Here is a 72089-nt window from a genome sequence, read left to right as displayed (position 1 = left end):
ACAGGGTGAGTGATATACCTACATTGGGGTGTCATTGTGGGTGGTACCATACCGGGTACCCCCATGTGTGTTAATTTTTAATTGTTTTTAAGCTTGTGGGATCAAATTTTTCTAACATTGTACCTGCTGTAATAAAGTACTTTTATTCTCATATATATCTTTTGGTGTGCTTTGGTATTGTTGGCATAGCTTTTTTTTTTTTGGTCTGGGCATGTAGCACCGGGGATCGTGAACTCCAATAGCCGCATCAGGACGTTCAGTAACATGCTGGTGCAGCTATGGGTTAAAGGGGGAAGAACAGAAAGGGTCTTACCTCTTCTGCTCTCCTGTGCTCCACTTCCTCCCTCTGACCATCTCTTTTGATAACTTCCATGAATGAGAGGGGGGCAGGAGCATATTAGCACAATATAAACTATTAAGCTATTAGTTTTCATTTTGCCCAACGTGGACTGCTATGAGCATGTGATTTTAGTTTTTAATTGCTCTATACAGATCATTGTTACTAAAAAATAAAAAATAAAAGTTTTTTTGATCAATAAAAAATCCCCTCTCTTAATAAAAACCAGAATCACCCCTCTTTTGCTATTTTATAAATAAAAATAAAAACAAATATACATATTTGGTATCCCAGCGTCTGAAGTATTAAGTTATCATATTCCTGATCTCGCTTAGAAAACGGCATAAGCGCAAAAACCTTCCAAAGTGCAAAATTGATGATTTTGGTCACATCAAATCCAGAAAAATTGTAATAAAAAAAGATCAAAAAGTCCCATATATGTAATCAAGGTACCGATAGAAAGCACAGATCATGGCACAAAAAAATGACACCTCAAACAGCCCCATAGACCAAAAAATAAAAGTGTTATAAGGATGGGAATAAAGCAATTTTAAGAACTTTTTTTTTATAAGATTTAAATTTTTTAAAACCCATCAAATAAAATAAAAGTTGCACAAGTTACATATCATTGTAATACTACCGATTTAAGAAACATAAATAACATGTTAGTTTTACCATGGGGCAAAAGGTGTCAACACAACACCTCTTTTTTTTCCCGGTTGTGCAGCATATTTTATGGAAAAATGAAGTCGGTCAATGCAAAGTACAATTAGTGTCACAAAAAATAAGGGCTCATGTCGGTCTGTAGGTGAAATAATGCAAGTGCTATGGTTTTTTAAATACAAGGAGGAGAAAATGAGAGAGCAAAAATAAAAATTGGCTCCGTCCTTACAGGGTTAATCCACCCCCCCCCCCCCCCCCCCCGGCCATAGTGGAAAAAGGCCTCCCGTCCAGAGTACCCCTGTTATATTTATCCATGTACAGTATGACTCCACAGTAGACTTGTTTAGACTTGTTTATCAAATATATGGTACTAAAAAAAAACTTAAATGGGCACTGTCACTTAAAAAAAAGGCTTAAAAGGCTAGAACAAGCTGAGAGCATTGCACAATAAGTACATTCCACTAATGTTACACTAATGTATCAGCCACTAATCTTAGAGAGCAAGGAGATAAACACTGAACCCTGCTCATTTTAGGGATTGAACAGGGTCTGAACATCTGTGACATGTGTCAATGACTTTGACATGTGTCAAAGACTATTAACCACAACTCCTGATATATATCCATGAGACAACCAAAAATACACAAAACTAACATGGATTAAGCCCAATTTTCATTAACTTCTCAAATCAGTGGTTGAAGCTAACTTGATGCTTTTGGATATTTTTCCAGGAGGAATGACAATTCATCTTTTAGACAACAAGTTTTCGAGGAACAGTTAGACGTTATAATCATCCCAGATGTTGAAGAAGCAACTCCAACTATGTGTGCCCCTTTCACCGTCTCAGACGATTAAGAAGAATCCAAAATCCTGAAGTCAATGAACGAAGAAGAAGCGAAGAAGGACTACAATAGAATCTGACTTTTGACTTTCCTTTGTATAAGAGGTAGCCTATCTGCTAGAGATGGGTTGTCCCTAATAAAATGAAAACCTCAGAGCACACATACAGTGAAAAAGATTCTTGGCCTTTTGACCTTACAATAAAAGTCATCTGCTCTTGATAATGGCTTAAAAGGGGGGACCGTTAAGGATGTCATGTTTTGTATAGATGATGTATAGTTGAGATGTTTACATTCCTTAAAGCTTATGTAAGCAAACATTAGTTCTATGTAAATAACTGTTCTCATACCTCACCCAATGAAGTACTGACATGAGTTTTAGTAGAAGAACACATGCCCCCAGGATATTGTGATGTTTGGAGGCAGCCTTCCCTGGTGGTGCCGGCTGAGTTTTGGTGGGGCATTTTGGGTTTGGTCCTGTGACATTGGGGTTGCAGGGCCATTCATTGGCCTCCCTTCCCTGCATGTGCCCCCTTTGCGAGGTTGGCTGACCGACACAGTGTGGAGTTAGCGTAGGCACCCGTGTGAACCAGGGGACCTGCACGTGGTACACGGGGCAATATGGTTTGATCAAATTATATACCAACATCCTGGCGTTGGTTTTAAAAAATAGCCTAGTGGCATTAGTATAAGCCATAGGTGGGATGTGCAGCCACTCCTCTCTCTCCATGTCGTATTTTATAGTTCTCCCTTTTCTGAGCAGCTAGAACTCCCCTTCATAAGACCCACATGACCCAAATTGGCAGGATATACCTGTGCTCACATGTCAGTGCCTTATGTCTTTCCCAATTTGTCTGTAGCAGTGGTGGTGAGTGCAATACCATATTCATACTTGTGTTGTTTGGGGGCAGTCTTCTCTGTCGGTGGCGCTGGCTGGGTTTTGGTGGGGCATTTTGGGTTTGCTCCTGGGACATTGGGGTTGCAGGGCCATTTCATGGCCTCCCTTCCCTGCATGTGCACGGTTTGCGGGGTTGGGGTTGCTGACCGACACAGTGTGGAGTTAGCGTAGGGACCCATGTGAACCAGGGGACCTGCATGTGGTACACGGGGAAATATGGTTTGATCAAATTATATACCAACATCCTGGCGTTGGTTTTTAAAAGGAGCCTAGTGGCATTAGTATCAGCCATAGGTGGGATGTGCAGCCGCTCCTCTCTTTCCATGTTGTATTTTATAGTGGCCCCAGGATATATAAACTGGCTTCCATCTTTGAATAAATGAGATCCACCTTAACCATCAGTGTGTCAGGGTGTTTGATTCTCAGTGTGCACTATATACTTTATAGCTTGTAATTTGGAACGGACAATCAAAATGACAGATCAAAATGAGGATCATCCATAACATAAGGACCAATGGGACTTCAGAAACTTTCAGCCTACCTAATTAATTACGGAGGGGTATTATCACAAGCTGAGTCCTAACTGTCAATCAAGGAGGCAGAGGGTTATAGGGGTAGTTAGGAGTCATTCCTGCTTGCAGTTAATCAGGGGCTTTGGAAAGCCTCTTTGACACTGTAGAATGCAAGCAATTTAATATGTTATGGAAGCACAGATGAAAGATATCATATGTCTCATTGACCTTATACTGTAGCTTTATAATAGTGTCAGCAGTTTAGCACCTGAATTACAGTTGACAGGTTCACTTTCACAGGTGGATAATGGCTAGTATGATTGATAACCATGAGGTTAGTGGTATGTGGGTTAGCTGTTGTCTGATATCAATTGCCTTCTAGCATCGTCCTGGTTCTGTTGTTTAATAACTGTCTATAAAACATCTCCTATTCTGGATACATTGTTTCCCATTGTAATTATAGTTACAGCTTACATTGTGATGATGAACAAATGTGTGGCGTTTACGGCCCTGCTTCACAGAAAGCCATTTGTTTCTGCACCCATTGCCGTTCCCTAATAATGACATACACTGTACAATTAGCCGGAATATCTGCCCATTCCCTTGTTTTATTTTCGAATGTGCTTTCAAGTTAACATGGGTCTTTTCATGGTTCAATAAAACACTAACGCGATTAATAAAAGCAATATTTTTCCGTTCTGCCAATTGTAAAGCTTCGCTGTGAGATTATGTTGAATGAAATACATTGGTAGCGAATGAGTAGGTGTTATTTTCTTTCTTCCATGCAAGGTGCTAGTAGCAAATGATTTGTGATTCTGTTTTCAATGAAATAAAAGCCCATTTACACGGGATTATTGAAGTGTCAAAAGTCCCCCTGGCGTTCCACATTTAACCTCATGGTTCTGTTTTTCTTTTTCTTTTCATACCACTTTTTAAACATTTTTTTTTCTGCCTCTTACGTTACTACTATGTCTTGATATATTATTTGTAGCTATAAATGTTTTTTTCTGAGGCTTTTCAGGAAAGGCTGGCTGGTTTCCTAATGGTTGGAGCTATGTTTTTTTTTCTAAACAGCAATAATATGACTGCACTCTAAATCCACTGAAATTCAGATTTTATTCATAGCCTGGAAGTGTTGAACATATCCTTTATGAATATGTTTGATTTTAATATATTTTTTTATTTTTGCCATTGTATTTAACAGATAATGGCTAGAACACAGAGCAAAGGTTATATTAGTGGATGTTTACAACACATTATTCACATACAGTTCTGTATAAGTGTAACGTTGCCAGGCAAGGCTCACCAGTGGTAACTCCGATCTTGTCCACTCCTCTGCTGTACTCCATGCTTGTCTTGGGGCTGCTAGTGTCTTCTGGTGTCTTCTTCCACCTCTTGCTGCAATGACACCTCTGGCCAGTAGGGTGTGCACGTGGCTACTGCCCTTTTCCAATCCAGAGCCGCCTGCACCTATTTAAATTAGCTCTATCTGCTGCTTCCTGCCTGAGCATTATTAGATTCTCGTATTCCAAGCGAAAATGTCTGCCTGGTTTTTATGCTGTATTCTCGGTCCTGTTCCTCGGATAAGTCGCAGCCAGAGCTGTTTGTTCACTTATCTCTCCCCATCAAGAACACGGAAATGTTTAGCTGTGACAAATGTTTTTATTTATAGGAAGGATGGGAGAGATAACTGTTCAGTTTTGAAAGACATATGGCCACCTTTATTCTCAGCATTCAGCTCAGCAGCAAGATAGCAGTAGGTCAGTGAGATGGAAGGACAGGGGATAAGTGTTAGATCTCCTGAATGAGTCTTGGGAGCAGCTGAAGGGAGACAAACATTGTACAAGGTTGCCACAACCTTGCCGTGCCACCGTGCCTGTCCACCATGTGAGTGGGGCTTGTGCTATGAAAAAGGCACCAAGTTTTGCTCAAACTGAGTGGTCCGTGCTTTTTCCGTGGCATACACCAGGAGCACAAAGAAAACATAGGGGTGCAAAGGCCCCACAGGTTACGATGGACAAATGATACACCCTACTGTAACACAGCTCAGCAATGCAAGTTAAAAACATATATAAAAAATATAAAACTAGGCACAAAAACAATAATGATGTCCTAGCTCAGTAATAATGTGCCCCAAATACGGCAGATAATGAATAGTATAATATATAGCATAACACCACATGAGAATAATATGTGAAACCAATGGTTCCATACAGAAGTGTCTCCTGCCTTTCTATCCATGTCTTCCCTTCTGAGTTGATTTCACAAGAGAAAGAACAATTTGTTCTTCTGAAAAGAAAATAATTACTTCAGATTTATAATTAATGAGATGCATGATTTATTGATGGGGAGAAGTTATACCTGCTCTTATTGCAGATGTATTGGATAGAATTGCAGCTGGGAAGTTACAAGTTGAATTGTAGCGGCAATTGCTAAAATATGGCGAAACGCTATAGAACAAAATATATGACATCATGAAAATAAGGAATTCTGATTTAATCAGCCTCCTCATATACAGCTGTAAAGGTGGATCTTCACTTTTTATAGTTTGCAGTAATCCTCTTATTTTGTGAGCAAGCTCTTTTATTAGTGCAGCTTCGTATTCGTGGATAATTCACAGTAACTTTCCACATATTCTCAATTCCCTGTTAAAATCTGTTACAGGGTACAATGCATTATTTATCAGATGTTTAATTGCAGATAGCCCTTTGGGAAGGATAGTGAATAGTATGATAACAAGCTGTGTAATGGCTTTATTCATGTGGGACCCATTAAGCCTAAGTTCCCACTTAGTATTTTGGGTTGTTTTTACCCCAAAACAGGCTTTACTATTAAAACTACTATACAACTACTATTGCGATCAATTGAACTCAATAGTAAAATGGCTGCTTGCATAAATTCACATAAATTTTACAGTCTTAGGCTATGTCCACACACTTTAAAATAAACGAAAAATACAGCCTTAATTTTGAGGTTAAAATATGGACTTTTTTTAATGCCCCCCTTAAAAGTCAGTGGGAAATTGGGCAGCGGTGCACAATGGCTGTAAATGAGTGTCCAAATAATCAATACGCTTATTATTTACCACCTGCTTTTCACACATTATTTGATTTTCACTTAAAGTGACACTGTCACCCTCTTTGTGCATTCTGACATCTCTACACAGGTGTAAAGAGTAAATTTTGCGGTTTTCATACCTTATTTTATATCATACGTCATGGTGCTTGTTCAAGTAAAAAGTCATCTTTTATCAACTGCAGATTATGTTAAGTGGGTGGGGCCTTGCGGCATTAGCGCCACTTAGCCCCGCCCACAACACCCCGTTGGTCCCGCCCCTCACCAGCCATTGGAACAGGCTGGCCTTAAGGTCTAGGCCTCACCCCCTCTAGGTCGACGGTAGCGTTGTGGGCGGGGCTAAGTGGCACTAATGCCGCCAGGCCCCGCACACTTAACACAATCTGCAGTTCATAAATTATCACTTTTTACTTGAACAAGCACCATGACGTATGATATAAAATAAGGTGTGAAAACTGCTAAATTTACCCTTTACACTTGTGTAGAGATGTCAGAATGCACAAAAGGGGGTGACAGTGTCACTTTAAAATTCTGACTATATTTTAATATTTTTTACGGCACCCTAGCCTTAATTAATATAGCGGTAAAATTAAAGTCGGTCCAATTTCCTGGCCAATTACAAAACAGGGTTCAGACTGGTAGAAAACATGCACACTGATTCATGGCCAAAAGTACAGTCTCAGTCATACTTCACAGCCGGTGTAGTGTCCCACTAAGTGTTTTTTTTTCTTTTCTTACACCTAGGTAAAAGTGTCTCTATCTTATGCCACATTTAGTGCATTTAACTGCTGTGCCCTACTTCAACCACTAGGTGTCATACTCTCCCTAAGCACAGCTGCAGTTCACCAAGAAGGTTTAGCAACACACACCCTCTCTCTTACACACCACACTTTCCATGGTCAGGAAGTTGGTGCCTGGCTTAAGGCCAAGCAGGATATGTGAACTCCTGTCTCCAGAGCTAGTGACCCCCACCATCATGTGTTGCTCATCTCAAACCCCAGGGTAGCCGGAGATAAGGGAGCAACCCCCCTTGCCTATGCCATGGATCCTTTACCTCATGACAGTCACCCCCTAAAGTAAGAGGGATCAAAGGGACTGTACTGCAGTAGAGCACAGTGCAAGATAGCCACTCTCCACTCACTTTCACTCCGCTGAGTAGGAAGGAAACTAAAAGCTAGCTACCCCAGGAGACAAAAGCATGGGGCTCGTACTTCTAATCTGGACGGAAACCCAATACTGAGTGGAAGAAGGTGGTGAGATGAGATAACTGAGACTCATCTGTATGTGAATACAAGGAGGAGTTCTCCAAGACACTGTATATTATATTTACAATTCACCACATCCTGTCAGAGTACTCACTACATTAGGGAAGGGGCCCTCCTATTCGTTCCCTGACACCTGCTACTGTTCCATTCTTCCATCTACTCCTCTATAAGTTATTACTTCTGTTATTGATTTTTGTACCTAAGCACTGTTACTTTTATGGCAAAGTTGAATACTTTTTAAAGTGGGACATTGTCATCTCTTTCGCCACACCTGCACCTACACTCTGCACCTCACCTAACTAAGGTCCAGTTACTGTGTCTGGGGGTTGGGGTTACCACTCCTGGCTACAGTATTAAGTAGCCCCCGGCACACCAGAGTCCACCAACAGGTTCAACACTAGTCCCAGCAACCCGGGCCACAGCAAGAGGACTGCACTGAGATCTGAACAGGCACAGACACAACAACCTTGTTGCAAGGTCATCAAGTTCAACATATATACAATATACATAAACATATATACAGTATACAATATCATAAAATGAGCAACAAATAGAAAATAACCCCCCAATGTAGGGCCAGAAATCCAACAGCTATATAATTAAGTAACAAGTATCATGTTATTGTTGAAGCATAGCCTGACCCATGTCGATATCTACATTAGTATGACAAACTTTATTTTACTGATGGATTTGGAAGTTATTTAGGTGCAAATTAAATTTCAATGGGGAATGAAAAAATGTCATGCTGAAACTACTTCTACTACGTCTTCTTCACCTATTATCAAACAATTGCTGGTAGCAGACTTAGTTTCTGTGGAGTATTGGTCTATGCCAGGTTATTAGTATATTAGTACCTATCCTGGAAAAAGACACTGGCTCAGGCCACATCTAGAAAACAAAGTAACCATACCCTATATATCGTAATCTCAGTAGACTCAGGTGTTGAGTTATACCTTGTATCTTTATGTCTTGGGGATGTCTAGTCCAATACACAACCCTGGAAAGAAACAGCTAAGTTATTTTACGGGTTATGGTGGCCTCCTTGCTTATCTTGTTCCCTGTGAACATGTTTTATCTGTTTCTCGATTATTAGGATCATACTCGTTTTTAGGCAACCTGGTAACCGAAAACAGGTTTACACCATCAGCTACACAATCTGCCACACTCAGTAAGGCTTTTTAAATGCACACAAGGGATTTACTGAGATGTAGCATACTTTGAATGAATTCTACTTTGGCAATATTCTTAAAATATTCATGGCATCCCAGCTCAAAATCTGCCTTGCTTTATGATAGCTTGGATGCATTTTTGCAGCATGCTGTTAAATTGAAATACATTGTATATTTATGTTTGCATTTTAAAGTAAACATTCATTGTTATAAGCGACCACTTTTATATTACACCCAGCAGACAAAGATAGAGCACCGCGTAGGAAAGTTTCAATTTTTGTTCCATTTAAGTTAGCGGCTCCTGAATCATTTATGGGCTATATCCTAATTGCAAAAGATTAATTCTGCTTGCATCAGACCATACTATAGTAAATGAAGATGCAATCTAAAGATAGGCTTAAACGACTGATATAAAGGAGAGACCTGCCAAATGTCAATGTTTTGACAAACTTGAGGAAGATGTCAGAAAAAAAAAAAAAAAAAAAATATATATATATATATATATATTATAAACAAATTCAGACTAATTGTTCCCATAAAATGTTAATAACTCAATAATGCGGGAATTTCACATTGTGAAACTATTCACAGAGCTAAATGAAGTATAGGAACTCCATCCTTCCAGGCATAACTTAACCCCCTCCCGCCGTTGCACTTTAAATTAACATCGCTGCAGCTTATGCCGGATGCTGCAGCGGCATTAATTTACGATGCAGGATGACACAGTTGCAGAAGCTGTGCCACATCATCCACAGTGGGTCCCGGCTGTTGATGATAGCCGGGAATGCCCCCCAACAGTTAATCCTATAGATACCATGGTCGGCACAACCACAGCATCTAAAGGTCTTAAGAGAATACTCCCAGTAGAAAGAAGGAATGTGATTGCAGAGCCCTGATGGTAGCCATGGACACTAGAAGCCTCAGGCTTCCGGCATTCTCGCTACGGAGGCCGACGGGGAACAAGAGGGAGGTAAGGCTGGTGTGCAGCGGCTGTCGGTGCGTGGCAGTGAGCTCTGCCCCCTTCTCTCTCCCCTGTCACTGTTACAAGCTTCTTACAGCAGCAGGCCACAGAGGTATGATCCCATAAGCTGAAGTCCCAAAAGGACCTAACTGGCTCAGTTGCCCCTAGCAACCAATCAGATTCCACCTTTCATTTTCCATAGAGTCTGTGAGGAATGAAAGATGGAATCTGATTTGTTGCTAGGGGCAGCTGAGCCAGTTTCACTTTACACCATGTTTGATAAATCTCCCCCAATGTCTGTATTCCACTGTTCTGCTGATTGTGATCTGCCTAACCCATATCTTCTCTGCCATGTTTCCTCTGGTCATGTCATGGTTAACCTGATTTGCCTCAGTGATTGAAGCTGGTCTCTCCATTCCCTTTGCTGTTTCTGTTTAGTCTTTGGTCCAAACGCCTTCTGTCCTGGGTTCCTGGTCTCCTATTTCAGGTCTCTGTGTTTGCCTGTACCTTGCCGGTTATTGAGCTTGTCTCTGCCTGCTTGTGTGTTCTTGTTATTACTTGCCTTTCCTAACCTTGCTTTATTTCTTGACTTGTCTTGTTTGCTGCCTGTCCTGACCATTGTGCTCTGCCTGTGACTTCACTTTTGGATCTTGTCTTGTGCTGCGCTGCCCGTTTGTTGTGACCCGGACTGCTAGCTTCTCTTCATTGTATTGGTGTGTGCTTTATTTGTTTCACCTACCCAGGCGAGGGACGGTCGCCCAGTTGCTCCCTGCCATTTACGCCAGATTGCAGCAAGTAGGCAGGGACAGTAGGTGGGGTTCAGCCTAGGGCTGACTTCTATCCTGCTTTCTTAGCGACTAGTCCTAACATTCTACTTGGCATCCAAGAAATACCCCCTTTTTTTCTACACCTAATTGAGCAGCAAGGGCTCCCAGGAAAGAGCCACCACTGCTGATGCCCAACTTCTCCTTTTCCAAGAGGCTATCTTTAACCCCTTCGTGACTGAGCCCATTGATGCAGGGATGTCTGGGTCAAATGAATGCAATGTTCCTCCTCACCTTCTAAGAGCCATAGCACCTTTATTTTTACACCTACAGGGTTGGTTGGGGTTTACTTTTTGCACCATGATCTCTAGTTTTTATTAATATCATCCTGGTGTAAAAGAAACATTATGGTCAATTTTTATAATTTTAAAAAATCAGCAATCCTGGTTGTTTTTTTTTCTCAGTTTACGCTGTTCACCGTGCGGGAACAATTATGCTATATTTTAACCGATCGGACAATATATAATGTGTTTATTTTTTATTTATTTATTTTTTTACATATTTTTATTTTTATAATGGGCACTGAGGTATTTTAAACATTTATTGGGGGGGTTATAAAGGTTTTTTTAAAAACACTTTTTTTTACTTTAAAACATGCAATCATTAGATTGCATATACTGATCTATGCCATGCCATAGCATAGCATAGATCAGTGTTATTGGCAATCTATGCATAGAGCCTGCCTGAGAGCAAACTCTATACATAGATGGCAGATCCGACAGAATGAAGGTAGGTTGCTAACCCCTGCCTTTGCGACAGAAATAGCAGTAATTAAACGAAAATTAAATGCTATGTGTCAACACAGCCATATGGAATAAAAATGTTGGGCACTTGGGGTGATCAGCCCAACCCTCTAGGCATCTGCTGCTCATTTACATATAATAAAAAAAATTGCAAATTCCTTGGCTTACTAGCAGAAGTTTAAGCCCTACCTGGGACTGCAATTAGTTAGTTTGGAGCACTGTCCCACCCCCACAGCATCATTCCGCCCGCTTCAATGGATTGGGCGGGCCGGTTGACACTGTGGGGGCAGGGCAGTGCTCCTAACAGTGCTCCAGGGTGAAGATTACGACAAATTCCGGCCAGCGCTAAGGAGGAAGGTAAGACATACTTTCCTCCTCGAAGTCCCGGGCATTATAGGGGTCCATCAGCAGGCTGATAGTTCCCCTTTAAATGTTTAATTTTCACATACAGATAAACATGGTCATTTTTGCGCATGTAAAAAATAAAAATGGATCCTCAAACGTTTTTACTTTTAAAATAATGTAAGTCATTGGAAAACGGATCGGGACAGATGGCATACAACTGCATCTGTTTTTACCATCTGTTTTTGTCCATAAAACGGATACATCAATGTGGCCCTATCTATTATTAGTAATGCGTGACCATATGGACACTATATACAACTGTGTGTGGCAATTTCTGAGTTCTAGAAAAACTCTGAAGCTACTTTATGTCATATTCATATGTGCATATTTATTTGTTAAGTTTTTTTAATATATTCCTTCATCTTTATGAGTTTGTCAGAAGTTATGAGCCCTTGATTTTAGATGAATACCACCAGACAGACAAATATCAAATGGTAAAACAGACTGATGTTGGAAGATCGAATTGTGTTGAATCTTGGAAATGATCATTACAATTCATGTGCAGCTGAAATAAAGAACACTGCTTAGTTTTGCTTTTGATTACCTCTGGGATTTTGCACAGAAATCCATTTTACTTCTACTGTAAAAGTTAATTTCAATGGAAATGACTTCTTTCAAAACAAAACAGTAGTAAGGACAAGAATTGGACTTGAAGACCTTCTATGATTGTTCTACAGATCTGCTTTTTTGGGTATTCAAGGTTTGCAAGTCTGCATTTATTTATCCACTTAGATTCTGGGAAAATATTAATACTCAAAAAATTGTAGCGGTAATTTATGTGCTGTAAATGACACACTTCTACACTTTTATTTGGTCAAATCAGGTCATCTTTCGATCATATTTACAGAAGCAGCATCCTATCTATAACAATAAGGTGTTATATTATTCTATAGAATATTCTATACAGTATATAGAAACCATAGACGCCAAGGTTATACATATAGATGAAGAATATATTTTTAATTTTTGCACTTTCGTTTTTCCTCCTCGTGTTTAAAAGGCCATAGCACTTGCAGTTTTTCACCAACAGACCCATAAGAGCTCTTACTTTTTGCTACACCAATTGTACTTTCGCAAAGACAGACTTAACGTTTCCATAAAATATGCTGTGAAACTCAAAAAGAAATTATTTGTGCAGTAAATTGAAAAAAACAAACAATTATTTTCAATTTTGTAGGGATTTGTGTTTACGCCATTCATCCTGTGGTAAAACTGACCTGTAATCTATATTCCATAAGTCAGTACAATTACAATGATAGGCAACTTATATAATTTTTAACTTTATTTTAACTTTTATTTGACTGCTTTTAAAAAATTAAAACCATAAAAAAAAAAAAAAAATAAATGTGTTTAACCCCTTGCCGCATAAGGACGTACCGACACGTCCAAATCTGCAGCCCGTTCCTGCAGATGGACGTGCCGGTACGTCCTCGGGATGACAGGGGCGCAGGAGCTGCACTCCTGTCATCCCCGGCAGGGCCCGGCTGTCAGTGATAGCCGGGCCCCCGCCGCAACTGCCGAGATCTGGGCCGTGCCCGGATCCCGTCAGTTAACCCCTTAGTGACCACCTATACGGCGGTCACTAATGGGCCAGCGCTGCACTGCCTTTCATCACCCCCCAACGTGAATCCACGGTGGGGGGAGATGAAATAAATCAATCAGACCTCAGATCAGCCCCCCTAGTAGGCTGGTCACTAACCCATTCCCTCCCCCGGCGGCCATCGGATCCAAGATGGCCACCGCCATCGCTGTGAACAGACTTATGTCTGTTCACAGCTATGGAAAATAAATAAATAATCAAAGCCCCATGCTCTCCGCCACCGCATGTAGCGGAGAGCATGGGGCAGTGATCAGGGACCCCCCTGTGGGGTCCCGGTACAAGCGATCAGCGGTATATACTATATAGCACTGATCGCTTGTGCCATGTGCCGCCGACACTTTTTATCCCCTAACACCATAAATGATTGGTGACAGGGGATAAAAAGTGTTAGTCTCCGTCCCCCAAGTCGCCCCCCACCCCCCCTAGTCACCCCCCGTCCCCCAGTCACCCCCCTTCCCATTATACTTACCACCGCACGTTGCCTCTGACCACCACACGTTGCCTCTGAGCACCGCACGTTGCCTCTAACCACCGCACGATGCCACTGACCACCGCACGTTGCCTCTAACCACCGCATGTCGCCACTGACCACCGCACGTTGCCTCTAACCACCGCACGTTGCCTCTGACCACCGCACGTTGCCACTTACCAACGCACGTTGCCACTTACCACCGCACGTTGCCTCTGACCACCACATGTTGCCTCTAACCAACACAAATTGCCAATGACCCCCTCCAGATTGCCCGTATCAACGCCAGATTACAGGTACCTACCTCAGATTACTTATAAGCACTTCAGTTTATCCGTAACCACCCCACGTTGCCTGTATCCACCCCAGGTTGCCTATACCCACCCCAGGTTGCCGTAACCACAGCAGGTTGCCCATGACTACCCCATGTTGACCGTATCCACCCCAGATTATCCGTAACCACCCCTGCTTGTCCGTATATACTCCAAATTACCCGTAACCACCCCAGGTTGTCGGTATCCACCCCAGATTACCCGTAACCACCCCAGGTTGCCCGTAACCACCTCCAGATTACCCGGAACCACCCCAGATTGCCCGTAACCACCCCGCATTACCTGTAATCTCATTTTTTTATTGTATTTTAGTACCTGCGCTATTCTAATAACTATCACTAGCTGCGGTTTTGCTCCAGCAAATTGGCGCTCCTTCCCTTCTGAGCCCTGCTGTGTGCCCATACAGTGGTTTATGCCCACATATGGGGTACCGTTGTACTCAGGAGAACCTGCGTTACAGATTTTGGGGTACATTTTTTACTCCTGTTCCTTGTGAAATTTAGAAATTTCAAACGAAACCAACATATTATTGGAAAAATTTGAGTTTTTCATTTTTACTGGCCAATTTTGAATACTTTCCTCTAAAACCTGTGGGGCCAAAATGCTTACCACACCCCAAGATATATTCTTTGAGGGGTGCACTTTCCAAAATGGGGTGAGTTTTGGGGGGGTTCTATTCTGCTGACACTACAGAGGCGCTGCAAACGCACCTGGTGCTCAGAAAATTCTTCAGATAAATCATGCACTAAAAAATGCTAATTGGCGCTTCTTCCCTTCTGAGCCCTCCTGTGTGCCCATACAGTGGTTTATGCCCACATATGGGGTACCGTTCTACTCAGGAGAACCTCTGTTACAGATTGTGGTGTGAATTTTCTCTCCTGTTCCTCGTGAAATTGAGAAACTTCAAACTAAAGGAACATATTATTGGAAAAATTAGAGTTTTTCATTTTTACTGTCTACTTTTGAATACTTTCCTCTAATACCTGTGGGGTCAAAATGTTCACCACACCCCAAAATGAATTCTTTGAGGGGTGTACTTTCCAAAATGGGGTGACTTATGGTGGTTTCTCTCTCTGCTGACACTACAGGGGCTTTGCAAACGCACCTGGCGCTCAGAAACTTCTTCAGCAAAATCTGCTTTGAAAAAGCTAATTGGCGCTCCTTCCCTTCTGACCCCGCTGTGTGCCCAAACAGTGGTTTACGCCCACATATGGGGTACCGTTGTACTCAAGAGAACCTGCTTTACAAATTATGGGGTGCTTTTACTCTCATGTTACTTTTGAAAATGAGAAACTTTAATCTAAATGTATATATTATTGGAAAATTTTAACTTTCCATTTTTTTACAGCCTAAGGCTATGTTCACACTACGTATATTTCAGTCAGTATATGTATATTTCAGTCAGTATATTTCAGTCAGTATTGCAACCAAAACCAGGAGTGGATTAAAACACAGAAAGGCTCTGTTCACACAATGTTGAAATTGAGTGGATGGCCGCCATTTAATGGCAAATATTTTCTGTTATTTTAGAACAACGGCTGTTATATTGAAATAATGGCAGTTATTTACTGTTATATGACGGCCATCCACTTAATTTCAACATTGTGTGAACAGATCCTTTCTGTGTTTTGAATCCACTCCTGGTTTTGGTTGCAATACTGACTGAAATATACTGACTGTAATGGTGAATACTTTCCTCCAGCCCCTGTAGGGTTAAAATTCTCATTATACCCCTAGATTAATTCTTTAAGGTGTCTAGTTTCCAAAATGGGGTGATTTATGGGGGTTTCCAGTATACAAGCCTCCTAAATCAACTGGTCCCTAAAAAAATAAGTTTTGGAAACTTTCACGAAAATGTGATAATTTGCTGATAAATTTCTAAGCCCCGTAACACCCTAAAAAAGTAAAAGATGTTTATGAAATTATGCCAGAATAAAGAGGACATATTGATAATGTGACTTAGTAACTAATTTATGTGCTACGACTTTCTTTTTTTAGAAGCAGAGAATTTAAAGTTCATAAAATGCTAATTTTTTTAATTTTTCATGTTATTTTGATGTTTTTCACAAAAAACACACAAAGTAGTGACCAAATTTTGTCACTAATATAAAGTGCCATATGTGATGAAAAAACAATCTCAGAATCGCTAGCATATGTTAAAGCATCACTGAGCTATAAGAGCATAAAGTTAGACAGGTCAGATTTTGAAAAATGAGCCTGGTCATTAAGGCCCAAATAGGCTTAGTCTTGAAAGGGTTAAAATTGCTCTATTGCCATGCTTATAACTCTTTTTTTGACTGTAATACATTTATTGCGATGTACAGTACATCGGCAGTTCGGTGGGCATTTGGGGAGGTGACAGTCTGATCGTATAGCCTATGGCTATGTTCCCACACAGTATTTTTGCTCAGTATTTTGGCCAGTATTTTGCAACCAAAACCAGGAGTGAATTGAAAACACAGAAAGGCTATGTTCCCACACTGTTGAAATTGAGGGGATGGCCACCATATAATGGAAAATAACAGCCATTATTTAAAATACAACAGATATTGTTTTCAATAAACAGTATTTATTTGCCATTAACTGACGGCCATCCATTCAATTTCAACAGTGTGTGAACATAGCCTTTCTTTGTCTTCAATCCACTCCTGGTTTTGGTTGCAAAATACTGACCAAAATATTGAGCAAAAATACTGTGTGGGAACATAGTCTTTAGCTGTATCTATCCCAGACTCCCTAGGGCTGCATCCCATTTCTTCAACCACTGGTATTCAAATGCAGAACGATTAGACTCAAGCATTATCAAGTTGCCCTCATCTCTAATTTTAAAGTGTGCCTGTCACAGTGACTTGTCAAAAGTTGTCATCGGTCAGGGTTTGAGAGTTCTGATCCCCACTCTTCTAGAAATAGCCAGGAGATTCTTGTGTCTCAAGTCCCCAGTAAGTTCTATATTGACTAGAGATGAGCGAATCTACAGTAGGAACAAAGCAAAGCACTTTATTCCTATCTGCATTTTGCCCATCAGGCTGTGGGGCTTTGAAGTCTGCTCCGCTCCCTGCCGTTCCTCCCCGGGTGCTGGAAAAAGATGGATCCAGTCCTGGGAAACGTCTCCCGGTTTCCAAAGACTGGATCCATCTTATCCCAGCACCTGGAAAGGAATGGCTGGGAGCGGAGCAGACTTCAAAGCCCCACAGCCAGATGAGCGGAATGTCAATTGGAACAAGGCGCTTTGCTTCATTCCTACTGTAGATTCGCTCATCTCTATTATGTACCCTAGGCCAATATGAAACAAATACAGCCTCCGTTCCATTTATTTCCCAGCTCCCATCCACCACTACAGTGCATGGTGATCTCAGGATTATGTATACTATTCAAAGTTCCTGCCAAACATATCTTGCAATGACTTTTCTTTCAAACACTATTTGGAACTCAACAGCGAGGGATGTAACTAGGGACAGATGATTCTTATGTTCTACATACTTCAGAGCCGGTCCCTTTCTCTGAACTGGTGCAGAGTATTGCTTTTATGGCTGAGTTGTTGCTGTTCCTCAATGTTTCCACATCATAACAGCACACTAACAGATGATGCCTATGGGGTAATGTCAGGCCAAAAAGTGGACAATTTAACATTCTGGATTCGGCTCGTTCTGCTTTACATTATATAGTAAAGGCTGCAGAAATGCTGAAAGTTTAACTAGAAGAAACAGCAATTTTCAAAGGCAGTACAGCTCAGGGTTGAAAAAAAGCCTCAGGAGCAAAAGTGATAATAAAAAAAAAAAACACCTTATATTTTACATTTAATTTTATGCTGCTTTTTTTTTTTTTTCTCTCCAAAAGTGTTCTACACCAGCAGCCCGTCCCTAGCATCTCAGTAAAGAAAATCACCTAACAAATCTGCTTACAGAGTATTAAGCATGACAAGCTGACATTTATTGCTCCACAAAAAAACGTAACATCTTTACAGTCAGCAACTACGGTATGGTTCCCATTCTGAAGTGGCGGAGAGAACTGAAGGTAAATTAAGTTTATGCATCTTGGAATAAACCTGCATCTTAAATGTAACCAACAACTCTATTCCTGACTCAGAGGCATGCCTAGATTGCTGCATGGTTAAAAATTCAATACTTTACAGCTATTTGCTGCAAAATCTACTTACAAGACTAATTTAAACTGGGACGTTCTGATGTAATCAATTTGAGAAGGCCTTTAAAGCATTGCTGTTATCCTCAGACATGTCATGACAGGTTATTGATCACATCGGGCCTCATTTTAAATATTTCTGATCAATGGGAAACTCACAAAAATAAGATGCCATGGCTCTTACGTATAAAGCATTGGTGTCCGCCATATCAGTAACAGCCATGCAACCCCTTAATGCCCTTAATGAAAGTGGCAACCATACTATTAACTGTGGCATTCATAGACCTCCCCCACATAACAATGAGCCATAGATAACCCCCATGACATCCCCTGTATCTCCACAGTGTTCCTCCGCCCTATATATAAAGTCCTAGTACCAGGGACCACACATATAGTAATTTACTTAAAACAGCGACCTGAATCCAGACTGTTTGCAAAAAGAAGTTCCAGGTCAGTATCCTGGTGTGGCTTTGGCCGTACTATACTGATCCTACCATTTTGTACATAAAGGGGGGTCTTAAATTAGGCCCCGCTTCCTTTTTCTTAAACCAAATTCACTAAGAGGTGCACACCTCTTAGTTAATCTGGCCGGTCGGGCGCCCAAACTGGCGCCCGGTGTACCAAATCTACACCTGTTTCCAGGAGGTGTAGATTTGGATCATGATTTACGCCTGTGAGCATAGATGAGTCGTACTCCTCCAAGCCCCCCCCCTCCGCCCGCCCATCGGGCGAGCAGCGGATACGGCAGGCGTACGGCACGGAGAAGAGGCAAATCTACACTGGCATACGCCTTTGGTCGGACCCTCATAAATGTCCCCCAAAGCTCGTATTCATGCTTATATATCTCAGCGGTTACAGACTACAGGGAAACATGTCCTACAGTCATTTTTTTATTGCCTCTGTAGATAAGTAAAAAAAGGGCAGTAGAATAACATGACTGCAAAATCTCTGGGCTAGTCTGGGCTTGTAGCCTTTAAGCATGAAGACATGTACGTCTTTTCTAACATTTAGTGTATGCTCTTCTTAAAATATCTCTAGTTAACCTCAACTCCTGTCCTCAAGGACCACAAACAGTATATGTTTTGAGGATATCCCATACAAAGAACATCTGTGGTGATACATGATACAGTACATCGACTATAGATATATCACTTGTGAAATACTAAGAAAATCCTCAAAACATGACCTGTCGGGGGTCCTTGAAGATCAGAGCTGAGGAACACTGCTTTGGACAATATAAGGCAATTAAGATAAACAAAAACTAAACTGGATAATGAATATCCTTCTGAATACCCTGCGACCTCCACAATGGAGCTTCTTATCTTAGGGCCAAAGCCAGGTGTCAGACTAACACAGACACAACCAGACAGTGGGCCCTATCTGAACCACCCACTGTCCCTGCCTAATTGCCTCAGCCGACCCTAGGCGGTCGCGGACAACCACGGAGACGTTCCCTGCGCTATATACGTGATACACAAATCAATACGGACAGACAAACACAATAAGGAATAGTAAACCAGGCCGGGTCAAACCACACGGGCAACGCAGTACAAAATCAGCAATCCAAAAGAGTAGTCACAAGTCAGGCGGGAGGTCAGAATAACGAGTCGAGCAGTAGGAGGGATAGGACGGGGAACACAGGAATATACAAGGGAGAGCTGGGACCAGGAATACACCTAATAGCCAGCGATCAGTGAATGACTGCTGGCTCTTTAAATACAGGACCAGGAGCCCAGACCAGGATGTGATTGGTCTGGACTCCTGAGTCCTGATCAATTCACATGTGTAGGCTGCAAGCCGTGTGGCAGAGGTGTCTTCCACTCAGCTTGAGCCCAATACTACTCAGCTGAGCATACAACGCTCAGCTAAGCCGCCACACGTCATCGGAGCCCGCGGCGTCCCTGGTAACCAAGGACGCCGTCGGGTCTCCGTGACGTCACCCGGCCCCGGAGAGGAAGGCGGCACTGCGCTCCGGCCGGGGCAGAAGGCGCTGGAGCGCGGTCGGGTAAGTTCCTGACATTACCCCCTCCTCCAGGAGGGGCCTCAGGACCCTTATTTACTGGACCAGGCCTGGAAGGGTTCCGTGCATGATATTGCCGGACCAGCAAGGGAGCATGCATGTCTCTAACTGAAACCCATGTGCGCTCTTCTGGTCCAAAGCCTCTCCAGTGGACGAGATACTGAAGTGAGCCCTGGACCCAACGTGAGTCTAGAATTTTCTCCACTTCATACTCCAACTCACCCTGGATGACAAGTGGAGCAGGAGGAGATGACGGAGAGATCGGTGGAACATACTTCTTCAACAGTGATTTATGGAATACTGAATGAATTCAAAGAGATGTAGGTAGTTTCAATCTCAGATTTCTGGTTGAGAGCCATACCTTATCACCCAGTACATAATGATGGCCAGATATGCGTCTTTTATTGGCCTGATTTTGGTATGATTCTTGGGCTTTAACCAAGCTCTGATGAGCTTGGGCCCAAACTGTGCACAGTTTTGAGTATATGGCTTCCGCTGAGGGATTCACAGATTCGGCGGAGTGGGTGGATGAATACCTAGGGTTAAAACCATAATTACAATAAAACAGCGACATGTTAATGGAACGTTGTACATGATTATTGAGGGCAAATTCGGCAAGTGAAATAAAATTCCTCCATCTGTCTTGAGCATCAGCCACAAAACACCTAAGGAATTGTTCTAGGGATTGATTGATCCTCTCAGTCTGTCCATTGGTTTGAGGGTGGGACGCAGATGAGAAGGACAAAGAAATCCCCAGCTTACCACAGAACTCCCTCCAGAATCTGGCCACAAACTGAACACCCCTGTCAGAGACAATGTTCTCAGGGACACCATGTAAACGTAAAATATGGTTGATGAACAACGTAGAGTACGAGCGTTAGGAAGTTTACACAGAGGTATAAGATGGCACATCTTAGAAAACCTGTCTACCACCACCCATATTACGGTTTTTCCCTTAGACAGTAGCAAGTCCGTTACAAAATCCATGGAAATGTGCGTCCAAGGTCTCGTAGGGATAGGTAGAGGGTGAAGGAGACCCTCAGGTGGCCTACGAGGAACCTTGGACCGAGCACATGTTTCACAAGCTTCAACAAAAAGTTTAACATCCCGGGCCCATGATGCCCACCAGTAGTGTCGTGAAAGCAAATACTTTGTGCCTGCCACCCCTGGGTGACCAGCTAAAACCGAACTATGAATCTCCTCCAAGACCTGGAGGCGAAGATTCAGGGGTACAAATAGAAGAGATTCTGGAGTATTATGGGGTGCCAGGGTCTGTGATTCCGCGATCTGTGTCACTAGGTCTGGCTGCAGAACTGATACAACAACACCGGGGTTTAATATGGTATCAGACTGGTTCCTGGGAGAGCTCTCGATGTCAAAGCTGCGCGGTAAGGCATCAGCCTTGACATTTTTGGAACCAGGCCGATACGTGACCTCAAAATTGAACTGCGTGAAAAACAGGGCCCATCTAGCCTGGCGTGGAGTGAGGCGTTTAGCACTGTCCAGATACACCAAGTTTTTATGATCTGTAAGCACTTTCACCTTTGCTTGGCACCTTCTAAGAAGTGCCTCCATTCATCAAAGGCCATCTTAATGGCTAGTAACTCACGATTACCAATATCATAATTCCTCTCTGCTTGAGAAAACTTCCTAGAAAAGAATGCCACCGGACACAGGTGAGTAAGAGTGGCTGACCCTTGGGACAGGACCGCTCCCACCCCTACCTCCGATGCGTCAACCTCCATAATAAAAGGACGATCAAAGTCCGGTTGTGCCAGCACGGGAGCCTCTGAGAATTCAACAAGTCTGTTGAATGCCTGAATGGCTTCTGAGGACCAGTTAACTAGATCCGCCCCTTTTTTGTCAAATCCGTGAGAGGTTTGGCTATAATTGAGAACCCCTTGATGAACTTTCTATAGTAATTTGCGAAGCCCAGGAACCTCTGCAGAGCCTTGAGGTTATTGGGTCGCTCCCAGTTTTCAATGGCTACCACTTTTAGTGGGTCCATACCAAACGAGTTTGGGGTTATGCAGTACCCCAAAAATGAAACCTCTTGGATACCGAATTGGCATTTTGACAGCTTGGCACAAAGATTATTAATTCTCAGAAGCTCCATGACCACACGAACATGTTTAACGTGAGAAGCCCAATCAGGGGAAAAAATCAAAATATCATCTAGATATACTACAAGAAATCGGCCTAGATGCTCATGAAAAATATTGTTTACAAAGTGTTGGAAGACCGCCGGGGCATTACATAACCCAAAGGGCATAACCAAATATTCAAAATGGCTCTCTGGGGTATTGAAAGCGGTCTTCCACTCATCTCCCTCCCGGATTCTGATAAGATTATACGCTCCCCGTAAATCCACCTTGGAAAACCACTTAGCTCCCACTATCTGGTTGAATAAATCTGGGATAAGAGGCAATGGATGCTGGTTCTTAACCGTAATTTTATTCAGTTCTCGGTAGTCGATGCAGGGCCGAAGGCCTCCATCTTTTTTGCCGACAAAAAAGAAGCCCGTCCCCAAAGGAGAGGAGGAAGGACGAATATGGCCTTTACGTAAACTATCCCTTATGTACTCTCGCATGGCCTCCCTCTCAGGACATGATAAATTAAAAATACGACCTCTAGGATATTTTACACCAGGAATTAAATCGATAGGACAATCATACGGTCTATGAGGAGGCAATACTTCTACCGCCTTTTCATCGAACACATCCGCATAGTCAGACAGGAATTCTGGAATCTCTCCCCCCTCAGGGGAACATTCTGCCAGCGACACCGGGATACAATGGGAACTACATTCAGGACCCCACCGAGTAAGTTCCCTACTAGACCAATCAAAAACAGGGTTATGCAGTTTCAGCCAGGGCAATCCCAGAATCACATCTGACGACAAATTATGCATAAGGAGAAAATCAAGATGTTCCACATGAACAGATCCCACCTTGACTTCCAAGCGTGGGGTTTTATATCGTACGTCCCCCTGGGCAAAAGGAGCCGAGTCCGCCCCAGTAACATTCACTGGGCACCTGAGCCGGAGGGGCCATACCTCTAAACCGGAAAAAAACATGGGGTTAACAAAGTTCGCTGACGACCCAGAATCGATCTGGGCGTATCCTGAAACACTCCTATTCCCTATTACCAAAGAAATAGGTAACAACAATTTATTCTTGAAGGTTACCTGTGCGCCTGAGAGACCCCCTCGATAGTCTCTCAGGCGCTGCAGTTTTCCGGCGGTGATCCGGGCCTGGACGGACACTGCCGCACTCGATGCCCTGCCTTCCCACAATACAGGCATAGGTTGTTCTGTAGCCGATGTGCTCGTCTGGCCTTGGCGTCAGTGGAGTCCACCTGCATCGGTTCTTCTGGTGTGGGCATAACAGGAGGGGAAGGTTTAGGGTAGGAGACTGGAGTCACTGGGGTTCTGGGAAGGTCTGGGGTACCTCTCTCTCTCTGCCTGTCTCTCAGACGTCAGTCAACCCTGATGGCTAACGTCATACTCTCCTTGAGTGAGTCAGGAGTGGGGTAAGCTACCAGCATGTCCTTTAGTCGGTCACTTAACCCTGCACGGAACTGGAATCGGAGGGCTGAGTCATTCCAAGTGGACGCTCCACTGTCTGAACTCAGAACAATATTCTTCTACGGGTCGCCTGCCCTGCCTTAACCCTGTCGGCTGACGCTCAGCATTGGCGGCACTGTCAGGGTCATTATATAGTAAACCCAAAGCCCCAAAAAACGGGTCAACTGAGAGTAATTCTGGTGAAGCAGGTGGTAAGGAAAATGCCCACTCTTGAGGTGCTCCTTGGAGAAGGGATATGATAATGCCGACCCTCTGAGACTCGTCTCCCGATGAGCGGGGGCGTAATCTAAAGAACAGCTTGCACCCCTCCTTGAACACACAGAACCTCCTCCTGTCCCCCGAGAACTTATCCAGGAGCTGAACAGGTGGCTCAGGAGGTGGTGGAGGTGTCACCGTGATTTGTCGGGGTGTCGTCTCCTGATCCTGAACCCTTACAGCAAGCTCCTGCACCATGGTGTTGAGCCGCTGCATTTGGTCCACGATGTTCGACATGGCGGTCCTATTATCCATGGGGCAATGGCAGTATATGAAGGCTGGCTATTCTGTCAGACTAACACAGACACAACCAGCCGACCCTAGGCGGTCGCGGACAACCACGGAGACGTTCCCTGCGCTATATATGTGATACACAAAACAATACGGACAGACAAACACAATAAGGAATAGTAAACCAGGCCGGGTCAAACCACACGGGCAACGCAGCACAAAATCAGCAATCCAAAAGAGTAGTCACAAGTCAGGGGGGAGGTCAGAATAACGAGTCGAGCAGTAGGAGGGATAGGACGGGGAACGCAGGAATATACAAGGGAGAGCTTGGACCAGGAATACACCTAATAGCCAGCGATCAGTGAATGACCGCTGGCTCTTTAAATACAGGACCAGGAGCCCAGACCAGGATGTGATTGGTCTGGACTCCTGATTCCTGATCAATTCACATGTGTAGGCTGCAAGCCGGGTGGCAGAGGCGTCTGCCACTCAGCTTGAGCCCAATACTACTCAGCTGAGCATACAACGCTCAGCTGAGCCGCCGCACGTCATCGGAGCCCGCGGCGTCCCTGGTAACCAAGGACGCCGTCGGGTCTCCGTGACATCACCCGGCCCCGGAGAGGAAGGCGGCGCTGCGCTCCGGCCGGGGCAGACATCGCTGGAGCGCGGTCGGGTAAGTTCCTGACACCAGGAATGGATTTGAAAACAGGAGAGATTCTGTCTTTCCTTTCCTTTCCTTTATGACATGTTTTCTGTTTATGGTTCATTCCTGGCTTTGGCTTTAAAAATCAGATACATTGGTCAGATATCTGTTGGTGTAACAGGGCCCTTAGTTATGAGTGATGCGACTAGTCAAGCATGCACACCACCACTTCATTTATTGTTTATGGAGCTACCAAATATAAGATCCAGGATTGACTACATTCAGCCTCTGCCATAGAGAATGAATAGAGGGGTGACACACATGCGCTACTTGTCACTCTATTCATAACAAACACTCAGGCTCTGTTCTGGAGATCATAGGGGGTCCTACTAGTCTGACACAAATACCCCCCCCCACCCCCCCACCCAAACACACACACACATATTCAATCTGATGCAGGTGTAGATTTGAATTGTTATTTACACCTGCGAGCAGACGTAAATCATGTTAAATGAGACGTGGAAGGAGGCCACGCCTCCTCCCTGCCTTGTCACGCCCCCCCCCCCCCCCCCCCAAGCTCCCCCAGCCCGCCCACCGGGCGAGTGGGGAGTACATAAGGCGTATGCCAGGGAGAAGGGGTGAATATGCACCTTCTCCCTGGCGTATGCCTCGGGTGGACATTTCATAAATGTCCCCCTATGTGTGTGTGACCACTTTTCCATTGTTAAGCACTGAATGTGGAAATGTTCAGTGGCAACATAGAGACTAAACATGCACAATGTCCACCATTTATCTTTGGGGAAAATTTTGTCGTGGTTCTCAGGATCAATAGGGGTCAGACCTTCACTATCAGCTTCTTATCCCATATTCTATAAATGAGCACTGTTTAAGCCCTAGTTTACCCTATGGGGGCGCTGCTACAAAATTGAACATTTACTGCCAGGTTTACCCACAGTTTACAGCTGGGTTTTCCTGCAGCGTAAAGGGACTCTTCTAACATGGGATGGTAATCTTCCTAGACCTGTACATATGATTTTCTAAAGAAAGCATCCATATTTTATATATATATATATTTTATTTATTTTTTTCCGGAACGTCTCTTTAACATTATTTGAGACATTTCAGTCACCATTTCTTTTCCTTTTAAATGCATTGAGCCATTACAACATCCGGAGTATTTATTCTATTAAGTATTTTATGACTTGCAATGCATATAAAAACGTAGTGTTCTATAAAATAATAACAACCGAAAGCACCAAAAATGACAAACTACACAACATTGAGGAATATATTTGCCACGTTGTTTCTGTGTGTTGCAATTCCAAATCTAATTAAGATTTTTACATCTCATTAGCGCTGATAAAAATGGAGTGTCTGCTTCATATACAGTAATAATGTAGTGAATTCCACTGAAGAATTATATTCATAACCTAAAGCAACAGATGGAACGGAGCTATACAATAATTTATTTTCTATTTATAGTAGATAATGAGGATGTTCGCTGATGTTCAAAAATTTCTGGGGAAAAAAAAAAGTTTCGAAAAGACGCGTCTGCTGCATAATTTCGTTTTCTAATAGAAGGGTTTGCCAGATGTACAACACAGCTAACAAATTGCTGGCAGGTGGTACCCATTTCAATTAATGTGGAACAGGCAGCAGAGATCTTGGAAATAAGCAATGCGAGTTCCATTTGACTGTACACTTAGGCCTCGTTCACACTGCATTTTTTTTTTTACCAGGTTTTGATATGTGCCAAAAAACATTTTAAATGCATGTCCTATTGTCCTATTGTTTTTAATGGGAATACACTCTATAGAGAAAAGTGCTAGTCACTTAAAGGAGTTACCTGTCTTTTTAATAAATAAATAAATAAATAAATACTTACCTTTCCCACCACCACTGCTGTCCAAGAGCCCTGTTCCCAATGTGCATCACTTTCAGGATTTCACGAAATTACCTGCTCAGCCCCCAGAAGCGGCTGTGGAAGAGTGGAGAAGGTAAAAATAAAATAAAAAAAATACACACACACACATATATATATATATATATATATATATATATATATATATATTTTTTATTTTTTTACCACCCGCTTAAGAAGCACATTTGTAAGGATTAAAAAAAATTCCCCTGACAACCCCTTTAAGAGCAGAAAATGCAATGAAATCAAGGACACAGATTATCCCCATTAAATTAAAAGAGTCAAAATATGTGGCAGAGATCAAAGACTACCATAGGAATTTCTTTTGCAATGTTTTGCCATATATTTTTCTGAAAGGAAACATCCAGGTTTAGACAGAACAGACAGCAGAAATGCCCCTTTTAACCAAGTGTATGACCACTTTGACCATTTTGTTGTACAATATGCTAATTAAAGAAAAATATAATAATAGCCCAAATTAAAGAAAACTTCAAAAATTCTTAGAGAGTTTAAACTTTTTGGGCCATAATAGACAGCCTATTCCTGTTTGCAAACAGGGGTCTTCATAAGGACCTTTTTCTGCTATCAGCCATTGGCCATATATCCCCTTTTTCACGGCGATAGGTGTGGCAGGACAAAACAGGCTGGTCAGCCAACAAGCGAGTGCTCTGCCTATAATTGTCACATACTGTATAATAGAGCCCTTAGACTAGGCAGTCTATAAATAAATCTGTTATATTCCCAGTTTGTCTAGGCTAAGCTTAGACTAGCTATTAGTTGGTTTAAAATGAGTTAAATGACACATTTCTGGCACATAGTTTTCATCTTAAAATGACACTGTCACCTCCTTTATGCATTCTGACATCTCTACACAGGTGTAAAAGGTAAATTTAGCAGTTTTCATACCTTATTCTATATCATACATCATGCTGCTTATTCAAGTAAAAATTGGGCGGGGTTTCACAGCAACAGCCACACTTAGCCCCGTCCACAATGCCACAGTTGGTCCCGCCCCTCAAGGACATCACAGGCACATAGCCCCGCCCCTCTACCCTTAGCACCATGACATATGATATAAAATAAGGTATGAAAACTGCAAAATTTACCCATTACACCTTTGTAGAGAAGTCAAAATGCAAAAAGGGGGTGACAGCCTTTTTTTTAAAGAAATTTAATGAAGTTATTTTAGGCATACCTCTATTTTTTGTGTGTTTTGTTTTGTTAGCATAAACACCATAAAATCTGTGGCAAAATTCTGCCATGGACAAAGGATTTTCCACAATGGACAAAATTCTGGGGTGGAAAATTACAACAAATACTGTATAAATGATAACAGGAAGAAAGTTTTTGCAGTGGAATATTTATATCATGAAAATACGCAAAACTCTGCTCAGTGTGACTTTTTGCGTTTTGTGACCAATCAGGCCCATAGCCCATTTACAGCAGGACGCCATTATGTACCTAAAGCTCATAATAAGGTAAACAGGATGGATCAGCAGCCAACAGCCTGTTTGCGAGTGGTTTCCAAGTACTAAAAGGAGAAGCTACGTGAAATCAACAACAAAGTAATTACAGTGGGACTCTGTTATATGTAACTCTGAAGCAATAACAGCAGGAAATGCTAAGACCTTGTTGACTTCTTACATATACTATAGAGGTACACAGAGACATGGATAGCATCGGCCAGAAGTGACGTTATCTCAGAGTTTGGCTGTTTAAGCCCTCAGATGCCATGGTCAATAATGACCTCAATATCTGAAGGATTAGAACAGGGCTTTTAAAAGTTTTTCTGATGAACCTTCATCCAACAGGGCAAATCAAAGTCTAGGCTTCACCAAACAGGCCAAAAGGATCCTGAGACATCTCCATCTGTGGAGGTCCATGCAAAAAAAAAAAAAACTATTCCTCAGTCTACCTTTCAATTGCCTCCTAAAGAAATTTAACTGTACTCCCCCATCACCATTGTTACAGTATCTTCATGTCATTCCCAAACTATGCTGCACTTGTTCCTGTCTTACACTAGAACCTTTCTGATCAGCCAATCGAGAGAGAGACTGGACACCACTGCGGCCACTGATTGGTTGAGTGGGAAAGTGCTTGTGCAACACAGACACTTAGATGTGGGACCAACATGAAGAGAGCGATCATGGCAGGGGAGCAAGGATGGTGAGTATAGGTATTACTATTTTTTATTTCTCTACACACTGAACACAGTTGAATAGGGGGGGGGATTTCTATAATACCTTTTTAAATTCTGTGTTTGCTTCAGTGTGAAAGGCTGTCAAAACAAAGTAGAATTGCCTATTTTTAGATTGAATAATGTGTGGTTGTTCATTTTAAAGCATGACTGTTGGTTGTCATATTTATCAATATTCACTAAAGGTGGAGCTTCACGTTAAAGCTATGTTCACACACAGGATAAGAGTGGCCATTGCTTAGCAGCAGCCGTTGTTTTGCTGGCCGAACACCAGCATATTCCTGTGCCCGTCAGAGCAGCAGGAACGGGCAGCATTGCATTGATTTCCATTCAATGCCGCCAAGGCTGAAAAGATTCTTTTAAAAAATAATACATTGTGTGAACATAGCCTAAAAAGGATTTCCACAGTTTTTACCAGAAACCTCTTTATCTGTGTTCAGCCCTATTTTGACAAGCACTTTAAGCCTGTGATAAGTGTTAGGGGGTACCTAAATTGTAGATATTTTGTTTCCTTAATATAGTCCTCCTATGGGTCTTCAGTGTCTACAACTACCTTCAGCCTGTTCGGCCAATCACTGACTGAGATGAGACAGCGCCACAGCCAGTGATTGGCTGAGCGAGCTGTCACTCCCTAGACTGACTGAGTGAGCTGAAGGTGGCTGCAGGGGACACCAGAGACAGAAGAAGGACGACACTTGGGAAGCTCAGACAGGTAAGTATGATGAGCAAACTTAAGTAATCTCACTAAAGCAGCTGAATGCCTGTCATAGCTGTTTTAGTGTGGCCAAACCCAAACCTTGCTTCAAACCAAACTGAAAAAGTTTAAAAAGTTCACTCATCTCTAATTGAGACTTTTTATAGCGATACTGTTTTATAGCGATACTGAAAACTCGTCACTATATAACACTAACCTTAATATTAAACTTTTGAAATATTTCCAAGAAAATACCTCAAGTAATCAAATCGCTGTTTACCTCCTTCACTTCACGCTGGAGATAACAAGCACTAACAATTTTATTCTGATAGCCGGCCTGCCATTATTCATGCTTTATTTTCAAAAGTTTCTCGACCCAGAAGGGTCACGCAATAGAAACACAAAGTTCATCTAATCCCAATTACTATGTCTGGTGAAGCCAGAGGTGTCGCGTCTTAATGGAATTAACCTGTCTTCTGGAGGACATTCTAATGTGACTTATAGATGAAGTAAATCTCTCCACCGCTTACTTCACTCCTTGCCGATCGTCGGATGAATATAAAGAAGGACGGAAAAAGTATTTTATGAGTTTCATGGCACTGCACCGTGTGACAAGAGAGAATAATGTTAATCCATTACTAAACAGTTCTGGGACATGTAACAAAATTTGGAATGTGGATATACGTCTTCCATCTCCAGGATGATAACTGCGCCTCGCGGAGCTGATGTGATATTATTTGCCGCGTCTCCGTTGAGCTATGAAGATAAAATCCCAGGAGCTAAGGTGTAGGAGATACCTGTCAATTTATATCCCAGCAAGAAGCCCAGACTTCTGAGAGCTCCATTACTAATTTCCTTAATGTTGTCGACTTCCAACATAACATTTTTTTGACATGGAGAGTAATAATTTTGAGATTCATTAGAAAAAAGGAAATTTTATATCTGAAGTGGCAAGTGGCAAAAGAGGAATGACTGGGAGCTCATCTTGGCAATAAAACTATCACACATAATCTTAGCATATCACTTTTATTTATTTTTATTGCAGTTTTGTGCATTGTAAATCCAGAGAGGGAAAGGAATCAAACATAACGTTGTGTCCTTTATGTATTTTTTAGTGTGTCGTTACTAAGAAGGTTAAAGTCTGTAACCGTTATGTCGAGAAGCAGAGAGGAAAGGTTTCGGTTAATGCAGATAAAAAATCTTGTTACAGCAAAAAAATCAGTTGAATCCTCATTTCTCAATTCGGAAAAATAAATATTCCCAATATGGTTCTCTCCGGAGCCAACGCGTTTATTTCCTTCCCCGTCAACTGGTGACTGAATCTTCTGAAAGACGTGTCATGATTAATTTCAATTTATAGCATATTGCTATACTAACTGTTACATGCTCAGGATATATTCAGCACCCTGGACATGAGTATTATAGCAAATATGTAAAATATTTCCCTTATCATTATGATTTTTTTAACATGTTCACAATGTTAAAATTCTAATTCAAATTCTGAAACTTAAAGGGTTAGTGCGGCGCTAAAAAATTATTCACAGAATAACACACATTACAAAGTTATACAACTTTGTAATGTATGTTATGTCTGTGAATCGCCCCCTTCCCCGTGTCCCACCACCCCCGCCCGTGTACCCAGAAGTGTGTGGTGCATTATACATTACCTGATCCGTGTCGAGGCCGTCCGCCATCTTGTGCCAAACGTCATGTTCGGACGGACGGCCGAATCGCTGCCGCCGCCCCCCTCCGCCGCGTCATAACTGTGCTCAGCCGCGATTGGCTGAGCACAGTTATGCTCAGCCAATTGCGGCTGAGCACAGTTATGCTCAGCCAATTGCGGCTGAGCGGCTGATGACGCGGCGGAGGGGGGACGGCGGCAGCGATTTGGCCGTCCGTCCGAAGATGACGTTTGGCACAAGATGGCGGACGCGTGTCGGCACGGATCAGGTATGTATAATGCACCACACTTCCGGGTACACGGGTGGGGGTGGTGGGACACGGGAAGGGGGCGATTCACAGACATAACATACATTACAAAGTTGTATAACTTTGTAATGTTTGTTATTCTGTGAATAATTTTTTAGCGCCGCACTACCCCTTTAAAGGGATATTCAAGATAGAACATGTACATTATGTTATAACTAATGGAGAGTTTTAGGCTAGGGGACATGCTGACTTTGACCATGACTATTGTTACAGCAATAGAATCCTCCACTCCACAACTGGGTCCAACGGCCGCAGTTCCAGGACTGTGTCTTTTTTTAATAAATTTTTTGTACTTTATTTTGCCCTGCTTTTTTACCTGGTCCTGCGGCCGTTGGACCCAGTTGTGGAGTGGAGGATTCTGTTGCTGTTATTATTCCATTGTGGTTGCCTGGGAGTGGCTGCGGTTCATATGCCTGCTGTGGTCGAGTGTTGTGCCTTGTATTTGCACAACACCATCAGGTGAGAATCTCCATTTTCTCTTTTTCCTGATCCCCTTCTGCCTGATTTCTACACTATGGAGCGCTGTTCACTACCCAGACCGCGATCTTGCAACATTTACAACAGATTAATCTCATATTTCTTGCAACGTACGTGTCACAATCATAGCTACTTGTGGGTCACAACACAACCCCATTCACTTACATTTACTGCAATGGAGCATGACCCCTATTGTACAACACAGCAATTTATTGCTGCACAACCTATGTTGAGGTGGAGATTCTCTTATTGTTGTTCTTTGAATCCTTTGGTCATGCACGGCCCCAGACATAACTTCTTAATTATGTTATATTAGGGTCCGTTTACACACACAGATTATCTGACAGATATCCGACAGATTTTTGCAGCCAAAGTGTTCAATATGATTATAGTTTATTAGTTGTGTATATGGCAATGCCAAGAATGTTTAGTATGTATTTTTTTTTTTCAAAAAACTCACTGCTGAAGACTCGTTCTTCCTACTGCCTCCTCGGAGATGGCTGATGTAGTCCCTATCTGCAACTTAGTAGTAACTTTAATGCCTGGAGGGATAATCATAGTGAGTTGATCAGCAACTTGACCTCAGATTAACCCCCCCAGCATTACAAAGAAGCTACAAAGTTGCAGATAAAGCCAGCCAGGGACTTGTTTACTATCAGCCATCTAGGAAGGGAGGGGGAGGATTGGGATATGGAGAGAAGAGCTCCCACACAGTTGTTTTTTTTAGCAGAAAGCAGCAGCTCGGAAATGGGGGAAGGAGACTGAATAGATAATAACAAGTATGGAATGAATTGTTAGTCTCACCATGGGCAGAAACACATGGAAAGCTATGTTTAAGTGGAATACCCCTTTAATAGCTGGTACAACATTGAGCCAAAGCTGCCGAATCCAATCTGTATCTCATTCTAATAAAATTGTTATTCCTTTAAATAACTAGATTCCTTCCTTTGTTCTTTCTACAGCGTTTATATTATGAAGTCGCGACAAAGAAATATGCATAACAGGGGGTGATAAGTTTAATAGATTATTTAGAAATTCATCTTATACCAAGAGTTATAGAAAAAGTATCACATACTCCCACTAATAAATATGGCTGCTTGTAAGTGCTGACTCAGCACAGTTTTATTAGTGGACAAAGACAAGATTGTTTGCAGACATTTATTATTGTAACATGTAAGGATGGAAGATTAAAGGAACTGAGATAATATCCTCTAGGGAAACAGTAAGGAACAGATTCCATTACCTATGTATAAAGAAAACATTTTAGATGAATGACCTAAAAACTCCACTCTCAAAGGGTCTAAATGAAGGTAAATGAAGATGATGATGCAGCAGTTCCTTCAAAGCATGACCTAAACTAAATCACAGACCTAGGCAAACTGTTATGGCTTTTACTTCTTGTTCGGAAACTTAAGAAAAGAGTGGATTCTGAGAAGTTGAAATATAATGAGGATAGATGAGGGCTCATACACAGCTGTGTAAATTGGTCACATCTGTGTCTATGCACAGGTCAGCTCACCTGTCATAACATTATGACTAGAGATGAGTGAGCACTAAAATGTTCTGGTGCTCGATACTTGAGACGTATATTTCCCGATGCTCGGGTGCTCGTTTCGAGTATCGAACCCCATTGAAGTTAATGGGAAACTCGAGCATTTTTGCAGGGGACCAAAGCTCTGCACAGGGAAGGTTGCCTAGAAAACTGGAAACTTCAGAAAATGAAGGAAACAACACGGAAAAGGACAGGAAACAGCAGGGGCAGAACCACGTGCACAGGACGCAGCACAGTGAGGATAGGTACTACAGAGGAACTACAGATCCCAGCCTGCCAAGAGAATGTCAGCAACAGCACAAATTGACTACTGACAGCTGATTTGCGGGTAGTCATATAGAGTATGTGTGTAACTGGTGATTTTTTTCTTAAGGCACCACATGCACAGGACCGGCAACAGGACAAATTGACTACTGACAGCTGCACTACAAGTCCAAGCAAGCACCCGAGACTAGCAAAAAAATATATGTTGTAAAAATTTTAAGCCCCAAGAAGGACTGTAGGGTTCTTCGTGTCGGATTCCTGCCTAACCACATACTAATTCCCTGCCTAACACTCTCCCTGACAGACAGCAGCTCCCTATGCTCAGCCAGCCTGCATCTGATTCTTATATGCCCAGGTCATCTGATCTGGCCAACCAATCGTTGCTATCGACATATAGGGTTCCCACGTGATGCTATGAGCTCCCAAAGACTCTCCTGCATGAAGACTGGCTGAGAAAATAACGCAAAACATGCAGGAAGAGGAAGATGCCATTGTCTCAAGTATCGTGAGATGCTCGTCCGAGTATTGAGTACCATCGAGTACCCTAATACTCGAACAAGAACCAAGCTCGGACGAGCATGCTCGCTCATCTCTAATTATCACTTGTCTCATGTGATAACTGCTTAAAGGGAACCAATCAGCCCGTTTGAGCTGATATGGTTCCCTTGAGCATTGTATAAAGCACCTGGAGCGGCCCCGACACGTACTGGCCGCGGCCGCAGCAGGTGCTTTATAACGGAGAAAATGACTTTTATTCCCCGGCTCGTGACTAGATACGAGCGAGGAAGTAGTCATGGTGAGCGGCTCCCCGCTCGTATCTAGTCACTGCGCTCTGCCTGTCAGCACGCTCGGCGGGATGATTGACAGCCAGAGAGGCCAGTAACGGACCTCTCTGCCTATCAATCATCCCCTCTGAGCACGCTGACAGGCAGAGCGCAGTGACTAGATACCAGCGGGGAGCCGCCCACCATGACTACTTCCCCGCTCGTATCTAGTCATGAGCCGGGGAATAAAAGTCATTTTCTCCATTTTAAAGTACCTGCTGCAGCCGCGGCCTCTGGGGACTTGATTTCAAAGGTAAACAAAGACATAATATAGGCATTTTGTGGAGTTATAGTTAAAGGAGAAGGCGATGTATAAAATCCGTAGCTGGCAGGGGGTAATTTGATAACATGTACTAACTTACCTCTTCCAGTGCCCGCGGTGAGTGTCGGGATTGGCCTTGGAACCCCCACTGGGTTCAGGAATCTCCAGTGCTGGTACGTCCCAACCTGGCTAATGGACTGGCCATTCAGCCAGTCAGTAAATGGGGCAGGACGCCAGTCCAGTCACTAATTGGCTAAGCGGCCAGTCCATCAGCTGGGATAGGCTTTTTCACCCCCGATTCGTGACATCATCAAAACTTGAGGGAAAATGCCTTCGGTGGGGATCCTTTGGCGGGGACTGGCTCACCACGGACATGGGGAGAGGTAAGTTAGTACTTGATATCAAATTTCCCCCTGCTCCCGCCAGCTGACAGATTTTATAATCCATCTGACTTCTCCTTTAAAAACACTTAAAGTGACACTGTTACCCTCTTTTTGCATTATGACTGCTCTACACAGGTGTAAAGGGTAAATTTTGCAATTTTCATAACTCAATTTATATCATACGTCATGATGCTTGTTCCAGTAAAAATTAATCTTTTATTATCTGGGATTGGGATAACCTAGACGGGGCTTCACAGCCGAAGTGCCACTTAGCCATGCCCCCCAGCACCACTTAGCCACGCCCCTCAGTTACACCATTGCCGCATAGGCCATGCCCCCTTAGTGGCCATTGGTGTGGGCCAATTGAGTGGGGTGGCGCTTCAGCCGTGAATCCCCGCCCAGGTATCCCAATCCCAGATGATAAAAGTTGAGGTATGAAAATTGCTAAATTTACCGTTTACACCTGTGTAGAGAAGTCATGATGCAAAAAGGGGGTGACAGTGTCACTTTAAATATGACACCTTCCCCCTAAATAGTTGCAGATTTGAATGGAAGTTTAATGGCAACACTATCTGTGTCTTTTGAGCTACAATCAAATGTAAGCTGTATGGGGAGAATCTACTTGATTGGGAAATAAATGCAGCATTACTCATAATGGGAGGTACAGTATGGCAGGAAGAGTTCATAGAGATCTGTCTTGTATACTGTAGTATATATACCTGTTCTGGTCCTAGTCCTGAATGTAGTAGAACATTATACGCGTGAAGGAATCGGAAAGCCTTGATTAATTGCTGACATTTTATAAAGCTATTATGTGTCTGCTCTTACACTGAAATGCCCATTTGTATAATTGCTTCCATTTATTTGTAGGACTGGCAGGCATGCCTAAGGCAGAATAAGTGTATAAATATAATTATTGCAAGTTAGAATTTTTATGTTTGTATTACCGTTTTTGACACATTTCAGTGTTGTGTGATATTGATCTGAATTTTAATTTATTTAACTTTACAGGATTTCATTTGTTAGACTTTCAATCGGATGTTAAGAAATAGTTGATTCTTTTGGCATATGTGTTTCCTTTGAGTACCAATCTATAATTTAAATATGGGGCAATATAAAACACTGTAAATTATAGGAAAATTCAAAACAGCCAATGTGTTCAATGACCGTGTAAAGGCGGGGGAACAAATTAAAGGTGATACACTGTTCTTTATTCTACATGCCAAGCTCCCAAGGTACCCATTATTAAAGGGAATTTGTTACTAGGGTTATGTCACCTTAAATGGGGGCAGCATAGACTTGTGACAGAAATGCTGAACAGGTCGGTGTAGTATTACTTATATCATTTTGTTCAGCCGTTCTCCTGATATGCAGGAGAATATGATTCTTGTCACACCCCTCCCCCCGCCCTACAGCTGCTGATTGACAGTTGCTGTCTATACACAGCATGGATAGATAACTGCCAATCAGAAGTTCGTGTGCGAAGTTTTCTGCTTCTCATGAATATCCAGGACTACTGGGCTCATGCACATAATGGAGAGGACTACTTATTGTTTATGTTATACAGGAGGATATCTCTGCATCAGCTGTTACAACAATGTAAGTGATACATCATTCTGTTCAGCTTCTCTGTCTCTAGTTTATGCTACCCTGAGATAGGACAAAGGAAAGCTACTGGCAGAGTCTCTTTAAAGAGAAAGCAAGCACTTGTCAATAACTGACTAAATAACATTTCTCAACTTTTTCCTCTTGGTTTCTACTATAGCCCAAGTATGTATTAGAATGTTCCTTAATAGTGCCAAGATGCCTCTGAACACAGCTAGTCACAATATTCCCATGTGCTAGCCATGGTGACCCGTAGCTTAATACACCTCCATAACCAACTGCGATGGCTCCATATATTGTTATTGTGCCAGTATCAGTCTCACCTTCCTAATAGTGCCCTTAGAATAACTAAGTAGTATTGTTAGAGTATTTTTCAAGTAACTAACTTAATGGGGTATTTCCCCCCCAAAATTTTTTGCAGTGTTAAATAGCCCTCCCCTAGCTCAATATATTGCTCAAAGCAAGTAATAACCTGTTTTGAGCCGTTTTGGAGCTATTCCTGCCTATTCACCCCCTCAGTATTCACAAAATTAGCTAACTGGAGTCCAGGCCGACACGCTCCTTCCTCCTGGCCCCCACCTTTGGAGTCGGGATCACATGTCCTCCTCTCTCTTTAATGGGATTACACGCCTGCTCCCTCGGCTAACTCTGTGACAGGGAAGCAGCGTGTGTGAAGAGAACACTGCAGCCAGCCGACCTGTGTGTCATCAGGTCATAAATCACTCAATGTGTGTGTGTCAGCTGAGGAGTTCGGCCGCTTCCCGTGCAGTGTGGTGCCCTGTGACCTCTGTCTGGCCATGTGCGTCCTCCCTCCTCAGCCTCCCCTTGCAGTGTCCCTGCCTCTACTGTAAACTGGATGATTCTTCTCTCTCCTCTGTCTAGCTCTGTATACTCCCTCCCATCTACCTTTCTCCCTACCTTCAATATATCAGGTCACACAGTTTCTGATTTGGACTGATAGCAGCTTGCTGGGACCTATAGTTCCACAGAAGCTCTGTGACCTGATATATTGTGTAGAACTACAGGTCCCAGTAAGCTGCTATCCATCCACATCACAATATATCAGGTCACAGAGCTTCTGTAGAACTACAGGTCCCAGCAAGCAGCAAGAAGCAATGCATGATGGGAAATGTAGTTTCCTGGCCAGCCCCTTCTTGCATGTATATATCTGCTTTTAAAAAAACTTTTTCTCAGGAACAGCAGCAGCTAGATGGGAGATGGCTCAAAACACTCAGGGGGACTTGGTGAGTAAGACCAGCTAGGTTTGGGAGCATTTAATTTTTTTAGCTCTTGAGGGGGGAATACCCCTTTAAGGCAGGTTCCACACAACTTTCTCTGTGGATTCCACCACACAATTCACTAGAAATCCTCCTATAATTTAAGTCTGATTGATTTTGATCGGTAATCTGGTGAGGAGTTAATTTCCACCAAAAGAATTGACATGTTTGGGCTACGTTCACACTGTCAGGCTATGTTCACACTATGTATCTGTGCGGCTCTATTGCGGGCTGTAAATCATCAGCCGTATTTTTCCGGTTCATGCGTACGCTGGGTAGAATACGATATACGGCTGCACAGTGCACACTATGTATGAGCCTACGGCCCGATCGTAAACGGACCCGTAAAAAATGAACAAGACCATTGTTTGCGGCTGGAACTGTGCAAATTCACGGCCGTGGATTGACAGGAGGTCCATACGGAGTACTTCAAAAATAGCCGGCAATAATGCCGAATGCCGATGCCTCTGATAGTTAATATATTAAATTAATAAAACACATTTACTTTGTAATAAAGTCCCTTTCGTTTTTCAATAATTTAATTCTAACGAATCCATCATTTTGCAATTAAATATACTGTTAAAATAAATATATATATATAAATAAATGTATATTTATATATATATATTTATTTTTGGACAGTATATTTAATTGCACAATGATGGATTCGTTAGAATTAAATTATTGAACAACGAAACTGATTTTATTACAACATAGGGGACACTATGCTTTGTTTTAAAATAAATAATTAAAAAAAACGCATAGGGTCCCCCCTATTTTTATAACCAGCCGGGTTAAAAACAAAGTGACAGTAGCCTGGTAACACCAGGGTGGGAAGAGCCATTGGTTTAGGCCCTCCCCAGCCTAAATCTTACCAGCCTGCTGCCGCCCCAGTCCAGGTTAAGGGGTTAAGGAAGGATGTATTGCATCCCCCTTAAAGGGAACCTGTCACCCCCCCGTGCCGGGGTGACAGGCTCCCGACCCCTGTTAGAGCCCCCTATACTCACCTAATCCCGCCGGGTCCCGCTTCTGGAGGTGGTCGGGTGATGAAGATCTCAGCCGCTGCAGCCCGACGCGCGCGCTGAGAGATGAGTCCAACACCCATAGAGAATGACAGGAGAGTCCAGCGCTCCGTCATTCTCTATGAGCGTTGGACTCATCTCCAGCTGCAGCGGCTGATATCTCTGTGACCCGACCGGATCCAGAAGCGGGACCCGGCGGGATTAGGTAAGTATAGGGGCTCTAACGGGGGGTCGGGAGCCTGTCACCCCGGCACGGGGGGTGGCAGGTTCCCTTTAACCCCTTGGGGGCCAGACTGATGTCAGACTGCACCCATCCCAGCAAGGAAGGGGTTAAGTGACCCCCCCTTCCTTACTGGGATGGGTGCAGTGCTGGGGAGGGGGTGGGGAGAGCTCTATACTCACCCCGATGTGTCCTCTTCGCTGGTCCGCAGCACAATGAAGTAACTGTACTGCGGACTGGCTCTTTATATGTGCGCTCAGCCGATCAGCCAATCAGCTGAGCGCACATATAATTCAAAATGTTTCTTCTAATAATGCTATTGTGATAACATAATTAGAAGAAACATTTGATGTTTTAATTAAAGTAAAGTGATGATTAGTACAGAATACTCTTTTGCCGGCAATATAAATTAACGGCTTAATGGAGCTTCCTGTACTAATTAATATTTAATTAATAAAACACATTTTTGTTGTAATAAAATCAGTTTCGTTGTTCAATATTTTAATTTAAACGAATCCATCATTGTGCAATTAAATATACTGTCAAAAAATAAATATATATATATATATATATATATATAAATATACATTTATTTATATATATATTTATTTTAACAGTATATTCAATTGCAAAATGATGGATTCGTTTAAATTTAATTATTGAACAACGAAAGGGACTTTATTACAATGAAAATGTGTTTTATTAATTAAATATATTAACCATGAGAGACATCGGCATACTGCAGAGGATCGCAAACCCTGGTAATAGCGAACTGTAAACTGTGTTCCCTGCTTTCCCAGATGCATCCAGAGGTGTTTGAATCACTTTCTAAAGATTTTATTTGTTATTTTTAGTTGAACCAGATTTCCAAGTAAATGACCGTATGTTTTCAGCCGCATGTCTATTTTTCCCACGGCCGTAGTTTCAGCCGCACATTTCCAGCCGCGTAAAAAATACAGCCGCACAGATACATAGTGTGAACATAGCCTCAAAATGGAAGCCATCATTTAACAGCAAATAATAGGCACTCTTTTATAACAACAGCCCCTATTATACGAATAATGGCCATTATTTGCTGTTAACCCCTTAAAGACCCAGCCCAAAATGACCCAAATGGCCACGCCAATTTTTATGTTTGCATTTTTGTTTTTTCTTCCTCCCCTTTTAAGGGCTCTAGCACTTTCATTTTTCTATCTACAGGGTCATGTAAGGGCTTGATTTTTTCAGTAGTTGTACTTTGTAATGGTGCCTTTCATTCTACCATAACATGTATGACAGAACCCCCAAAAAAATTATTTATGAAAACAAAAATTGGTGAAATTGGAAAAAAAAAATGCAATATTGTACCTTTTGGGGGGTTGCTGTGTCTACATAATGCACTATATGGTAAAAGCAACATGATACCATTATATGATAACCATATGCAGGTTTACACAGATTCTCTAATGTTTTACTGTCTTTTATTAAATCCTTTTTTTTTTTTGGCAATTAATTATTAATAAAATTCTGGCGCTCTTTTCCCACTTTTCTGTTATGCTGTTCACCGTGCGGGATGACAGTTGTTATATTTTAATAGGTCAGACCATTACACACGCTACGGTATATAATATGTTCAATAATTTATTTATTTTTATATAATTTATTTATATTATGGGATAGGGGGGTGATTTTAACTTTTATTGGGGGAGGGGTATTTTGAAAAACATTTTTTACTTTTTTTTTTTTTTTACACATTTAAATTTCCACTAGGGGAACTTTTACATGCAATCATTAGATTGCATATACTGATCATTGCTATGCCATAGACATAGCATTGATCAGTGTTATCGGCACTCTGCTCATTGAGCCTGCCTGTGGCAGACTCAATGAGCAGAGCGCTGGTTGGACCGCATGGAGGAAGGTAAGAGACCCTCGGCGGTAACAGCGATCTGGACCCCCGTAGTCTCACTGCTGGGGTCCCGATCAGTAACTGACACTTTTGGGCTGGGTTTACACTACGTATATTTCAGTCAGTATTGTGGTCCTCATATTGCAACCAAAACCAGGAGTGGTTTAAAAACACAGAAAGGCTCTGTTCACACAATGTTGAAATTGAGTGGATGGCCGCCATTTAATGGCAAATATTTGCTGCTATTTTAAAACAATGGCTGTTGTATTGAAATAATGGCCGTTATTTAATGTTATCGTTCGTGTAAAAAGACCATTAGATGAACCTAACCTGCTGATACCCCTCTATAGCACTTGGGATGCTAAGGAGGAAGGTATGTCTCTTACCTTCCACCTCGGTGCCATTCCTGCACTGTTAGTCACTGGTCTTCAGCCGGGAGCACTGTTACAAGCACTGCCCAGCCCCCACTGTGCCATCCAGCCAACCACTACATTGATGTACATTGATGTACAGAGCTTAACAACACCCTACATGGGTAGGATTGGCTGACTTATTTCTAGTGTGTATATACACCATTAAGACTGCTAGCCTTGTGCTTCATTTTTAGAAAACCATTGCCCTGGTTTACGCTGCGTTTACACGGAGCGATAATTCACCCAATCGAAAACTTTTATTTTCAAGGTAGGCAAGGGTTCTTACCTATACAAGTTAGAACACCTACTGTATATTTAGGAATTGGGGGAATAAATGAAATTCTGTAAATCAACTGCAAAAAAAAAAAAAAAATAATTTCTTTTTAAAAGATATATAATTACTGTCAATCAGGTTTGCTAAATTTACGTTTTCTTAAAATGCTGAATATGAATGAATTTGTAGATGTCTTTTTTTACAATGAAGATGATAATTTCCCCAAGCCGTAAATTCCCAGGTAAGCATTTCTGAATGGATAGTAGTTCTATAGGAGAGGATATGTTTGACAGCAAGGAAATGAGTGGACATTCAATATATTTGACAAGCAGGAATATCAAAGCTAATCAGGATCAGCTGTGCGCAGAGAGAAAAGCAATGTTTGATTTTGAATCATTTATAATGGCCCATTCAATTGCCTGTCAGAGTATTAGCATATTTAAATAGTTTTAATCTAACCTCATCACCATGATTAAAATTGCTGACAAGGATGGAAAGCTTTGATGAACTGTACGAGGCATAACGAATAAGGTGAATATTAATGTGCAACAGGACAGATAAGTTCTGCATATGAGATTTTAAAGAAATGATGTGTGGTTAAAGAGGAAGTGTCCTTATAATAGAATAATAATTCAACCAAACTTTTAGAAGAGGTTTTCAGCTGTTTGATCTTTTAATTTCGCTGGGGTACACATGGGGATTGGATTAGTAAGGCTGGGTTCACACTATGTTTTTGAAATCCATTTTTTTTCATCCGTTTTTGCAAAAAATGGATGAAAAACAGATGAAAAAAATAGATGCATTTTAGGGATGGTCCGAACCTGCTTCGGTTCAAGTTCGTAAGCCTATGGTTATGGCTGTATCCAAGTTTTCCAGGCGGTCCTCCCGCTGTATCCATTCTCTCCACGGAGCGGGCAGACAGCGGGAAACATTTCCGAGAGTTCAGGTTCGTACGAACCCGAACCGAAGCAGGTTCGGACCATCCCTAATGCATTTGTGTGCATCCGTTTTGATCCGTTTTTCAAAACGGATCTTTTTTTTAATGGATACAAAAGTAGGGTCAGCTACGTTTTTGTGTACGTAAAAAAAAATGGATCCGTTTTGATCCTTTTTTTTTACAATGGAAGTCAATTGAAAAATGGATCAAAACAGGTGCACACAAATGCATCTGTTTTTTTCATCCTTTTTTTTTGCAAAAACTAATTGCAAAAACGTAGTGTGAACCCAGCCTAAGTCTGCTCCTGTCTAGATGAATTTTTAGTTTTTTTGGGGGGTTTTTTGTGTTAGGACTCAGGCCGTGCGTTCAGCTCGGCATTCATGGCAACCAGAGTGCTTCTTATGTTTTTGCTATACTCTGCTCTGCTATTCCTTGTTTTAGCAGTAGCAAGTATTCTCTCCCTGGCTGATCAGTATAAGGTGTTGGGTGTGTTCACTGATTGTTGACTGACAGCTGACTGATCAGTTAGCTGTCAGTATCTAGACAGGACCTCAAGCCTCAGCCCCAATCAAGCCTGGGGCTGGGACTACAGGCCCCATAAGTACCTGCACTTGTAACATGTTCCTTGCCTGTGATAGAGCCTAGTTTCCTAGTGCCTCCTTGATCTCGTGTTTTGTGACCCGACTATTCTGTGTATTTTCACCGTTGGCTTTTCTGACCTGGAATTATCTTCTGATTTTGTACCTTTGCTTCCCGTACGTTGGTGACTTGGACCGCTGACTTCCCTTTTTATTGTGTGTATTGTCTTGTCTCGTTTTGTGTTACCACTTGCTGCAGTATAGGGAGCGCTGCCCAGTTGCCCGCTGCCACCTAGGGCAGAGTGCGGCAAGTAGGTAGGGACAGCTGGGGCGGGTTCAGCATCAGGGACCGCACTGTCTGTGTTTTCCCTAGTCAGTCCTGGCAGTTTGTTTGTTTGTTTTTTTTAGTTGATGTGGACCTCTGTGAAACCAAGTTTGACACTCTTTCCCAAAGAAATAGTCTGTATGTCCCTGTAGTAAAACATAGGCTTTGGACCATGTCTGGGTGGTAGAAATTTGAAGAGACAATCTGGAGAATAGAACCCTTGAGAGTAGAATCTCACCATATGCAGTGAGAAGTGTGACCTTAGTGAAGTAACACCAGTATGACCCCTTATATTGTGTTTCCCCGAAAATAAGACAGTGTCTTATATTAATCGTTGCTCCTAAAAGGGATGTCTTATTTTTCCATGAAGAAGAATTCACACCTATTGTTGAAGAAAAAACCCCATTACATTACAAACTATACAATTATTATATACTGTATTGTCATCACAAACCAGCATAACCAGACAACCCACCATCTCTTACCCCCCACCTTTCTGCCCTTAGCGGCATGGTGGAGGGTGGTGGTAGGGGTCTTACTTTCGGGGGATGCCCTTTTTTTAAGCTATCCTGTAAATCCTCCACTATGCCTTATTTTCAGAGGATGTCTTATTTTTGGGGAAACTGTAATATTATTATTATTTAAAGGAGAAGTCCAGTCTCCGGGTTCTGTTTTGTTTTTTTGTAAATGCAGGGGCACAGGGGAAAGTAACAAAGGGTATTAACTTACCTATCCCAGAGCCCCTTTAGCCTCAAATCACCGCCAGTCTCCGGGATCTCCAGTGCTGCACACATCACGATCTAACTGATGGACTGACTGCTCAGCCAATCAGTGACTAGGGTGGGACACTATTCCAATTACTGATTCGCTGAGCAGGCTTTCCATCAGCCAGGACAAGCATTTTCCACCTGAGTCATGACATCATCACAACTTGGGGCGGGGGATGCGTTTTGGCATGGGTCCCGTGAGTGGTCCTGCCACTCATTGCGGGCACAGAGAGAGGTAAGCAATAATTCATTGTTACTCTCTCCCCTACCCCTTGCCATCTGTCGGCTGACTATGGACTTCTCCTTTAAAAAAGCGTTTGGCAACATATTGTAATAATAATAATAATCGTAAAAGACTTTTAGGTTTTTCTAGTATTAGTAGAAGTATTCTCGTTATTGTACTCTTCCCCTCCATTCTTTCCTGTCTATATTCTCTTTTTAAGGCGTTAAATAAAAAAAATACAATCATAGAGTTTTCAATTATAGCAGCTAAATGCACCAAATTGCCCTCAGAATACCTGTTGACTTTCCAAAAAAATGTATTTCCTTAGCAGTTTGCATTAAATTGCAATTAACAAAGTGCATAACATTAAGAATAATAAAACTGTCAGCAGTTGTCAAAAGGACTGTCACAGCTGTCACTCTTATTTTTGGCTGCCGTACAAATTGTTGTTTTTCTCTTTAGCTAATCCCAAGATAAAAATGAAGCTAACTAGAAAGAAAAGTTTAGAGTAGTTGTCATAATGAGTTTGGTAATTGTTTTCTTGAAATTTACATTTGCCTTTTTTCACATCCAATCTACCTTACAAAATGTCAAAAATATCAAAGTTTCAATGGGCTGAAAAGAATGCAACATAGGGCTTAGCTATACTGCGACCCAAAACTGACCAGGATGGGGACAAGGTTTGCGAAACCCTGAATGTTCGGCATATATAAAGCCTTGTACCATGAAGCAAAATGGTAAAATAAAATGTGTACCACATACATATATGTAAAAAAGTACAAATGTGCTGCTTTAAGTTGGGTTAGTTACATCACTGTACTGTTTTTCTCTCCTATGGATATAGTCACTTCCTGGTTTCCTCTCTGTTTTTGTGTGCAACAGTACACAAACTTTCCCACAATCCCCATTGCTTGCTGGCTCAATGGGACCAACTATCAGTACTTCCTGGAGATTGTAGTTGAACTGAGCATGCCTGGCCCATGCCTGGGTCATAACTAAAAGCAACAGGTAATGCAGGCACATGGGGCATAAGGGAGGCTGTATCTCTCATACAGGACATTTTTAGAAATGCTTATACATTTGAAATATGTTTGATTTCCCATAATCCATCAGTTTAGACCTAGTTTTCTTAATGACTCAGCCCCTTTTATTAAAAATTGCATTGGTCACAGTTAATGAAGGTGAATGTGGTTGCACTGTGGCTTGTGTGCTGCCATGACAGTGACAGAAAGTTGGCATCTTTCCGGTCCATGTCATGGCAATTTGTGTACTATATCGAAACTATATTCACCTTCATTAACTGTGATGCAGGCAGCATAACACTATGCTGTTTGGCCACATAAAGTGGGTCACAAGCAAAGCAAACATGTAGCCCTTGCCTAAGGGCCCTATTACATGGAGCGATAATTGACTGAATCGGGCCGTTTTGGCTGATTATAGCTCTGTGTAATAGAGACAATGATCAGCTGATTACAACCATCATTGGCTGATCTTGGTTTAGGATTGGACCTAAAATCAGCGGGCGCCGACCGCATATGGCTACATGTAATAGTGATGCACGGCTGATGGCTGACGATTCCCTAAACACCTGATACCTCACTTTGGAAGGTGTTTGGGCAAGGGCTGCATGGACATTGCTAACAATGTCCATGCAGCCCTTACTTCCTGATTATTGGACCGTCTAATAGGCCCAGTAAATGACTGCCGATTAGAGATGATCGAACATCGGGAAATGTCAGGTTCGATCAAACTCGAACCTTCAGCATTTGATTCCTGATGACTTCCCGTTCCGCGGGGAAGGTGGAGACAGCCCGGGTACCGCCTGGAAAACAGGCTGTATCCCTGTTTTCCAGGCAGTACTTGGGCTGTCTCCACCTTCCCCATGGAACGGGAAGGCATCAGGAATCAAATGCTGAAGGTTCGAGAAGGTTCGAGTTCGATCGAACCTGACATTTCCTGATGTTCGATCATCTCTAGTGCTGATCTAGCAGATCGGTGCTTGTTTACTAAAATGATGGGGGCGTAGTCGGCCCATGTAATAGAACCCTAAATCTGTGCAGTGTAAAAAAATATATATATTTAAGGGTGGATACTCACACTGAACATTACTTACACTAGCCATGGTGTACTTCTCCTTTAAGAAACCCCTCACTAGTATTTCTCCTCTGTCATTGTTTCTATAAAAAAAAAAAGTTGAAACATGGTGATTCTGCATATTATCCTGAAACTATCAGTCAGTGCATCCTGGCTGGAATTCCTGCTTTATGTAGCATTGAAAGCATTACACGATGTGTTAACTCTAACTTGTGAAATGTTTCTGAACTTGAAGTCTCTGATTTGTCCACTGGCCGGGCGCCAAGAACGTGCTCATGTGGAAACTGCTAGCCACAAGATTAAGATTTGACAGAGATGCAGAGGCAAGCAGCAATGCCCTGCCAAAGACTGATCCGTTTTACTGGAATCCCAAGCACATGAACTGACATAATTCTTTCACTTTCTAGAAGAATCATTTGCGTCCTGACAGATTACGGATTCCTGTACACAGATAGGGTGATTACAGTAAGCAGAGAGTGGATTATAAAAGCATGTTTCTAATTATTTCGTCAAGGTAGCGGTGCTCAAGCAATGGATTTCCATCTAATCCATAGAGGATACAGCTCTATATTTTTAATGTCTTCTTTTTGCTGACTCAGCATATTATAAGCAAACACATTTTGACTTCTTTTTTTTAATTTTATTTGAGATAATGAGGTCTTTTTTGGCCTCCACAGGCTATAAATAATAGATTTCAATTCACTAAGTTGAGGCCATTAATTCTATTGTCCTAATGACTGAGGCATTCTTGAAATAGGGTGTTTAGGAGGTCAAAATGAAAAATAAATTGCAAGCTTCTATTATCCTTTGCTACACAGCTTACTTTCCATTATACAGAACTATCCCTGAGAGTTTTCAAAGGTAATTTTACAGTAATGCCCTGTAAAAATTCCCGCATTACTTATGATATAATAAGATATGTCTTCTACAAGAACTTTTCAAGGTCAAAGTTTTTCAAGGTCAGAGTTTCTTACTATAGCTAAAATGACATCTCATATCCAGATCTGTAACTCTAATGTTTATTGATATTGTATCATTTCATTACTGGAATTACAATGTAATATAACTGGTCTCATGAGCTTCCATTATAACTCAATGGGGGGGGGGGGGGTATCATTGTCTGCAATAGGTGCAGACTTTTAAAAGTAAAAAATTATATATATATATATATATATATATATATATATATATTTATTTATTTATTTATTTTTATTTATTTATTTTTTTGGCAAGACTCTGTTTTGTACAAAAATTTTACAAATATTTAAACTTACCCCTTGCTCGAAAAGGTAAGACTTTGGGTAAAGTGGGTGTACAAGGAGATGTTGCCTCCTGCTACACCATATTTATTACAACTTATACTACACCAATACAGTAGAATAAATTGTAATTAAAATCTATGCTAGCTAAAAACTAGTATAGATTATAGAAGTGTGGCACACAGTCAGCTTTACTATCAGATTTATAATACAGAGTAGTAGAAGCAGCATGTCCTGTTAGTACCCGCCTAGACTCTTAAGTTATCCATATCCATTAGTAACATTAGTGGACATGGCCCCTTTAAGATGGAGAGAACTTAATTGTGCAAGTAAGTGAATCTTTAAAGGGAAATTCCAGGGCCCGGTTTGGTGGGATGTGGACCCACCATATATTTTATGTGTCTTCTGCTGCTGTCATTCTTTGGAAAATCTTTAAAGGGGTATACAGCTCATTTAAAATGTTTATTATGTTGCTGCCCTGGTGGAGAACATAACAAACAAACAAACATACTATTCTTGTCTTTCTACGTTTCCCTGGTGTCCTCCTACGCCATCTTGGGGTCCCCCTTCACTTCCAAATCGGACTTAGTAGTGGAAGCCCACTTAGCCAATCACTAACTGGGGCAGTGCCGTGGCCAGTGATTGGCTAATCCTTTAGCGGGGGACATAAGGATGAAATAGGAGGAAGAGGTGAGAATAGTATGTTTTATATGTAGTATGTATGATCGGAATACCCCTTTCCCTGGTAATATTATTTGACCAGTACCACCTTAAGAAATTTGGTTAAAGAAAAGAATCTTGTAAAAGGACTTGGAAAATGGCAAAGTCAGAGATACATGATGCCAGCTATGTGCAAAACATTTGGAAAGATTTAAGGTATTGATTTCAAAGTAAGATATAAAATATTAATTAAATAACTATATTAAGAGTAAAAGTTGGCTGCAAAACGGCATTAGCAAAATTTTATTTTTATACTGTAAGTCACATAAAATTAGTTGTACAGTTTGATTCTCAGCTCACTGCTAGAGTTTATGGAGCATGTAACGGTAGAGATCTGAGGTAACCACTGTAGTGTAAGGGCGCATTTACACAGTGCAGTACTTCATCAAAATTGCATGCAGTTTTTATTACACAGTATGGCCATGTTCACACAACATATCTTTTGCACAAATCACGGTCATTTTTGTGCAGCTGCTATTCATTGAATAGTAGCCGCACAGACATGTCAGTTCACACAATGGAGCCAGAGCCACAGGCTTCATTGTGTGCAACAGTGAATTGGGATGCAGGCGCACACAGGTGTGTCTGCATCCCAATTCAACAGAAATGAAGATCATCCAGCTGGTACTGCAGGGATGATCTTCTCGGACACCGCCCATTCTGTGACACGGCCGGGTCACAGAACGGCCAGTGTCTTACATCATGTGAACATGGTGTACAGGTGATTCAATACACAGTACACTAACTGACAAAACAAAATTCACCTAAAACGTTCCAAAACCAAAAGGAAAAAAGAGAGTAGAGCAAGCTTCTGTTCTTCCTTATTATAATCAACACATGAAAACTGCCCTGTATGAAAGAACCTCCCCCCTGCCATTAAATATTGTTTAATGAATAAATAAAGGGGGGGGGGGTGATGTATCAAACATGGTGTAAAGTGAAACTGGCTCAGTTGCCCCTAGCAACCAATTAGATTCCACCTTTCATTTTCCAAAGAAACTGTGAGGAATGAAAGGTGGAATCTGATTGGTTGCTAGGGGCAACTGAGCCAGTTTAACTTAACACCATGTTTGATAAATCTCCCCCAGGATATAATAAATGAAGGGTTACCTGTAAAGTGTAATTAAGGGGGTGTTTACATGTTCCATAATTACGGACAATGCATGGACAATGTGCTAGGAACCTGAATTCCGAACTCTCGGTACTATGACAAATGATGATGCCAGGAGCTCCGAACTCCTTTCTGTAGCACATCGTCCGTATTTACGGATCATGCATGGAATGTGTGAATGGTCACTAATAATTGGATGCATTTTTCATGCAATTTTGCCCTGTTTAACAGCCACCTCAAAGATAGATCCAATTACCCTGATATATAAAATTGCTATGACCTCAGGCTGTTTTAATTGTTCTTCAATAGTTACAGTAGTAAATGTTGAGTAGTAAACACTGTTGTGCCATTAACTACACCTGAAAGTTTGACACTGGCCTTACTGGACCAAATTGCTATCTGCAGATCAGTGATCAGTGCACATCTATGAAAACTGCCATAATAAACATACAGCCATATACACACTCTATCTCTTGCAGTTAGCCGTCCCTGTCTGCCTTTGCCCATCAGTATTTTCCTGTGCCAGACGCTGCCCCTGATCACTGACATGCAGAAAGCAAGTCAGTGATTGGCTGAGCGGGCAATCCATCAGCCGAGTATGTGACGTTGCAGCTGGAGGAGCTGCAGGAGGCCGGTGGCTATTGGATATCATTAAGGAAGAGCTGCCCTACAGACAGGAGTACAGTTGCTTCTGGGAGAAGACTGTGTTCACACAATGCATATATCTGTTGCGTTTTAAACATGCATTTTGTTTGGTGAACTTATTGAGAGACTTAGGAGTTCACCAACCAAATTGCATCATGAACACACAGTGTGAACCCAGCCGAAAGCTGCCAAGTCTGATCACGTTGCCGGGGGGAGCTAAACGCTGAGTGTTTGGGTTCGAATATTGTTGCTGAACCCAAACATTTTGACAGATCCGCTGAACACAACTCCTTACACTTACAATACACTTGCAATATGTGACATTTCAGCCTACTTAAATAATGTATATTATTGCATTGTAGACATTGCATACATTTTTCAGCGCATATTTTGGTGTGTAATAGTTGAGAAGATTTTTTATTTGTAGAGAACTCCTTTAAAGCTTAAAGGGGTACTCCAGTGGAATTTTTTTTCCAAATCGACTGGTGTCAGAAAGATACATAGATTCATATTTACTTCTATTGAAAACCCTTGTTTCCCAGTACTTATCAGCTGCTGTATGTCCTGCATGAAGTGGTGTATTCTTTCCAGTCTGACACAGTGCTCTATGCTTGTCTTTACTCTGGAGGATTTCCAGGTAGGGATACCCTACTTTTCTATTCATTTCAACAGTTTTATTTATAATACTCTTTGGCAGCCCTTTAATATACAATTAAATCACATTGTCAGCAGTCTCCTTCATGTTAACAAATCCGCCATATATAACCGTATACCAGTGGATTCTAACCTGAGTGACCGGAAACGCTGGGAATTGTAGTGTATAGAAATGTCTGTGAAGTAGAAGTGTCCCTCCAAAAAGTTGGGATGTACAGTATGAAGGACGGGCTGACAGCAAAGCATTATGGGGAAGCTTGATGTCATGTGTTTTCAGTCGTCATCATCATCACCATAAGCTTTACAGTAATGGAGCAGTTTTATCACCCTGCCAGAGACAAAGCATGGGCTGATTTGCCTATAACGACCAATCACAGCTCACCTTTCATATCTTAACAAGCTCTTATAATATTAAAGCCGAGCTTTGATTGGTTGCTATGGGCAAGTTAGACTGTCTAAGTTGAGCATGGAAACCAATCACAGTTCAGCTATTATTTTACTAGAGTAATTTGAGGAAACAAAAGCTGAGCTGTGATTGGTTGCTATGGGCCACATCAAACCATATCATTTAGTATTCTTAGTGTGGCCTAACCATAAGCTGTTTGCTTGGTAACAAGAGTGTTTAGTGATCTCTGCAGTAAAGTGCATCGCCAATCATTAATGGGTTAATGCTTCAGATGTGTTTGCCTGCAGTAACCATGGCAACCGTGCACTGTGATGACAAGCGCTTATGCCATAAAGAAGGTTCCATAAAGCAATGCACCGCGCCCTGATCAGTGCCATCTTGGATGCGCCAGAGGACCTAGAGCTTGATTACTTTACTGCCCCTGACTCTAGAAGTAATTCGGAGGTTCTAGCAGGTGGAAAAGGGGTGGTCTGCTTTAGACTACCTCTTAATCAAGTCTCCACCTTCTTGAGAAGTGGACCTGGATCTGTGAGGAAACAGATATACATCTGCCTAGCCATCAATAAGGTGACAGATACTGCAGCCAGATCTCTCTCACACCCAGATTAATATATTTATATTATGGTATTACCCTCTAAGCCCAGGGGAGGGACAACTCTCCAGCCATGGCTCCCTCAAGGTTTCCCCCACAGGGGGTTTTTCCTCGCCTTAGTGCTGGAGGGTGACTCTTCGTGAGTCGGGGGGTCTGCCATTTTCAGTGTCATGTCATTTTAAATAAAATTGGGACCCTTTGACACCTGATTACAATGTGTTGTGTCTTTATTTCGCGTTCTTTGGTATAACTTATTATGCTTGGGAGTTGGGGATCCATCACATATAGCAGAGTCATAAAGCTGGACATCTGCCTGCTTCACAGATCCATCACTTGCACAATTAGCACAAGTAGGATGGAGCAGAGGATAGTAGAACTCCTGCATGTATGTGCATATCCCTGGATTAATGGGATACTCAAATCTTGAAAAAAAACATGCTTATACATTAAAAAAACATGGTTTATACCTACATTTGCAAGGTTTGTCAAACATTTTTTTCAAGTCACAGGGTCACACCAATCATAGCAGCATGTACACCAAAATAAATATACATCATAAATATGTGGCAGGGAAATGATAAAATCAGGGATTTTATCAAATCCCTAAGGATTTGATGTACGTATCACGCATGTGTGTGTGTACTATGTATGCATATAGGTAATGTGCATTTCTTTATATCTGTGTATGATGTGTGTATATATTGTGCATATTTATATGTTATATGTATGTACAGTACACGTTATGTTCACTAATTTGTAACTCCCCCTCCGATACCTAAACCTGCTGGGGACCCCCAGTGTCAATTAGGCAGGGAGAAGCCTCTTTGACTCTTTGTTCCGGAGAATAAAAGGATTTCCTATGCTATGGAAGCACAGACAAATATCTTTAAGGTACCATGTGTCTTCTTGACCTAACAGCATCTAACAGTGTGAGCAGTTTGGAACATGAATGAAAGCTGACAGATTCCCTAAAGGAGAAGTCTTGTGAAACTAACAAATGACAGGCAGGCAGGCAGGCAGAGGGGTGCGTGAAGATAATAAAGAAAGTATACTTGGCAGTCCCTGTGCTCTGTAGCGCTGCTCTTGGGTCTCTCTGACAGCTACCAGATGTAATTTTCACCCAGTTTCGGTGCACGTCTCAGCCCTGGCTCCTCCAGCTGCAATGTCACGGAGCGGCTGGTGGATTGCCTGCTCAGCCAGTCAGTGACGGCAACGGTGTCCCGTCCCACTCACTGATTGATCCATCAGCCAAGTATGTGACATTGCAGCTGGAGGAGATGCAGGAGGCCTCCGTCTGTTGGATATCATTAAAGATTTGTTAGTTTCATGACACTTCTGCTGTTTGCATAGAGTCAGGCCCGTATCTGTCATGAGGCGAGGTGAAGTGTTTGCCTCAGGCGGCAGATAACACAGCCCTTGAGGGGGGCGGCATCAGGGTCCTGTGTCCTTATCATTACAACTAGTTACGGCTCAGTGCCCAGCCGTGTTTCCTGTCAGTTGCCTCATGAGAAGCGCTGAGGAGGCACTGGAAGCCTCATATTCACATCACGTAAGACATAGATATAGTTATTATACTCTGCATCACTTACACACTGTAGAAAAGAAAAAGTTAGCAGCAGCGGGGACGCTATATTATGTCTTCTCTGCACTGCCGACCTCCGAGCTGACCTCAGCATAGAGCAAGACCAGGAGAAGAGGCATAAAAGTAATGTTCTGCTCTGCTGTTAACTCTTTCTGTATTGCAGAATGTAAGTGATGCACAGTAATACTCTACATTCTGCAGTACTGAAAGAGTTAACAGAGCAGCCCGTTTTATGGCTCTTCTCCAGCTCCTGAGGTCAGAGGTCAGCAGTTGTAGATTGTTGTTTGTCTTGAAGCTCCCAGGGGGCCCATAGTGGCTCAAACAGTTAAAAAATCTGGTCTCCGCACGGCGGACACTGTTACCTATAGTGCTGTCCCATACACACTGCGGTAATGCACTGTGCCTGTCCTGGATCTTCTCTCTCTGACTATTGCTCTGAGGGGGGGGGGGGGGGGGCGCTTTGTCAGTTTTCGCCTCAGGTGGCAGAAAAGCTAGAATCGGCCCTGCATAGAGTGACTGGCAAGTTACTGGCAGCGAGCTAGCATCCCTGGTCATATATACTGCGCTGTGCAAAGTCACTATAGTAATGTGAAAGGTTTGACATTGGTTATATCTGGTATATGCAGGGTGAGCCCCTAGAATTAAATTCGCTGGTGGGCCCAAGTGTACCCCAGTCCGACCTTGCCAGTATTCTTTTTATGCCGATAGCACCCTTAAAGCCGCAGAATCTGTATATTTACTGCTACCTGGAGCGGTTCACTTGTGTTCAGAGCCAGCATGTTGCATTGATCAGTAGTGGTGGTGCTGCCTACTGTAGACATGTCACTGGTAAAGTGTGCGAGGGGGTGTTCATCTCACCTAGGTTACAGCTTAGTGTGAGATGGTAAATCTGGGAGAGATCGGTTGCTCAGCAGTGATATGCTGCTGAGTCGTTGTCTAAGTTTTCCTGGCCGGATTTACTGGAATGGCGGATAGGTTGGTAGTGGGATCTGCCATTCCCTCCCCCTCGATCCAGTGTGAGTTTTGGGATCAGGTGAGCTCTGATCCCAATCAGCCTGAGAAGGCAAAAAGCTCACACAGTGTACAGGTCCTTGCTCTTAGCCAGGAGGAAACAGCCTGCATGCTGTAGTTGCTGGGAGCAAGGGATACCACTGCTGCTGGGGATTGTCCATACCCTGCGATACTGTTATCGAAGTGCCAGAGAGGTAACCTGTTGTATTAGTTAGCGCCCAGACGGGCAAGACCTTTTGTTTTGTTTTGGTCTTTAAGCACAGTGTTGCTATATTTCTGTTATGGACTGTTTATGCTACAAATAAACTCCAAGCTGTTTTATAAGTCCAAGTGTGCTGCTGAACTGTGTCCAACACACCATCCCCCGGGAAGATCCTTACACTACTCACTTCTTACACCTGCTGTGCTGTTAATCTTTGTACAATGCTATGTACCCATATTCTATAACAAAAATCATGCAATCTCTTTCATAAGTTAGACTGATATCATGTTACAAAAAAAAGACAAAAAAATGACAAAAATCTGAGAAATCTGTAGGAAGAAACAATTACGAAACAAATTAAACACAATTAAAATATTTTAACAAAACAAGTAGGCACAGGAGATTCAGTTGAGCTTCACACATTTTCGACACAGTCTGGTCCCGGTGATCCCCACACGAGAGCCATTCTCCCAGAATGTTTTTATGCTTTGTGTATTTCAATATTTTGTTTCTACAGAGAAAAACAGATGTTGTGTTTGCATATTAGAGTGCCAAGAAATAAGAAATAGAAACTTAATGAACTACGGTATTAGCCTCCTGTTTCCACAAAACATTTTTATTGCTTCTTGTAGAAATTAAACTATTCTACTGTGACAACTGACAGGGACCCACGGACACAAGGACAGGGTAAAGCCCTAGCACTGATCTGTCCCTACTGATCTGTCCCTGACTTTTGGGGGAACCAGACTCCTTAATGAGCCACCCCCAACCTGAAGACAGCTGCTACACTGAATAAGTGCTAAGACACAAGACAAGGACAGGACAGAAAAAAAACACAATAATAGGAGAGTCAACTAGCTGGGTCAATAACAGTCAGATGTCGCACTACCAAGACAGAAGGCAAAAGAAAAGTCAAAAGGATAAAACCGTGGATCAAAATAACCAAATAGCAAACTAGACAAGGAACACGAGCAAGGTACTAAACAAGTTAGGCACTATAGCAGGCTATGAGAGCACATAATGGACTGATAATTAAGGGAACTGAAGTCCCGGCCCCAGATCCAGATTGGGGCAGGGACTGCAGCCTCCCCACAAAACTAAAAGTTGACTGGCGGCTGCACCTGCCAGTGAGCCATTTCCCAAAATATACACAGCTGAATGCCCAGCCGCAGCGTAGGTAACTAGGGACACCGTCGGATCGTCGGTCCCGGCCGCAATCTTCTTTCTGTAAGGTCCAGCATCATCTCTTCCAGGTACAGTGATGTGTGACATCAGCATACCTATTCTCCACCTGTGCCCAGCTCTCCTTCCTTTTGAGAGCAGAGCACTAAATCCTGATTGGCTGGTAAGTGCTAGCCAGCCAATCTGGGTTCAGTGTTCTGCTGCCAATAAGGAGAAGGAGAGACAGGCGCAGTATGGGTATGGTGACGTCACCCTACTAAGTCAGACTGGTGCATCCTAATTGCATCACACTGCGCATGCACTGGAATTTCTTTACCACGCGTTACTATACTATACTATACCGGAAGAAAAGAAGATGCAGGACATCACAGGAAGCAAGAAGTTTGCGGCCCAGAGGATTACGTGACCGGATCAGCAATCTCCCAGGGGAAGCAACTAACGACAGGTATGTATAATAGGAAAGGGTTAACCTTGGTTAACCCTTTCCATAGCTTAATTATCAATTTTTCTTGGAATACCCCTTTAAGCCATTGACACCTGGTTGGAAAACTATAATTTAAAGTTATATTGTTAAACCTACAAATACCAAACTCATAAAGTACATCAATCTTGGAGCCATTTGTATGTACAGAAAATAAAATAAATAACAAAAATAAAATAGGAACACGTAATACCTCAGTTAGCATACATTGAACAGAGACATAGTAGGTGGCAACTGCTGCAACTTTCCCAATGTACGTGCTCTGCAAAACTTTTACAAGACTTTGCCTCAGCAATGTAGAAAACTCCGCAGACTGACAAACATTGGGGCAAGATTACCTCTTGTTTGCTTTAATCATTTATTAGATTTAGTGTTCCTTTAAGTTATATTTTCAGCAAATACATACTTTTTGTTTTATTAGTGCAAAATGTCTCCATAGTCTACTTGGAAGATTATTTGAAAACTTTGATATGTTTGCTTTTATTAGTCCCTGGGAAGACGTTCCCATTTTTACGACAGTGTTGATCCACTTACTTATGTTCTGTCAGCGCTGCTTGATTCTCCTTACACTGTGTTACTCAGCAACAGGCTGTAGTCAGAACTAGAATATATCAAAATAAATACACTAGAGATCAAGAACATATAAATAAATTTACCCAAAGCTCATCCAGACACATGTTCCAAACATATTTTAAATTTTTCCAGAAATCTAGCCACAAAAAGTTTGAATAATAGTTAAATGTCTATAGAAATAGAATTTAAAAGTAATGATATAAAATTCCCAGTTGAAAAGAAAACATGGTGTGAGCAGCAAGCCAAAACTACAGAAGGTACAACTAGATGTACAGTATTTCTTATCAGAAAAAGAAAGACTTCTATGTGAAGCTCCCAAAGGTCTTAGCAATGTTGTCTTGACTGGGGTCCTGGGTTCAAATTTGACAAAAGACAACACTTGCTTTAAGGCTAAGATGTATTCTTTTGTTGTTTCTTTTAGATACACAACACCATTTTTGTGACATTTTGGCTGATAGGAGTACAGACCTGTATGTGTAGTATGCTGTCAATTACTGAAGTCCTTTAATTCTCCCTAGTGGAGAGATAGATGTAGAGCACGCTCAAGTATCGGGCTACTCTAAAGTACTCGATACTCGAGCGAGTGCTGCGTGATGCTCGGGTGCTATTAAAGGGGTACTCCAGCGGGGAGGAGGTGGCTTAGGGAAAAGATGTCCACTCACCTCCCCGGCTCCAGCAGCGGGTCCCGCATCGCGGTGCTCTGGTGCCCGGTTCCCGGCCCGAGACGACTTGAAACAGATCCCACCTCCTTCACTGAGTGGCTGAGCTGATAAGCTTTCCAGTATTTTGATGCTTGCTTATCTCTAGGAGCTAAAATAGCTTGAATATTTTAAATAGGCATTGTCATTTCAACAAACTTTGCATAGATCAATAGTACAAATGAATTTATTGAAATTTTGTGATATATCTTACTAGACAAAAAATGCTTCATTCTCCTGTTCTCAAGCGTCTTCCCTCTATCCCCTCCATTTTAAATTTGTATCCACTCTGAAAAATTGGTTCCGACTTGCAGCGGCTCAGGGATCAGAGATCAAGTCTATGGAGAAAGGAGAAGGAGGATGGGAAGGGGAGTGACTGGAAACACAAACACTTAAAACAGCTAAAAGAGCAACACTAAACACAACCTATGGAATAGAGTGGCACTGTTTCTAGCAGGGGGGGGGTAGAATCTTAATTCTAATTGAATACTCAGTGAGAAATCTTCTGATGCATTCTATTCAGCATTGTTTCCTGTAGTTTACATGAAGGTAGGGTATTTTTATAATGAGTATTTTCTTAGATATATGTTATTACGCTCAAGCAGCGTTCACCTGCATATTCAACAGGGAACATCACTGAACGGGTATTGCATCCTGCAGCAATAATACTAATACACAGAAGTATCTGTAAATTGTGTTTTCCATAGGCCGTCTATAAGCCCATAATAGTTCTCCGTCCGATTCTACCACTATGTACAGGCTTTCCTTTGACTAGAAAAGATTAGTGTGCACGGGTCAGTGCTCTACTTACAATCATTGCATTAATTAAACAAAACACATTAACCCTAGTAAAATACTGAACATTTCATAGGGATTACTTTAATTACTATATTTGTTGCTCTTTTATGCAACATTGAATTTTGCAGCTGGGTGCCCACTATAAAAAATCATTCATGTGCAAGCTCATGGAAATAATTAATAGGAAAGAATTCAGAAAATGTTCAGGAAAAAAAAAACCTATAATACAACTATAAATGTATCTGATGTGATATAGCTTAATGTTCAAAACTCAATGAGGAGAATAAATGAATTAATGCCAATTCATTTAGGTTATTATTTTCCTACTTGTCAAGAATTATGATGTAGTTTAACAGCTAAATTGCTAAGCACTTACCATATACAACAGTCTTACCATACATTACTAAAGCCTAAAACACTATACAATAATTTATAGAAAAAAAGATATATATATTTTATTTTATTTATTTTAGTTTTATTGAAGGAAAGTAGGAGTCCCAGCCCACTTCAGATACTAATGTATTATACTTAAGGCCACGCTCGCACTACGTATTTTATCATTAAACAACAGCTATTGTTGCAGGTTGCAATAACGGCCGTTTTTTTAATGACAGTGGGCAATTACACAGCAGCCTATGGAACCACGGCCGTAGTGTATACACACTGTATACACTACTGCTGGGGTGCTCTGTGGCCGGACAAAATAATTGGCAGATCTATTTTGTGCTGTCGCTATTCATTGAACAGGGTCCGTACAAGATAGCCTGTGCACACAATGTAAAGTACGGCTCCCTTTACATTGTGCTCTATGGCTAATTGGACTGAGGGCACACCTGAATGTGCCCACATTCCAATTCAAATGAAGTGATGTTCATCCAGCAGATAACATCCGAAACATCGCCATTGTTTGACGTGGCAAATAACAGCCGATGTTCTCACTGTGTATAAACATGGCCTAAAATTGTAAAATATCAGATTAAGACCGTGTCCACACACTGTAAGACAGCGTTCGTTCTGTCACATGGCCGTGTCACAGAACGACCGCTGTCTGTGAAGTACAACCTAGACGGTACTGCAGTAGCGGCAGGATTAACTTAATTTATTTTGAATTGGATTGCGGCCACATTCGGGTGTGCCCACGTTCCATTTAGCCATTACAGACAATGTAAAGTACGTCCAGAGCAATACTTTACATTGTCTGCACTGTCAATTTTGTGCTGCTGCTATTCAATGAATAGCGGCCACAAAAAAATTAACATGTCAGTTTTGAGTGCGACCGCATGAAATCTAGGCCGAAGTGTATATAGACTGTATACACTCCGGCCGGGATTCCATAGAACACAATGTCATTTAACATTTTCAATAAATAGCGACCGGTGTTGCAAACTGCAGTATCTTTGGGTCCCCCGCTGAATGATCCCACCGCCATGTTCAAGATGTACTGACCGAGACTGGACAGCGTTGAGGCCAGTAATTGACTGAGCAGGCTGTCACTGCCAAGATGAGTCTAAGATGTTGCAGTGAGATCATTTAGTCGGGGTCCCAAAAATACAGTTGGAGGAGCGTGGTGGGGTAAGAATAGGCTCTTTACTATTTTCTGTATAGGTTCAACAATATATATTTTTTTAAATATTAAAGGTTGGAGTACCCCTTTATAGAGCGCTATTATACAGGTTTGAGGTGGGGTTTGCCAAGTAGGTAGGGACCATGTCACTGCACAAAGCACTTACTTAGAGGGTTTGTATACCATGAGATGGTTATACAGAGTCTGTAAGTGGTTTTAATGTACTTGTGCTATATCTGTTACCTGTAGGTTTGTAGTGTTACCAGATGGCCTCTTTTTGCTGTCATTTTGTTTATTTTTGAAAATATTGTTACCTTTTTATAAAATACATTCTCATAGATGTTCTGCCTTTTTGTGCATGTAATATTTATTAGACAAATGTATTAGATCTGCACTTCACATGGTAGTGGGTGGTACTTACTTTACTGTGTATTTGGTATGTGTACATTGTGCTGCAATAAAGCCCAGGCGATCATGACTAGGGATGAGCGAACCGTCCAACGGCATCTTCGCTCAATTACTGTGCCTGCGATGCCTGCGATCCCGGGTGCATAGTTGCGCTCCCGGGAATCTGCAGGCAGGATCTTCCAGGGAATTCAAGATACATTCCCTGGATTTCCAGGGAAGATCCCGGCCGCAGATTCCTGGGAGCGCAACTACGCTCCCGGGATCGCAAGCATCGCACTGGAGTGACCGAAAGTCTGAAAGTTCTGCTCATCTCTAATCATGACATACGTTGGACATTTATACTTACTATGCCTCTTTGCTTGCATCTGTTTTCTTTCTACTGTGCTAATCTGACGATAGATAGATAAAAAATAGATTCATTTTGAGTCTTTCTAAATTTTTAAAACTAGATTTTTTACTTGTGGGAAAAAATTACATATGCATAAAAAAAGAAAAGCCTTACAAGGAAGAAAATTATATTTTAAGCATTTTTTTTTGTTCCCACAACATTTAAAGAAAGGAGAGAGTGCCCTCTGCAGAGTATCTGGGTGGATTTTACTTAAAACTCTGAAACAATGAAACGTCCAAAAGTGCAGTCCATCTTTTTTGGTATAGCCATTACAAAATTAACCTTCAACTATATCTTTGAGCAAAGGCTACACATTTTATCTTTGTAGAAAGACTAACAAGACAAACAAAGACAAAGACCAACAAAGATAAACTTTTTTTTAAGGCATATCTTTATTTTTCGTCAAACGTGAGGATTGGAACACGTGGAAAGTTCAAAAATAATGATAAGCGATTTCTATTTACATTCCAACATAGCGCTATGAGTATTTTTATACGTTCTGTCATTCACAAAAACTGTCTTACGATTAAAAAGGATAAGATACAGAGGCCACTAACCTTGTTCAGGAGATATAAAAACCTCAGGAATGAGATAGTAAGAGGACAATGCAAGCAGATACAGAACAGAATTGGCTACAGAGGAGTGTACTAGTTTGTAGAGAGCATGCTAGGCCAAGCTTAGTGTTTGATCGAGCATCAGGGTGCTCAGTCTAGCGTGATACTTGTGATACCTCGTGGTGCTTGGGTTGCTTTTTAAATATTCGTGCTACTGTACTAACACAGCTTGTCAGTACAGGAGAACAAATATTTCAACAGTTTTGGAGCTCCTGGCATTCATTATGATCATCTAAAACTGTTTCTTTACAGTACAAAAAAAATAAAGCAGCCATACTTACCTATCCACACTTCTCCTGATGCCCTCTGGCACTTGCTTCACTCCTGCACTCAGTGACAACCCGCTCAGCCAATAACTGTCTGTGTTAGGACAGCACAGTGAGTGGCTTAGCAGACTTTCACTGAGTGGGGGTCAGGAGCCAGGGCCAGATGGCATTGGGAGAAGTGCAGACAGGTAAGTATGGCTGCTTTATTGTTTTTTACTAGAGCAGCTGAACAGCGTGTTAGGTTTTACAAGATGCGGTGCAAGAGACCTTAGAATTGAGTGGGAGTTGACTTCACTGGCGTTCTTAGGCTATGTTCACACAACGTAAGAGACTGGCCGTTCCGTGACCCCAGCCGGGTCACGGAACGACCGGTCTCTGGCTGGATCATCTCGGCCGATACTTAAGTATCAGCGTGCGCCTGCATCAGAGCTTGCCATAGCACACAGTAAAGCAAGCGGCCGGAGCCACTCGCTTCACTGTGTGAACTGACAGGTCTTTCAGTTATTTGCGGCGCCGCACAGATCCCGGCCGGAGCGTATACGATGTGTGTATGCTCCGGCCGGGATCCCATTGAAAGTAAAGTTATGTTTCACCCCGCAAAACTACGGCCGTAGTTCTGTGGCGAGAACTACGGCCGTAGTTTTACGTAGTGTGAACATAGCCTTAAAGTGTCACTGTTGTTAAAAATTTTTTTGCAGAAATCAATAGTACTGGGGATTTTAACCCTTTAAGGACAGAGCAAATTTCGATTTTTGCGTTTTTGGTTTTTCCTCCTTGTGCATAAAAGGCCATAGCACTTGCATTTTTCCACCTAGAGACCCACATGAGCCCTTATTTTTTGCGTCACTAAGTGTACTTTGCAATGACAGGCTGAATTTTTGCATAAAGTACACTGCGAAACCAGAAAAAAATTCAAAGTGTGGTGAAATTGAAAAAAAAAACGCATTTTGTTTATTTGGGGGAAATGTGTTTTTACGCCATTCGCCCTGGGGTAAAACTGACTTGTTATATATGTTCCTCAAGTCGTTACGATTAAAACGATATGTAACATGTATAACTTATATTGTATCGGATGGCCTGTAAAAAATTTAAACCATTGTCAACAAATATACAACACTTAAAACCGCTCCATTCCCAGGCTTATAGCGCTTTTATCCTTTGGTCTATGGGGCTGTGTCAGGTGTAATTTTTTGCGCCATCATGTGTTCTTTCTATCGGTACCTTGATTGCGCATATACGACTTTTTGATCGCTTTTTATTACAATTTTTCTGGATTTGATGCGACCAAAAATGCGCAATTTTGCACTTTGGAATTTTTTTGCGCTGACGCCATTTACCGTGCGAGATCAGGAATGTGATTAATTAATAGTTCGGGCAATTACGCACGCGGCGATAGCAAACATGTTTATTTATTTATTTATTTATTTACTTTTATTTATAACCTGGGAAAAGGGGGGTGATTCAGACTTTTATTAGGGGAGGGGGCTTTTTACTAATAATGACATTTTTTTTTTAACTTTTACACTTATACTAGAAGCCCCCCTGGGGGACTTCTAGTATAAGTGCTTTGATCTCTCATTGAGATCTCTGCAGCATAGATATGCTGCAGAGATCCATGAGATAGGCACTCGTTTACTTCCGGCTGCTGCAGCCGGAAGTAAACGAGTGCCGAGCCGGGGACAGCGCCATCTTGGAGCGGTCCCCGGCCGGCTTCATTTACGGAGATCGCTCCTCCGGGATAACATCCCGGAGGAGCGATCTCCCCACTAGACACCAGGGATGACGCTGCGTCCGGTAATCGGATGCAGCTGTCAACTTTGACAGCTGCATCCGATTACTGTATTAGCGGGCACGGCGATCGGACCGTGCCCGCTAATACCTATGGTCCCGGGCTACACGCGGCACCCGGGACCGGCGCGGTTCAGAGCGGGGCCGCCGCGCGGCCCCGCTCTGAACTCCCTTACCGGCATCAGGGCGTAAATTTACGCCCGATGTCGTTAAGGGGTTAAGAAACTTTGTAATTGGGTTTATTAGCCGAAAAATGAATTTTTATCATGAAAAATCAGTTTGAAGCCCTCCCCCCCCCCCCCCGTCTTCATTGTTCTCCTATGGAGAGAGAAAGTAGAGACACCAAAACAGGACAACAAAGAGTTAATTTACATTTACATCAGGGCTTTCTCCTCTGCAGTCACCACTGACCTCTCTGACCTCTGAATAGCACTCTGAATAGCCCCCTCACTGTGTTATCCTTTGTTCTCGGCTCCAATCTTGCTCCTTCCTCCTCCCCCCTCCCCTCTCCATAGACAGGATTCGACTGATGAAAAACCAGTTGAGATTTCCTGATTCTGAGCATTGGATGACAGAAAGGAGAGGAGGGGGGGACCTGGGAAAAGGCTTTTTAAATGCAGATAATTGCATATTTGCCTAATAAATCAAATTACAAAGTTTCTTAAAATCACCTGGACTATTGATCTCTGCAAAAAAAAAAATTTTATGACAGTGACTCTTAAGGCTGCGTTCACACTACGTATATTTCAGTCAGTATATTTCAGTCAGTATTGCAACCAAAACCAGGAGTGGATTAAAAACACAGAAAGGCTCTGTTCACACAATGTTGAAATTGAGTGGATGGCTGCCATATAACAGTAAATAACTGCCATTATTTCAATATAACAGCCGTTGTTCTAAAATAACAGCAAATATTTGCCATTAAATGGCGGCCATCCACTCAATTTCAACATTGTGTGAACAGAGCCTTTCTGTGTTTTAATCCACTCCTGGTTTTGGTTGCAATACTGACTGAAATATACGTAGTGTGAACGCAGCCTTAAAGTGTTTTGCAGAATCCTATTGCATTTTTAATATTTCATTCCTTGGAGGGATGTTTAAATTAAATAGGTTTCTGCAAGACACATTAGAACTCTGGCAATATACGGTATGTGCCGAAAATAAGGATTTACCTTTTTATTGTCTGATTGGTGAGGGTCGCAGGTCTCTTCTAAAGGTGTTTGAATTACATTGGACTTGCTGAATGCATTTGCTGCTTAGCTTGCAGAGCGCCTTCAGGACTTTGGGCCATCATCCTCTCCAGCAGCCACAGCCCGCACAGCTCTGGGAGTCGGGCTAAAACATCACCATTTTTTCCAGAAAGTGACATCACCATGTTATCCAGGAAGTGAAGCCTTGATGCAGTAGTAAGTGTCGGGGGAAAAGCACTTTACGTGCATTTCCTGTAATAAGTGTATATTGGTGATTTGTATAACTTTTAGGGGGCAGTACAATACTTAAATAAAAATTTTCCCAGGACTTCTCCTACATATAGTATGTTTACTGTGGCATTGTTATCCCTTTAGCTCCTGTACACACAAAGGAGCAATCAAAGACATCAGATCGCGAGTATTGCTGCTTATCTTCCAATATCACTGTCCAGTGACAAACCATTTTCTTGATTTATTAAAAGTTTTAGAGTACACCTTCTTTGATTCCTAATGCAGTGATTTTGTGTTGACTAGTTGGTGGAATTTATCATTACTTTGCAGTGATTACAGCCAGGGGGCGACAGCGAGTCCAGCACAGCAGCTCCCGCTCTATCACTGTCACTCTGCTTTTAAGTTCCCTTTGCTGAAAAATAGAAGTAATAAAACAAAGCACATCCTAGAAATGGAAATCTACTAAAGAAAATAAAATATATGAAACTACAGTCATGGCCAAAAGTTTTGAGATTGATACAAATATTAATTTTTACAAAGTCTATGGCTTCAGTTTTAAAATGGCAATTTGCATATACTCCAGAATGTTATAAAGAGTAATCAGCTTAACAGCATTTGCCTAGAAAATGAACTTTATTCCCCAAAACACATTTCAACATCATAACAACCCTGCCTTTAAAGGACCAGCTAACATCGTTTCAGTGATTGCTCCATTAACACAGGTGTGAGATGTCATAATTAAGTAAGAATGACACCACTGGACACTTTAAAAGGAGGCTGGTGCTTGGCATCATTGTTTCTCTTCTGTTAACCATGGTTATCTCTAAAGAAACATGTGCAGTCATCATTGCACTGCACAAAAATGGCCTAACAGGGAAGAGTATCGCAGCAAGAAAGATTACACCTCAGTCAACAATCTATCGCATCATCAAAACTTCAAGGAGAGAGGTTCCATTGTTGCAAAAAAGGCTCCAGGGCGCCCAAGAAAGACCAGCAAGCGCCAGGACCGTCTCTTAAAAGTGTTTCAGGTGCAGGATCGGGCTACCAGCAGTGCAGAGCTTGTTCAGGAATGGCAGCAGGCAGGTGTGAGCGCATCTGCACGCACTGTGAGGCGGAGGCTCTTGGAGCAAGGCCTGGTCTCAAGGAGGGCAGCAAAGAAGCCACTTCTCTCTGATATTCTGTAAAAGGTACAGGGAGTGGGCTGCTGAGGACTGGGGTAAAGTCAGTTTCTCTGATGAATCCCCTTTCCGATTGTTTGGGACAACTGTAAACAGCTTATTCGGAGAAGACGAGGTGAGCGCTACCACCAGTCTTTTCTCATGCCAACTATAAAGCATCCTGAAACCATTCATGTGTGGGGTTGCTTCTCAGCCAAGGGAATCGGCTCTATTACATTCTTGCCTAAAATCACAACCATGAATAAAGAATGGTACCAGAATGTCCTCCAAGAGCCACTTCTCCCAACCGTCCAAGAGCAGTTTGGCGATCAACAATGCCTTTTCCAGCATGATGGAGCACCTTGCCATAAAGCAAAGGTAATAACTTAATGGCTCAGGGAACAAAGCATAGAGATTTTGGGTCCATGGCCTGGAAACTCCCCAGATCTTAATTCCATTGAGAACTTGTGGTTAATCATCAAGAGACGGGTGGACAAACAAAAACCTGACAAAATTAATTCTGACAAAATGCAAGCATTGATTGTGCAAGAATGAACTGCTATCAGTCAGGATTTGGTCCAGAATTTGATTGAGAGCATGTCAGGGAGAATTGCAGAGGTCCTGAAGAAGAAGGGGCAACACTGCAAATATTGACTTGCTGCATTAACTCATTCTAACTGTCAATATAAGCTTTTGTTACTCATAATGTGATTGCAATTATATTTCTGTATGTGATAAAAACATCTGACAAACACACATAAAAACCAGAGGGCAGCAGATCATGTGAAAATATTATATTTGTGTCATTCTCAAAACTTTTGGCCATGACTGTACACTGCTCATGTGTAAGTGTGTGTGTGTGTGCGCGCGTGTGTGTGTGTGTGTGTGTGTGTGTGTGTGTATAAGACAGAGAGAGTCTGTGTGTCAGAGAGTATGTATATCTGGTTGAACTGTTATGATAATTTTATCTTGTTAGCCCAGAGCTCCAGTCTTGTTGGAGCACTGGCTCCAGTATCCATACTCTATCATGTATATGCTACATTCAGTCAGTACCTCTAACCACCATAGGTGTCACTGCTGAGCAGTTATATGCATGGGATTGACCTAGACTCTTCTTATTGGTCTTCCTGGCATTTATGTCAGTAGTTCACAGGTCACATACTGCTCTATCATCTATAAGGCTCCTCAGAATAGAGAGCTGTAAGCACCTACCATCAAAGTCAAGGGGAGTTACACAATATATGTAATTCCCCGAATTTGGAAGTCTTTGCAAAAAATTTCCAAAAGTGACCATAGCCCAATGTAACGTCACAGTTTATATATTACAAAGATTCAATTACTGATGAAAAGTGATTACATGAAAGACATGTCATCCAATCATTTGGATTTTATATTAAGAGGTTGAATACATTGGAAGTCAATTAAAGGGGTAGTGCAGCGTTTCAAAATTATTCACTAAATAACACACATTACAAAGTTATACAACTTTGTAATGTATGTTATGTTAGTGAATGGCCCCCTTTCCCGTGTTCCCCCCCACCCATGCTAGACTCGGAAGTGTCATGCACTATACTCACCTGATTTGTGTCGACCCCCGTCCGCCATCTTGGGACAATGATGTAATCTTCGGGAGGCCAGCCGAACCGCTCCATCTGTCCCTCTTGCCGACCCCCCTATGCCGGGTCATCAGTTGCTCAGCCGCGATTGGCTAAGCATAACTGTCAGGTGAGTATAGTGCATCACAGGTGAGTAAAATGCATCACGGGGAAGGGGGCCATTCACTAACATAACATACATTACAAAGTTGTATAACTTTGTAATGTGTGTTATTTAGTGAATAATTTTGAAACGCTGCACTACCCCTTTAAGAGATTGTAACTCACTGAGCAAAAGGGTGCTGTCTCTTACTTGAATATATATATATATATATATATATATATAATTGGACATGAATGACAAGATATATAATTGAGTGGATAATTGCTAATAGAAACTTTATTAATAATGACGTTAAGAGGGAATTATATTTTCCTTACCTTCTAGGATGTCTGATTTTTGCAAGAATGAAAGACCTTCCCAATCAGTATGGAACTATAATGTTGTTCAAGTGATAAGATTCCTCTTTAAGTTACCGCTTAATATTTCAAGATATTCTGTAGTGGTGGAATTTACAGCTCTAGTTATTCCCAAGAGAGAACTAAATCAGGTAGCAAGAACATGAAAAATATAAAAATCATACAATTCATTGTGCATTAGGAATTATATGTAAATTGGATTATACAAACCCCCCCAAAAAAATGTTTTTTGGAACGCAGCTGTATTTTTTACAATTTCAATGCAGAACCGACGTGTTTCAACTGTGTTTAGGCAATCTTAGTCATGGGACATGCAGGGATCTTCCCGGGGGATGGTGTGTTTGGACACAGTTCACATCAGGCTTGGATTTATGAAAGATCAACTTGGCGTTTATTTGCAGCATAAACCGTCCAGTAAACAGAAATACAGCAACACCGTGCTTTTTAAGAACAAAACAAAACAAAAAGGTCTTGCCCGTCTAGGCACTTACTAACAAGCAGGTCACCTGTCTGACACTTCAATCAGCGGTATCGCACAGTGTGAATAAGCTTCAGCAGCGGCTGTATTCCAAGCTCCCACCAAACACAGCATCTAGGCTGTTCACTCCTGGCTGAGAGCCATCACCTGCAGCTCTGTGGAGCTCTTACCTTCTCAGGCTGATTGCTCACCTGATGGCAAAACCCAAACTGGATCAGGGGGAGGGAATGGCAGGTCCCACTACCAACCTACCCGCCATTCCAGTAAATCCAGGCCCGGAAACAGTAAATAATAGCTCAGCAGCATAACACTGCTGAGCAACAGATCCCTCCTGGACTCACCATCTCACGCTATGAAGCAACCTAGGTGAGATGTACATCCCCTCGAAGACTTTACCAGTGACATGTCTACAGACACTATGAAGAAAAAAAAGAAGTAAGATTGTATCTCTGAAGCTCACTGAATCATTGTCTGGTTTTAACTTTGTGTTGTGTCTACAGCCGGGGTAGTACCTGAGCAGAGTGGTGAAATTCAAGGGGAAAGGTGAGCTGAAGTTGTATTCCTATATATATCATACAGAATTTTTATTAAAAGGGCGTTAGAAGTAACAACTTATAAATACAGATGGGAAGAATATTATAGGAAAGGCTACTGTTCTGTCACTAAAGGAAACAGAAATTATTGAGATGTTCTAGAAAATACTTCTTTTACTTTTAAAACTATTTTTCCTGCTATCAACACTGTCACGGGCGTAGCAGCACCCTGTCCTCGGAACCGCTGCCCCTCTGTCTGGCAACAAACGCCGTAGCCCACATGCTTTGGTCTGGTGCCACTGCCACTTAGGCCCATCTGAGCAACTTACCTCTCTGCACTCCTGGTCCCTGCTGTTCCGATCAGCGCATGTGTCCCCGCCTCCTATGGTACGTGCGCTGACTGTCACCAGTGTAAAGGGGCAGTGCATCCCTAGTTGGCTACTGCACCAATCACCTGCCCCTATAAATAAAGCATCTGTCCTGATATTCCCTGTTGGAGCCTCTGCATGCTTCCCTTGGCACGTGGTCCCAGCTCTCCGTGGTTCCTGCCTGTGGTTCCTGCCCGTGGTTCCTGCTGCCTGTGGTTTCATCCGTGAGTCCTGATGTGTTCCTGCTGTCAGCCTGTATGTTTCCCTGGTGTGGCTTACGCCATTGCTAGCTGTGGTACAGCAGATCCATGACTCCAGTCGTTACAAACACCTTATGATTATACAGTAGCAGCTAAAAGGATGGTGGCATCTGGAGTCATCAGCAGCGATAATCAGCTGTAACACAGAAATAACACCCTGCTACAATGGCCGAGATGGAAGATAACTCCAATCTTAGCCATTTAACCCTTGACATGCCATGGTCAATAGGCATTGGAATTCCAACAAACTTTGCATCAATCAAGTGTATATAAGAAAATGTGTAATATATCTTATCAGAGAAAATGCCTTCATATCCACTCATAAGCCAGTTCTACAGCCCCAACTCCTCACCACCACCATCACCACCTCCTGCACAGATCAGTCACTTTTATTTTACTGTAAATCTATCTTAAGAGACAAGACTATTAGCATACTGAGGAATATGGATACATGCTATCAATAGAAATCAATGAAGACACTTTAGCCAGGAAGTCAGCCAACTTTATTTCCCTCCCACTACACTTAATTGACCATAACTCTTCACAGATATTGGAAGGGAGAAAGAGTGGGCTAAGTTCCTGGCTAGAGTGTCCTGCACACAGAAACAGAAAATCCATTACATGATGCACACCAGACAGAAAGTTGAGTTTGAGACAAGACAGCTGAAGAAAAGCATGAAAGACACCAGGAAGGTAGTAAAATAACTTTATTTGTTCATTTATTAGATTTCATCATCAGACAACCTCTTCAATAAATTAAAAGATGACTTCTTTCTAATGTATGATTTCTATGGCTAATAATTATTTATGGCGTTAAAACTGAACATAAAGCTGTAAAAAAAAAAAAGCAATGCTATAAGACAACATGTATTATTCTATTACGCTGCCGAAGTAAATGTTCATTTGTTTTTCTTTTGAAAGCTAGAACTATGCTTCATCTGTTTTAAGGGTAATTGACTAAATGTCATATAGGAAATTTCTGACATTAAACATCATTCCTGAATGTACAATCCAAATCCTTTAAAGGGAACCAGTCACCCCCGGTGGCGGGGTGAGAGGCTACAGACCCCCCGCTAGAGCACCTTATACGTACCTGATCGCGCAGGGTCTCGCTTCTTGAGATGGTCGGGTGACGGAGATTTCAGCACCCAAAGCCCGGCGCACGCTCCTTAGATGAGTCCAACGCTCATAGAGAATGACGGAGCGTCGGACTCACCAGTCATTCTCTATGAGAGTTGGACTCTCAGGAGCGTGCGCGTAGGGCTTTAGGCGCTGAAATCTCCGTCACCCGACCGTCTCAAGAAGCAGGACCCGGCGCAATCAGGTACGTATAAGGTGCTCTATTGGGGGGTCGGGAGCCTGTCACCCCGGCACGGGTAGTGACAGGTTCTCTTTAAGCAAAGTAATGGTTTACTTTAATGCATCAGTATGCAGTAATGCGGTATGCTCGATGATAGCCATAATTTAATTTTACTCCAATCTGTTGAAAATAAGGCAATGATCCAATAGTATTTTACATTTAACTGCAAATATTGTTAGTTTTAGAGGTTTTGACTACATTTCAGAGGACCCAAGACAGATGAGAGTGTGAACCCTAGTGCTAGGCCCTCCCAAGGCGGTCCCTGCCAAATTGCCACCCCAAACTTAAGTGGTTGGGGACAACTGGGCAATGGTCCCTACACTAGGTAAGTGAAACACGGAA

At 42.1% G+C, this 72089-nt stretch overlaps 1 long non-coding RNA gene across 1 annotated transcript; it reads right to left on the bottom strand.

The window, feature by feature from the left end:
• Positions 1–30882: 30882 nt before the first annotated feature.
• Positions 30883–51869, bottom strand: LOC138784805 (uncharacterized). Its single transcript, XR_011361947.1, has 3 exons — positions 51676–51869; positions 47173–47236; positions 30883–31104 (listed from the first exon to the last, which is right to left on the bottom strand). It is a non-coding gene; the product is annotated as an uncharacterized lncRNA (long non-coding RNA).
• Positions 51870–72089: the final 20220 nt, after the last annotated feature.

This window comes from Dendropsophus ebraccatus, chromosome 2, assembly GCF_027789765.1.
Source record: "Dendropsophus ebraccatus isolate aDenEbr1 chromosome 2, aDenEbr1.pat, whole genome shotgun sequence".
Lineage (NCBI taxonomy): Eukaryota > Metazoa > Chordata > Amphibia > Anura > Hylidae > Dendropsophus > Dendropsophus ebraccatus.
Note: the sequence above shows the minus strand (reverse complement) of the source record. Positions and strands in the feature narration are given on the sequence as shown.